The following is a 70,969-nucleotide window of genomic DNA, read 5'->3' on the forward strand; positions in this document are numbered from 1 at the left end:
GCCCTAGAAATGAGTTCTTTATACCTCGGAGCACAGCCCCTGTAAATGATTAGCCTCCGTGGGAAGAGGAGGAGGTCGCTGTGCACACGCTCCCTGGATAATGGGCCAGGTGACCGGGTGAGAAGCAGGGCTGGTGAAAGGAAGTCAAGGACTCTGAAATTTAAAGAGACAGAATGCAGGATTTGAATCAGACAAGATCTGTGAAAATTCTCACATCTGGTTGGCATCTCTCAAAGGGAGGAAAGAAACAGTACAGTCTGTTAATAAATTTGAACTTGTGCACAATGGACTGGAATGGGGTACTTCTCAGAATGTGTTTGTTCTGCCCAAATATTATTTATTATTGAGTAGGTTAGGAATTGGGCCTTGGGTGCAGGGCCCAATAGTGATGCAGGCGATGAGGGTATCCCTGTCCCTTCCAAGTCAAACACTGAATTCAAGCAATTAAAGCTGAAACAAAAAGGGACATGAGATGGGGAGGACAGGGAGACACAGATGAGCTGGTCTGGAGAGGGAACGGAGCATCAGGAGGGCTTCCTGAGCGAAGGGGCCTTTAAACTTAGGCCTCAAGGATAAGTAAGAATTAGCCAGGGCACGGTGAGCGGGAACAGCCTGTGTGGAGGCCCAGAGGCGGGGAGAACAGGACATGTTCAGTGAAGGAAAGACGTTTTGCATGGCTGGTGAGTAGAGTCGCAGGGAACCACGAGGTCAGAGGCTGGAGAAGTTGAGAAGGGACGTCAATTCCCAAGATGACTTAAGGGAGCAAAGTAAATCCCCTCCAAGGAACTGGGAGAACTAAGAAAGCAAAAGCAGACACTCAAGTGTGCGAGGGCCGGGCTGGGAGTGGCGTCTGCAACCGGAAGCCCACAGGAGATGGCGCTGGGAGTAAGCGATCCCATGTAAGGGTCCCCAAGTTCGGCAGGAGAGGTCAGGTCTGAACACTGAGCTCCTACAGGGTCAGCGGCTGTGCTCTCCCACGATGGCTGATTAAATCTGGGCTCAGAGAGAGGAATCTCCGAATTCAGGGCAGGCACGGGGGTCCAGGGGCACTGTTCACTGTGGGGGGGAGGGGAGGAATTAAAGATGCGGGCTCTGCTTTGCAGAAGCTTAGCCCCTGGCTGGGATCTCTGCCCTTAGACCACAGTCCAAGCCAAACAAGCCCCAAATGGGGCCTCCCCTTAGTTAGCCACTGAAGCCACACTGTCCTGATTTAGATTTCGAAAGAGGCCAGCGTCCTCTGCGATCCCAGGTTTATTTCCTTGAGAGAATGAGAAGTTTCCCCTTGAACCTACAAAGGTCAAACGTAGGAGTTGTCTGCACCCAGATGGACCAAAACGCTGGCACGCACACACTCCTTCGCACACCTGTGACCTGCATGCGGGTCAACGCCCAGGCTCAAGCCTGGGCAGGTGTCGCCGCATCAGCTGTGCCGTTTCCATGGTGACCGGCATCTACACTTCACCTGCGGGACTCAGACTGCCCTGTCTCCCCAGCTTTGGGCGACGTGAGCCCGGAGCTCCAATGTGTTCTCCATCTCTCTATTCGACCAACCACTTCTGCCGGAATTTCTCTCTATGTCAGTGCTGTTGGGAGGCCTGGGCAGTCTCTGTTCTCCCGGCTGGTTATGTAATTTTCAAGGAAAAAGGCAGAGCCAAGACTGAACAGAACGCTCCCAGAGTTACACCCCCTCTCCGGGCCTGATATTGCTTTTGCTCACTTTTTCTTCCCACCTTCGGTACACCTCCTCTCATCCCCTCCCAGTGAGATCAAAGCAGCAGGGTTCCCTCCTGTCTCTTCCTTGGCAGCACCCCACCAGCATGTTCTGGAGGAAAACAAGCCCATGTGGGCGGCAGGGAGGGTGCTCACGGGGGCCTGGGGCGCAGGGCCTGCAGTGAGACATTTATTTCAGACTAAGCAGGGCTGTGGGCTCGGGCACCGGCTGTCCTGTGGCTGGTGTGTGAAGGGTTAGACCTCGGCTGGCAGAGGTCCTGGGCATGGGAGGCCACCTGAGCACCTGAGGGGCAGCCATCTGCCCGTGCACCTGGGTTTTCCCAAACAGAAAGGCCTTCCGGACCCGGGCAGGTTACTTCATATGAACTCCAGCCCGCTCCCCTCCTGGGTGGAGGGATGGTACTTCTTTTAAAAGCTGGAAGACCAGGAAGAGTTGTTCTCCTAATTCCTGGGAGCACCACCATCGCATGGTAAACCCAGCTGAGTCACTGTTAAAAATCAGACATAAGCCCGGCTGGCAAGGCTCAGTGGTTGAGCATTGACCTATGAACCAGGAGGTCACGGCTTGATTCCCCGTTGAGGCACATGCCACGTGCCCAGATTGCGGGCTCGATTCCCAGTGGGGATGTGCAGGAGGCAGCTGATCAATGATTCTCTCACATAATTGATGTTTCTCTCTCTTTCTTCCTCTCTGAAATATATATATATATATATATATTTAAAAAATATGACGTAACACAATGATAATGGCCTCAGGGCCAGCAGTTCCTTCCCTGGTGAGGAGATGCCGTCCACTCCCTCTGCTCTTTTGGGGCCTGTGTGACATCCTTGCTGGAGCCCCCACCACCCTGGGAGAGTCCAAAGCTTTCATCTCTGAACCGTAGGGACACATTTTAATTTCTCTTTCCATTTGGGTCATATTTGTCACAACCAAATATGCAAACATATAGCCACTCTTGTGTCCACTGGGATTTATTTATTGAGGCCCTCATATTCCAGACACTGGGCTGGACTTGGGGCTGCATCAGTGGGAAAGAGCAGGACAGTACCTCCCCTCCCCGAGGTTCTGTCTGGCTCTGATGAGATCCAAGCCAGGCAAGACCCAGGACCCTGGTCCAACAACTTCCCAAGGTCCAAGCCTGCCCCTTCGTCATCCTGGAACAAGCAAGAACAGCAGGTCTCCAAGCCCCTCCTCCCCAGGAGCCATCTACTGTTGAGTAACAAACACCCCAATTTAGCAGCTTCAACGGCATTTATTGCCACATAGTCTCTGTGGGTCAGGCGTCCGGGCACAGCTTAGCCAGGTGATGTGATGGAAGGTCTCTGTGAGACTTCAGCAGGGCTGTGGCCCGGGCCTTAGTCCTCTCGAGGCTCCCCGAGGGGAAGATGTGCCTCCAGGCTCCCTCGCGTGGGTCCACCTGAAGGGCTGCTTCATGACGTGACCACCAGCTTCCCAAGGACTGAGCACCCCAGATGGAAGCCCCGGTCTTTCAGTAACCTATTTCAGAAGGAAAATCCCATCACTTCTGCCATATTCCATCCCTTAGAAGTGAGTCAATAGGTCCAGCATACTCTTAAGGGGAGGAGCTTACACACGGCCAAAGCCAGGAGGGGCGATCATTGGTGGCACCTTAGACGCTGCCTTCCTCGTCCTCCAGGCGTCTTCTCGGCCTCGCCTGGCCGAACTCCTGCTCCACGTGCAGGGGGTCATGTTGTGGCTCCTGAAGATTCCTGCTCCTGTGGTTGTGATTGTTGTGGTTCTTCTCTCCCCGTGGGGGTATGAGCTCCTGGCGGTCAGGAGCCATGTGTTCTACATCTCTCTATTAGACCGACCGTGTACCCTTGCTGGTACTATCATTAGATAATTCAGCCTCTGGTTAATCGCGTCTCCCTCCCCCTCCCTCTTTCCCTCTGAGATCTGTCAGTCTGGTCCATGCTTCCATGTCTCTGAACCTATTTTGTCAGCCTCAAGTTAAAAAACAAAAAAGACAGTAAAAATGTCTTAACAATTGGGCTTGAGGATCTCACTTGGCAGGAAAGCTGGAGGTAGGTATTTCCAGGCTTGGCTCAGCTACTCGACGATGTCAACAAGGGCCCGGCTCACCTGCCAGCTCCAGTGTGCTGGCCTTTGTCCCCAGGTGTGTCCCCACATGGTCTCAAGGTGGCGGCTGCAGCACCCACACAACTTCCTCCCAAAACAGCATTCAAAGCCGGGGAGTGGAGGAGGAAAACTTTCCCCCTGAGGCTCCCAGCGCATGTTCCTTTGAGGCTTAGTGTCCAGAACTGGATCATGTGACCACCCCTAAACCAACCACTGCCAAAGGGGAATTGAATTACCACGATTGGCTTAGATGCAAGGCCCTCAACAGAGATGGGCCTGGGAGATACCACCGGCCTCTAGGATTTTGGAAATGTGCGAGGCTGGCATGGCACCCAGGAAGTGCTGTTGGCATTTAGTGGGTCGGGACCAGGGCTGCTTAAACTTTCCCCAGGGCACTGCACAGCTCCCCCAAACCAATGGCTCAGCTGCCAATACTGTCTCTGCTGGAAGCTGCTGATTTAGGTCAGTGTTCTCAACCAAGGATGGTTTCGTCCTCCTCCGCTGGTGGGAGTTTCTAAAGATTAGAGATACTTTTGGTTGTCACCCTAGGGTTGCTACTGGCATTTAGTAGGCAGAGGCCAGGGAGGCTGCTAAACATTCTCCAGCTAAGAATGATCTTGCTCAAAATGTCAGTCGTGCTGAGGTTGAAACCCTGGTTTAGCCCCGTCATGAGTCATCCCTGAGTTGGGCTCAGCTCTCCATGGCTGTCCCAGACCTGGTTTTTGTTCGTTCAGAGGAAGTGGGGATGGTTTCTGGGTTGGTAGCTGGTGTCAGCTAGAGGGCCTCTGCCAGTCAGCCAGCTGGGCAAATGCTCGGCTCAGCCCCCCTCTAGCATGGCCAGTCCCTGCAGCCACAGACTCCTGTGGATTTGAGGTTTACAGTTGAAGAAGAAATCAAGAAATGGTTAAGGTTGTTTAAACTTGGTGTTATCGGTTTTGTATGTATTTTTTTTCTCAACTCTTACTCTCATTTCAATGTCCATTTCTCAGTTTCTTTCCATAAAGTGAGCTTATTAACCATGGCCTCCACACTGCACTGAATACAGGCAAAAAGGGGGCTGCGTCTCTCTTTAATTTGACAAGTACCACAAGGTGTGCTTACCCCAAACTTGTCCTTTGCTAGGCTTGGGAAGCCATACTGGGCCTAGAGGGTTCATGGTGAGAACCAGATCATGTGTTCTGATGATGTGAAGTGTGGGCTTTGGTGTCAGACAGACCTGCATTTACATCCCAGTTAGTGGTGTGACTTTGGGCAAGTCACTTCTCATTGAAGACTTCATGGGAGAATGATAACAACCTCGTAGGGTTCTTGGGAGACTCAACTGAAGTAATCAGGCAAAGCCCTGGGCCCACAGTAAGCCCTGAATAGTGTACTTACGTCTTCAGCATGTCGTCTTCGCCACCTCTCCAGAAAGCCTCTGTTAAAATCCAAGTGCAGCTTAGGAGGGAGGTGCATCAACAGGACATAGAATTGCAGAACTAGAAGGTAGCCTGTGGAGAGCAGAGCGCTGGGCCCTGAGCCCATGCAACCTATAGGTGAGCTTAACTAAACCTGGGGTCCCAAGCTCAGGGAACCTCCCTGGAGGGGGGCAGTCCTGGAATAGTGCCACCATGAAGGACAGCAGGAGGACTGAGTCCAAGCGGGAGGAGGCGGTGCAACAAGAGCTGGAAAGGAGCCTGGGTTACAACACACTTCGGTGCCCACTCAGGAACAAGCTAGAGGGAGTTCCTACACTGTCTGGAGCAGGGATTGGCAAACTACAGCCCCCAGGCCAAATCCAGCTCTCTACTGTCTTTATAAATAAAGTTTTATTAAAATGCAGCCATGCCCTTCATTTGGGTATTATCTGTGGCTGCTTCTGTGCTGCAAAGGCAGGGTTGAGTGGTTGAAGAAGAGACTGTATGTCCTGCAGAGGCTAAGATATTTATCCTCTGGTCCTTCATAGAAGAATTTGCTGGTCTCTGGCCTACAGGACTTCATTCACATAGACACAGTGGCTGGGATCACAAACCTTCGAGTCACACAGACCTGGCTGTGATGGGAACAGTGCCGCATAGAATTGTGCAGTGTCCTGCCGGTTCACCTGTAAATGAACACGATCTCTGTCTGAGAAGGATTTCCTGCACGTTTTGGGGGCTCAGGAGAGGGAAGAAAGCAGCGTCTGTGAAATGTCAGCACCTCACTGGGGGCCGTAGTTCCTGCTGAAAGTCAACAGCAAGAGGCCTGGGAGGCTCTGAGCAGGCGAGGAGGTGAGTCTAAATTTAGACTTTCCAAAGCTGCTTTGTAAACCAGAGCCTCAGGAATCCCAGAAAGGACAGTTGGCACACACCACCTCGTCTCTGGTTTGCCTCCACATGTTAGAAGGTTGGATGCCTGAGAGGATAATTAATTGGCCTCAGATAAGATATTTCTGGAGAGCCAGTGAGAAGTCAGTGGAGAGGTGAAGCTCCACTGTTAGGAGTGCTGGGGTAGATATTTCTACTCTCGTGTTTGTTCCCCGTGAAATCCAGGGAGCCTGGACTGCCTTCTCCTTGCTGGGTGTTATTTGAGCACAGCTGAACCGATGACCTTTCCTTCTGTCAAGGTGAATGCCAAGTCCCTGGTTGGAAGTCACACTGTGATTCAGAGCAGCTCTGAGCCACCAGCTCCAAGTAGAGACTGATGCTGCTTCTCCCTGAAGCTCATCATGCCAAGGGCTGCCATACTCAATCCTCTGCCCAGGCGGCACACCCAGACGCCAGGTCTACCTGCCATACTCGCCAGGATGGATGGGCCCACTCCTCTTGGTATATCACACAAGCAATGACACTAACCCAATAGGTGTTCTGCAATCAGTCCATCTGTGGAAAAATCAAAGGGTTGACAGTAGAAACGATAGAAGAACCAGTGGCCCAGTGCACGGATTCGTGCACATTGAAAGAAAATTAATTAGAAGAAATATTTTAATATCACTTCGCATATTCTGTCCATGACGCCGCTTTCTTTCAGCCTCAGAATGTTAACAAAAACAACCAAATTCACAATTGACAATGACAGATCGAAACGCACGTGTGCAATTGGCGCCAGAGAGAGCTTTATATGTATCACACATGTGCAAGTCAACATTTGTTTTAAAATTGCCAATGCATGTCATATGTACTGGCCAGTCGGTCAGTCGGTCAGAGGGTGGGACGGACGGACGGTCAGTCACTTAGCCTTTTATATGTATAGATGATAGAAAGAAGCTTAGAAAATGAAGAGGTTTGAGAAGAAATGAATCGTAGCAAACTCAAATGGGAACAGAGCAAAGGTCAGATGAAGGCTGCCTGGTCAGTGCTGACATTCTGAGAGAGGCAGCATCGAAGCCGAAGATGATGCTAAGGGAGTTGAAGTTCAGAAATGCTGGTTTGTCTGAGTGGCTGGGGCTTATTGTGAGAAGGGTCTTGTTGAGCACATTGCATTGGAGCAGCAAGCACAGGAAGGGGAGGCCTAGGGAATGTGGGCATCACAATCGTGGAGGCATAACCGATGTCCCTGGTACTTCCAATCCACAGTTATTTTCTGAGTGCTGCTTTGAGCCCTGGACTTAAACGTACAGTCTGGTTGGGAGGTGGACATGTACTAAAAGTTAAATAACAGCCCAAATGAGGATATGGGAAGTGTCAAATACAGTACACACACGAACACCACAGGAGTTTGGAAAGGGGAGAAGTGTCGCTGAGGACTGGGTGGATGCATCGCAGAGGAAGTGAGACTTCGCCTGGATTCTGAATGATGGGCAGGGTTTCAACACGTGGGGAGGAAGCAGGAGAACATTTCAGGAACCAGGAAGGTGCAAGCAGAGAGGCAAGGCAGGAGCCGAAAGAGTAAACTTAGAGGCCCACGAGGAAGGGGGAGAGGCTGTGCAAGGTGACGCGATACCTGCCCGCTGAAGCTGACAGTGTGCTGGGAATCCACTGAGACACACACACACACACACACACACACACACACACACACACACACACACACACCAGTCCCTCCCCGGAGAGGAAAAGGAAAGAGTTTTGAAACATAAATAGAGCACCTCTTAATTATTCACAGATTATCTGCATTGCAGCTGATCTCACACAGCTGATCCAAATCCTGCTTCCGGCTTGCTGGTGATGTCATCTCTGCTTAGGTGCTCATTCCCGTCTCTGTTTACAACGCTGTGAGGGCTGGAACGGGAAGAAGGCTTAAGCCTCCCCTCCGAAAGCAAAATATGTCAATATAAATGCTTCTGTTTGCTGTGCCCTTGGGAACCACACCAGGCACATGGGGAGAAAGTGAAAGAAGCTCCAGTTGAGGTTGTTACCTGCCTTGGGCAGCAGGGTCCGAGGAGGCATGGAGTGGGCACTGGGCACCTCTCTTGTTCCCCTGAATCAGACATCCAGGTGGACTTCTCTAGCACAGATGTTAGGCCGTAGCTCAGTGGGTGGTCCCAGCGCTGACTCCAATTGGCTGGGAGTCCTCGGAGGGAATGGTATTCATTTATCATGTCACCCATGTTTATTGACCCTCTCTCTGTAGACGCACTGAGCTGGTATTCTCGGAGCCTCGGTGCCCTCATGGGCAGATGAGAGCTTGCCTCTCGGTGGAGGGGCTGGCCTTGGGGTGGGTTCAGGTTCCTCGCTGATGGAGATGCTCTGCAGGATGGTGAGCCAATCGGGCCCTGCTCGTTAAAGGCCAGTAGTGGCTCCTCCTCAAATGAGCCCAGGACCACCCCGGCTAAGGACCCGGGACCTGTTTGCTACGTTGCCTCCCAGTCTGAAATTCTGCAAGTCGATGGTTATTTTTGCTGCGGGGCCCGATAAAAACATGCAGAGCAGGTTTGCTGAGGATTTGATGAGACACCAGAATAGCCAGTGCTACTTCCTATTTATGTGTAAGGGAATTTTCTACACCAGCAACAATAGGTTGCATCTACGGAGCAAGGACTGTGTCCCAGACCCTTGGCAAATTTCTTTCATCAGGAGTTTTTAGAGGGGACCTGATGATTTACTATTTCGTACCATCTGTGCCCCCTAATTTGCCTGCTTCATTCAGAGCACTGGCCATTGTTTAGCTTCGTTTATCGTTGGCAGAGTTGTGCAGGGCTCAGACCTGAAAGTTTCCCCACGGAGGACCCAGCCGTGAGAGGGGGACGCAGAGGCAGCCCTGGCTGGATGCACGCCTTTGTTCTGGACGCGGCGTTTGTTCTCTGTGAGTCTGTGGACTTAATAAACTTACAAAACCTGTGACTTCCGCAGACTGAATTCCTATCGCTAGTTTCGCAGTTTTTTTCCTCCCTCCTTGGGCCCTATGCCTGTAATTGGAGTCCACAGTCACCAGGGAGCCGGCAGGATTGGATTTGGCCCATTGCTTTGAAGAGCGAGGTCCCCATCCTCCAAGAGAATGCAGTCCACCATGCCAGTGTCACGCTGAGCCTCTCAGCTGGGCAGAGAGTCCCTTTATTGGGGCGGCGATACCATTTCCTTGCAATTTGGTATGTGTGCTTATGTCATCTACGTGGAAAGCAAGCGATGCCATTGTAATTACATTGCTCCTTTGAATGTTAAGTTATTAAAATATTCAAAGGCATCTGCAGAAGAGGGAAGGAAAGGGGTCCAAGTGGAAGAACAAGATGACTGATCCTTTCTTTTTTGCCTGCTACGGGTTACTGTTCGCTCTCACCCTCCCCGGCTAGTGCTGATGTGTGTGTTCGGAGAGCTTAAAGAATGAATTTCTCAAAGGTCAGAGCTGATCCTTCCCTCCTACAACCTGTGAGTGTTAACCTTCGGGGAGCAGGCATTTACATAAAAGGCACACCGCTTGATGATCTTATCAAATCAATCCCTCTTCTCTCTTCCAGGGGAGCTGCACACAGCGGGAGGGGGCTGGGCGCCCGGGCCTGGAATCCCCTGAGCAAGCAGTGTTTCAGTGGCTGGACAGATCAAATAACACCAGGGCCGGTTAACAAAACGCGCTGGTGGGAAGGTGTCGGGAGCCGAGTGTGGAAATTTACCAACGTTATTTCTTTGACAGGGAAGGCGACTCCGTCTGGGAGATGCCGGGTTCCCGCAGCCTCTCGGAGTCCAGCAGAGCGCAGTCTCGTTCGAAGAGGCATGGATGAGGGGGTGACAGAGGATGCTGCCCCCTGAAGCCTCCAGAGGTGCCTGGCCTGGCAGCTGAGCTCCCCTCGGACCTGGGACTTCGGGTGTAACTTGGTGTGCAGCTCATGGGAGGTGCTGGGGTTTCTCCAGCTTCCATCCCTGATGCCCACCCGCCGGTTTGGGCTGCAGGATCTAAGGGGAGCCGGTAGAAAGGGGAGCAGGCAGAGGTAGAAAGAAGCCCCGAGGAGCCTCCAGAACCCATTGTCGGGATCCCTTCGTCCTGCCCGGGACACACAGAGCAGCTGTGAAGCTGCCCGAGGCTGTGATACAACTGAGCTTTGGACCGTCCCGTCCGGTGAAGGAACGCAGAGCAGCGAAAGCATTTCAGCCCGAAGGAACTTCTTTCAACACAGGACGTCAAGGGGAGCGTTTCTGCATCTTTACTTCGTGGTCCCTCAGGAGAGAAAACTTGACGTTCCCGCGGATAATGAGACCGGTTTCTCTGTCCAAGATGCTCCGTGTGAAAGAAGCATGAGCCGTTCTCCGTGTGGAGAAGGGCTCGGGACACACAGGCGTGGGTGGCCAGCCCTCCCAGGGCTTGTTAAGAAAACAGCATGAGCCTCCAACTTCTGCAGCTCAGCAAGCACGGACATGTGCCACTCCTGTCTCCAGGGAGCTGGTGGCAGTGACATCACCACGAGAAAAAGCATCCCTCAGCCTCGGGACTGGACAGAATGAGGTGTGCTGGGGAGGCCACCAGCGGGGACCTGGCCTCTCCCGACCGCCCCTCCGTCCCACGGGCATCCCCTGACCACCCCTGAGCCGACGATGGCCGAGAAGGGAGACTGCTTTGCCAGTGTCTACGGGTATGACCTCGGCGGGCGCTTTGTGGACTTCCGACCCCTGGGCTTCGGCGTCAACGGGCTGGTGCTGTCAGCCACGGACAGCAGGACCTGCCGGAAGGTGGCCGTGAAGAAGGTCACCCTGAGCGACGCCCGCAGCATGAAGCACGCCCTCCGGGAGATCAAGATCATCCGGCGCCTGGACCACGACAACATCGTGAAGGTGTACGAGGTGCTGGGGCCCAAGGGCGCCAACCTGCAGGGCGAGCTGTTCAAGTTCAGCGTGGCCTACATCGTGCAGGAGTACATGGAGACCGACCTGGCCCGCCTGCTGGAGCAGGGCACGCTGGCCGAGGAGCACGCCAAGCTGTTCATGTACCAGCTGCTCCGCGGGCTCAAGTACATCCACTCGGCCAACGTGCTGCACAGGGACCTGAAGCCCGCCAACATCTTCATCAGCACCGAGGACCTCGTGCTCAAGATCGGGGACTTCGGCTTGGCGAGGATCGTCGATCAGCATTATTCCCACAAGGTACGTCTGGCCGGAGTGGCGGATCGGGGTGGTCCAGGGATCCTCAGGGTGCGTGCAGTGTTCCAGAGGGTAGTCCTGGCTCCATGGGAATCAGCGGCCTGGGGTCTGTGTCGGGGGGAGGCTGGAGGGTGCTAGAAAGATCACTGGCCTGAAAGGTTGTTGAGGGGGTGGTTTGGGTTCTTGATTTTGGCTCTGCCATGTGGCTGTGACCAGTAACTCCAGGCTGTGCAAGAGGGCGTTGGACTGGATTATCTTGAAGATTTCTTCCAGTTGCAAACTCTGTGACTTTAAAATTGTGCAGTTGGTAAATTTGCCTCTAGCATTCCCTAATGAGACTTCCACCACACCAGCCTTATGTGCTGGTTCATTTTGCCTCCTCCTCCTCCTCCTTCTCCTTCTTCTCCTCCTCCCTTCTCCTCCTCCTCTCCTTCCCCCCAACAAAGCTGACCCACTCTGCGTCCCATTCTCTCTGTCAGTGGACAAGTCCATCTGATCAACTCATCCTCAGTGTCCATTATCCAGCAAATGGCTCAGCTCTCCCAGGTCCCACAATGCCCTGGTCCCTGAGTGTGATGAAGCTATGGGTGTCTGGATGGTACTGTTGAGACCCCCTGTGGTGGGGGGCTAAATGCAGAGATCAGAGCTGACCCCGCCATCTGGTGGAGATACTGACACTCCCCTAGACCTCTTCTTACCTAATGCACTGCTCCCTTTAGGAGCTGGAAATCCTCTGAAATTCTATTCCCCTCACCCCCTGGTTCCTGCCATTTAGGGGAGCCTCTGTGCCGCTCAGTCTGAGCACATGTCACCAGGTACCCCTCACCAGAGCTGGGGGGGTGAGTGTCATTTCCAGCCTCCAGCCAAAACCTTCGTGCCACAAATTTTTATTAGAATGAAAACATCCCCTAGGAAGTAGGTGCCCCATAAACCGTTATCAGCCAAGGGGCTAGGGTGGGTCATGAAAGGGGAGGGGAGCTCTGACCTTGAACGTGCTTTGCTTCGGCACCCGATTTGCCTGCAGCCAGAAGCTCACAGATGCATAGGAAGGCACTGACCTGCCTGGTGCAGCTGCAGCGGGAGGGTGTCTGGGGGAGGGGGAGGTAGGGTTCCCTGTCCCACCCTTACAGGCTGGAACTTGGGCTCCAGCCCAGATTTCAGAGCCCAAATCAGCTCAGATGGCTCTAGCTCCTTGGTGCCGCCTTAGCCAGGAGATTGCCCTGTGCTCCCCTCCTACAGCCAGGCCATCTGTCCGAACTGACAGCCGACTCTGAAGGCAGGAATGTCCACGGTAAACAAACAAAAAAGTCTTCCTGTCACCCTAATGCCCGGCGCTGTTTCTACCTTCTCCATCCTCTAAGGACCAATGACTCCAAGCAATTGAACCAAAGATTTTCACCCAAACTAGTTTTTATTTGGTAATAAGAGAGTCCATGACACTCTTATTTCTGTTATACAAAATCAAATTCTGAATTGGAATAAACCAGTACACTGGGAATAATAATAGGACCTTCCTTGATTACAGAGTCTGAGTAAGTGAAGTATTGCAGGGAAAGTGCTCTGAACAGTCCCTCAGGACAGTCAGGGGAGGTGTCAAAGATTGGCTGTAGTAACAATTCCTAGGAGGGGCACGCTATGTGAGGAGGCAGACGCCTGGGCTCATTTCTGATGGTGTTAAGTTGGGATGTGGATGCTCCCCGTCTGGGAGCCTCAGTTTCCCCTTCTTGACAGGGTTGATAATACATGCCCTGTCTGTCCCACTGGCTTGTGGTTATGAATAAAAGAGGAGTATAAACGTAAAGCCCCTTGGAGAGTAGTGAGGACCCCATCCATTCATTTCTTGAGTGTTTTCTGAGTGCACACGGGGCCCAGGCCCAGCGCTGGGAGCTGGGAGGGTCACTGACCATGACCGTGAGTGGCTGTTACTGCATTATGCAGGGCAGGGAGCCACTTCTCTGAATGGGACTTTCATTTTCCTGATGCAGGGGAATGTAAATGCTCTGCCTTACTCTCCGTGGGCTCTCTTCAATCAAATCAGCTACTGGAGTTTTTAAAAAAATCACTGGAGCCACTTGCAAGCCCAGTAGGTGTTCACGGCAGTCCTGTGTTTGGCAGGGGCCACCTACCCTCACCCACCTCCTCCCTCATTACCTTCTGCTTTTAGCTTCCTCCCTTCTCTTCCCTGGGTGATGATGGAGGCTTGACATTTGGTGCTTTTATTTACCCGAAGTGCATTTAGTAAGTCCGTTCTCATCGAATCCTCAGAATGCTGGGAGGCACTTAGGAAAAAGGGTCCATTTTAAAACAGAGACCTGGCTTTCTCAAGCTTCCTTGGCCAACAGTGGTCGAAGAGGCTCTGGAACTTGGGCCTTCTTGTGTCTTGATGGGTGGTCTTTCCGTGAGCCATCTCCTTCATGAAGGCTTTCTGGATCCCCAGTTGGAATTGATCTTTCCTTCCTTTGAATTCCCATACCGCTTTCTCCCCATCCCAGACCCCAGATCTTCTAGCACCGACGACCGTTCTCTGCTTTGTCTTACGGGTATTTATTTGTGTCTGCGTCTTCTGTGCTCTTCTAGGCTGAGAGCCCCTTGGTTCCTTGTGGGCCGTCTCATGTTCATCTTGGTTTCCTCCAGGGAGTCTAATCACTGCCTGAGACATGGCCAGCTGACTTGGTTGGCTGCCTTGAACAGATGGAAGACTAGTCATTTACCAGCACATTACTGATAGGAAGCTAATTGAGTTTATTGATTTCATGTGGTTAGAAGGTTTGACTCTCAGAAAGAAAGCACATACAAGGGAGAGGCATTAAAATATATGCCTTCAAATCTTAAATAGATGAAAAATTAGTGTGCAATTTAAGCATGTATGATGAAAGCTAATACTAGTATATCTATATATATATAAAAGCCTAAGCAACTGTTTGACTGAACGACCAAATGACTGGTCAACCAGTCGCTATGACGCTCACTGACCACCAGGGGGGCAGATGCTCAATGCAGGAGCTGCCCCTTGGTGGTCAGTGTGCTCCCATAGTGGGAGTGCCACTCAGCTGACTGTCGGGCACCAGACGCAGGGCTCTCGGCTGGCTGCTGCAGCCTGGGGACAGAAGCAGAGCGGCAGCGAGCCTACTGAGCAGTGGCAGGCACAGCAGGGCTGGGATGAGCAGGAGAGGCAGGCAGGAGTGGCAGGTGGCATTGGACTGCTGGTTTCAGCCCGATCCCTGCAGTCTACACTGAGGGACCCCACTGGTGCACGAATCCATGCACCAGGCCTCTAGTATGTGTGTGTGTGTGTGTGTGTGTGTGTGTGTGTGTGTGTAACAATCATATATATTATCAGAGGGGAAAAAAGAAAGAGAGCACATAATTCTTCCAGCCAATGGATTGGTTGGGGTGAGATGTGTGCATCTACTCTCCCTGGTGTGCATGGAGGATGATGTTTACATGTGAACTGCTCTAAATGTACCCCCTCCCCATCTTCATGATCATCTTGAAGAGATCATGCTCACCTGAGCTGCAGCTAGTGCCTCGGTGTGAGTTACAAAAAAGGTGCCCCTTTTTGCAGGCTGGTTCAGCTCAGGGCCTCTGATAGGCTTCGTGATCCAACTGGGGGCTGGTCTTGGTCCCTTGGCCAAGCACAACCCACCTAGCCCTGAGCAGCAGCTGGAACCTCACTGTCTTCATCATGACTTTCTCACGGTGGACAGCAAGTCTCATGAACCTCCACATCCCCTCCTCCAGCATGGAGACTGGCATGGGTAGGTGCCCATTGTGTTTGTCTGGTGAAGGAGGTGCCAGAGGAAATTGTCTTCTCTTTAATGAGCAGCTGGGAGCACTGGGGCTCCAGTCACAGTCAGAGAGCATTCTGAGCACGTGTCCCCTACCACCCCACCCCTGGCGGTCTTGTTCCTTGTGATGCTCAGAGGGAACTAGAGGCCCCAGGAGCCCACACTGCAGGGATATGGCAGTGGGGTACTCTGATGGCTGTCTCTCAACAGAGGCAGCTTGGGGAGTGTGGTCTCTCTGTATCATTATTACTCACCTCACTAATTGCATGACCTCGGGCAAGGCCTTTTCCTTGTGCAGCGTATTAAGAGATCTGTAAGAAGACCTCACAATCATCTCATTCACTCCCTTCATTTCACAGATGATAAAACCGAGGCCTGGACAGGAAAGGAGACGTGCTCGAGGTCGCCCAATGAGTGGCCGAGCCAGAGCACAACACCCGTGCTTCAGCTCCGTGCCCACGGATTTTTCTGAGCCTCTCTTCTCAATTGTCCTCTCTGCCAAATGGGGCATCGCTCCCATTCCGATTATTTCATAGGATTCTTGTTAGAGTCCAGTTGAAGGTGTGGGAGTCAAAGTGCTTTCAGATGTAGGCTAGATCACTAACAGAACTATCTGCCCAATAAGTGCCATGTTACAGGATGGGGAACAGGCATACACCCAGATGTCAGTCTCCCCACACACACTGAAATATGGAACCAACTCCCCACCTGAGGACCAGAGTCCTGAGGCTTCCCAGCCTGTGGTCCTGATTGGAACCCCTGCCGCCCACCTCCTTGGCAGGTGTCCTCATTAGTTCCTTACCTAATGCACTAGGGTGGGTCATGAACAAGTGTTTATGTTGAGAAGAGGCAGGTGAAGGATCAGAGCATGTTTTCCTTTGAATTTATTCTATTAGGAAAGAGATGGTCTCAAAAGAGAAAAAAAAATGTTGTTGAAGACTTCACTGAGCCCTGTGTAAATTCTAAGACATGTCAGGAGGCCCCAGGAGACTGTGCAGAGGGCTGAGTAGCGTGTCGACAGCCTGATTTGCTGTGTGAACACTCCACTCCTGGAGGGGCCACCATTGTCCAGGGGAGGGAGCCACCTGTCATCCTCCCTGGGGTGGCCAGGAGACTGCCAGCCTTTTCCGGGGCAGAAGACAGAAAATACCCAGGGAAGACAGCAAGATTGGAGGCCCATCAGAAGTTGGGCAACCAAAGGCTCTTGTGTTTTGGTGGATCATTTGAGAAAGTCTGGCCTGCCTTTGGGTCCTGAGCCCTCTCTACTCCAGAGCCCTCTGTTTTCTTACATCCTTCATGATCAGAATGCTCTCCCACGTTGCCTCTGTGTCTCATGGAGACTCCCTAGAAACCAACCAGGGCAGGGGTTCTCCAAGTGGGTGCTGGACCAGCGGCATCAGCTTCACCTGGGAACTCGTTCGAGATGCAAGTTCTTAGGTTTCATCTCAGACCGACTGAATCGGGAACTTGGGGTGGGGCCCAGCAAGATGTGTTCTAACACGCCTCCAGGTGATTCTGATGCTTAACTGTTCAGAACTATTGATCTGAAGACATGGAGCAGCTTGTGTGTGGACAGAAAGCTGGTGGTCCTGGTGTGTCTGCTGATGCTTAAAGCTGTGGTTCTCAAACGTCAGGGCAAAGAAGAAGGCTAAGAACGCCTTTCCGATAACACAGGTGTGTTTGAAGCAGGTGCCTTAACTGAAAGGGGCCGTTAATGGTGGGGATATCAGGCACTATAACAAGCAGCTGGGAAGATTGTTTTAGGCAGGATGAGTTTCAGGACCTCAAGCACATTGCATACTGCCTGGTTGGTCAACCTTCACTCGAGTTTGGCAGAAAGCTGCCCACATCAGGGACCTAAACCAAAGGGAATGTTGGTTTGGTGAGGGTTTGATCTTAACAATAGTTAGGTGATAGAAACAATGGTTTTAGAAAACGTATACTATTAATTCTGGTGTAAACTACTTTGCTAGATATTCTGTAAAAACAGAGGCACTGGTTTTCACAGTTCAGTGAGACTGAGTGTTTGGTTGACAGCTCAGCAAGATGATACTGTAGTTTGTTAAGGCCTGTGGTTCAATTCAAGGTCCCAAAGGAGGCAAAGAGGTACGTGATGTTGAACACATACAGCCAGCTTCCGCAGGCTTGGCGTGGAGTTTTTGTCGGCAGCATCTATGCTGTTTTCATGATGTTGCTCAACCTCTCCTCCTTCCTCCCGCTCCTGGTCACTCCGCCTTCCTTGGATGCCCTGGGATCTGTCTACGCCATGATAACCTCCCCTGTCCACCTGGGGAGACACACAGAAACCTTCCCTAAAGCACAGATTCCTTTGAAACGGAACCTGGGAGAGGACTGTTTTTTTTCTTTGGCTGAAATAGCGTCTTTGCTAGAGACAAAGGGGGGTGGCCATGGGATGGTCTTTGTGCTTATATTTTGGAAGGTCTCCGCATTGCAGGTGGAAAATCTTAAGGTGTGAGGAGTGAGTAAGAGCTTCCCAGGATCCCAGAATAGGGCTGGAATCCACTGGGAAAGGCCCAGCCATACTCAGAGCCCGTGAGAAAGCAGACTTGGGGAAGGACAACTTGCTGAGGGCTCACTCAGCTAGAAGTTCTTAGGCCACTAAGCATGTTATTCCAAATCAGTGGAGCTGAAAAGATTTATTTAAAAGGCTATGAACTATCCCTTTTTGAAAGAGAAAATTTGACCTAGGGGGTTGGAACTGAAGCTGGTAAGGGAACTCCCTTGTAGATAATATCTCCGGTCTTGGTGGGAAGAGAGTTCCAGCCTCTTTGAGAGTTCCAGACTGTCTTTGCTCCACAGTCTCTCCGCCTGGGCATCCCCAGGTTGGAAATGCCCCAGGAGCATGACGCTGTCTTATGCGATATCTAGACAGATATTCCTGTGTTTATGCTGATGAAGGATGATTAGAAAATGGAATCAAATCCTTTACAATTTTCTCCTGAAATACAGTTTCTTTATTCAGCCTTTGCTGTGGTTGCCTGTTGAGAAGACAGTAGTATAGGAGTACAAGTATAGTATGCTTGTCCTGACTTGGCTGGCTACCTCCCACATCAGCAGCACACTTCTCTGAGCTGGGAGAGACCAGCTCTTAGCTCCAGCTTCATTTGCTGCCACCCTTCTCACCTTGTGCTGTAAAGTCCCTGACTTGCCACCGTTCCCTAGAAAACATCATACGTGGTGACAGGCTCCGGTCCCACACACTGTTCTCGCTGCTCCCACCTAAAGTCCTCCTTATCCCTGCAGATCCTGCTCAAAAGATCCACCTCTGCACAGCTTCACCCAGCTCTCCAGGGGAGAGTTAATGGCATCTTCCTCTGGTTGCCCAAAGCAGTTATCTTTACTCTATAGTGATTATCTGTTCACATGCCTCTTCCCCAATAGACAGCGGAGCCCTTAGGAAAGAGTATAGGTCTCATTCATCTCTGTATTCCCAGCACCCAGCACAGCATCTGGCCCATAATGCATGCTCATTAAATGCTTATTGACTGAAAAGCCAAGCCTCTGCCTTTACACTGAGTAGAGTGCGGTCCTCAAGAACGTCTCAAGATAAAGCTCTCAAATATCTGAAGCCATCTATCATGCCCCTTCCAATCTCTGAAGCCCAGAACCCCTTCGTCTTCACACAATGACGCCCAGGTACTGTTCTAAGTGCTCGACAGTGACTCACCTACCGAATCCTCATAACAACCTGATGTAATGAGTGCTGTGTTGTCCCATTTTACAGATGAAGACACTGAGGCACAGAGCGTAACTGGCTCAAGATCATCCAGCTAGTAAATGGCAGAGCTGGGTTTCAAAGCCCAGCAGTCCCTTTCGGGGCCATGCTTTCAGCCACGACGCTACCCTGCCCCGTTGGCTCTTCAGATGACAGTGTTTCCAGAGCTCACACTATCCTGACTGCCTCTTATTCAGCTCCTCCTACATGTCAGGCCCTTTCTTCAAAGGTGTCTCCCAGAGCGGATGCTCTGTGGGTTAGCCAGCAGGGTTGGTTGGGAGTGCGGCGCCTCTACTGTTAGTGACTTGCTGTTCATGCTGCAGGTGGTGTTTTGGCAACCATGTCACACTATCCTGTATAATAAAAGGCTAATATGCAAATTGACCAAACAGTGGTCGCTATGACGTGCACTGACCACCAGGGGGAAGACGCTCAATGGAGGAGCTTCCCCTGGTAGTCAGTACATTCCCACAGCGGGTGTGCCGCTCAGCCAGAAGTCCTGAGCCAGGCTCATGGCTGGTGAGCACAGATCATGCAGGAGGCAGCCGATCAATGATTCTCATTATTGATATTTCTATCTCTCTCTCCCTCTCCCTCTCTGAAATCAATAAAAATATTGACACACAGCCCTAACCGGTTTGGCTCAGTGTATAGAGCCTCGGCCTGTGGACTCAAGGGTCCCAGGTTCGATTCCAGTCAAGGGCATGTACCTTGGTTGCGGGCACATCCCCAGGAGGGGGGTGTGCAAGAGGCAGCTGATCGATATTTCTCTCTCATTGATGTTTCTAACTCTCTATCCCTCTCCCTCTCTGTAAAAAATCAATAAAATATATATATATATTTTAAAAGGACACACACAAAATAGGTTAGAAGGAAAACCTCCAAAATGTTAACAATGGTTGGACAATGCATGGCTTCCCCTCTGCCCCTTTTATTTTTCCATAATTCCCCAAAATGTGCAACACGACATGCACAGTTTGATCACAGTGAGCTTTTCAGGTGGAAGGGCGGGAGAGTTGCTGTAAGAGAAAGTTTACCAAGAACATGTTTATTACCAAAAAAAAAACAAACAAATGTAGTAAGTCTGAGTTCTTCGGCTCCTGAGAGAGAAGGGTCAAGCACACCAGCACCTGGGCCAGGAGATGTGGGTGCTGTCCCTCACTGCACCCCACTCTGCGGTGGCCACTGTGCCACATGTAAGTCTTCCCTCCCACCCAGCGTGCAGTCCCGCCTCGGCTGCTGCCTTGGGACAGGCCACGCTGAGGCCTCCTCTTCACAGGTGAGGTGCACAGGTGCTGACTGGTGTCATGTGACCCAGGAAGTTACTTCACCGCCGTGGGCTGGCTCCTCCTCTCGTAACAACAGGCCCTACTTCACAGGGCTGTGTGGGGAGGGGGTGCCATGTGTGTGAAGTGCTTAGCACTGTGTCGGGCCTCTGGGAAGCACTAGGTAAATATTAGCTCTTTCTTTACCGTGATTCCTAATCACTACTGGGGGAGTGCCTCTGTTCTAGGCCCCTGGAATCCCACCTCTAACAGAAAATTGTATCGAGGCAGTTGACCATGCTGTAGTGTCTCTTCTAAGCTACACACTGAGCCCGGCTGGCATGGCTCAGTGGTGAGCGTCAACCTATGGACCAGGTGGTCATAGTTCGATTCCCAATCAGGGCACATGCCCAGGTTGCGGGCTTGGTCCCCAGTGTGAGGAGTGCAGGAGGCAGCCGATCAATGATTTTCTCTCATCATTGATGTTTCTATCTCCCTCTCCCTCTCCCTCTCCCTCTTTCTCTCCCTTCCTCTCTTGGAAAAGATAAATAAATAAATAAACAAACAAACAAATAAGATACAAACTGAAGGCATGAAGAAGAGTGGGAACAAATGAGAAAACCTTTAGTTGAATGAACTTGTCAAAATGAATTCATCAGGAAGCACTGGGCTTGAGGGAGTGTGTTGAACCCAAAGGAAACCAGAATAGGGAGCCCCTAAATGTTGACACTTTTGCCCCTTGGCCCAAGACTAGTTCTGGTACTGAGGTCACACAGGGGGGTGATGTTCAAAGTATTTAACGATTGGTGAATTTTGGGACCAACCACGCAGAATAGACACCAGCGGTGACCCATCAGAATGGATCTCTGCTGTGCGCACCCATCGCTCCTCTTGCTCCCCCTTCACCCTGGAGAGCAGGGCCGGGTCCCCCCAGAGGCGCCCCTTTAGACGTCCACCAGCGACTCGCATGCCCAGGCGCGGGCGCAGCACCCGGAGGCCTGGCCTGGCACAGCCGTGGGGCAGAGGCAGGCCCTTGTCCCACAGCTGCCCGACGCGCTTGTCCCGGCGTCAGTCTCCCCCTTTGCACGACAGCATGTCGCCCTCAGCTGCCCATCACACACCCGGCAGGACCCCTTGTTGTCTGAGGCAGCAGGAAAAGAGGAGCCTTCCTCATTCCCCCCACCGCCGCCTGCCGGCCCCTCCCGAGTCCCAGGTGAGCTGGGCGGCAGGTGTTTGGGGCGCGGGGACTCGGGGGTGGCCGGGAAGCTGTCATTGCAGTACCTTACGCAGAGCTGCTGCCACCTGCAGAAAGCACGTGTCCACCGGCGGCGAGCCAGTGAAAGCGCTGCGATCTGCACGACTCATTTTTCCCGGGGGCGAGATTTTTAATTCCTTTTTTAATCCCCACGCCTTTTGTTTGGGGATTGGAGTCAGGGTTCCCTGTGCCGGAGGTTACGCCCAGCATGGCCTGCCTGGCCCGGCGGCACAGGCCTGAGGCATCACCGTGGCCGGGGAGTCGGTCAGCAGCTCCCAATCTGAGCCGAGAGGAGCCCGGGGCAGAAGGACTGAGTTCTGCGTCTGGTTCTCTGAAGGCCTTTGTCTTAGTTCCGTTCTGTGGACCCCAGCGGCCCTCAGCCCTGACCCCGAGTAATTGGCAAATGCTGTGTGGGTCAGAAGCTGGTGGGAGAGTGAACAGCCTGCGGCTGGGGGGTCCACACCATCACATCTACCCTGACATTTCCCCTTCGGCTCTGGATAATGCGCCGGGAGTTCTTCCCCCGGGAGTTCTTCCCACGCGTGCTGAGGCTGGATCCTCACACCACCCTCGGAAGGAGGCAGGGCGGGCGGGCTCATTATTGTCCTCACCGGGTAGCTGAGGACGAGGGGGCCCCTGGGGTTCAAGAGCTCGGCTCAGGCCCTGCTGCTAAGGAGAGGGGCAGAGCGGGACCGGAGCTGCCTCCTGGGACCAGGAGCAGCTGATGCAACCGGGCTCGGCTCCAGGCCTGGAGGGCTCCCTGGAACCTTCGGTGAGGAGGAGCGGAAAGTGTCATGAGGAATGATGGAGAACAGAGCATTCTGTGACCTTCCCTGGCCGCCCTGGGTCCCGGGCCCTTCCGTCTCTGTGGGCCCCATCTCCCACCCTCCTGCAGCACTCCCACCTTCCCAGGTCCCTCCTGCTGTCCTCTCTGTCGCTCCCACGCTGCTCTCCCCCTCCGTTCTCCCCTGGAGACTCGCTGAGCCCAGGGCCTGCTTCTTAGGGACACGGGTTCCTGCTGAGGGACCCAGAGCTCCCTGCGCCGTGCACAGCCCATTGGGAAAAGGCTACCAGCGAGGGAATTCCTTTCCGTAGCATAGTGGCTTTTATTTGCCTCAAAACTCTTTAAAACGAAAACAAGTTGATTGAGATGTAATCAACATACCATACACTTTACCTATGTAAAGTGCACAGCCCAGAGCTTCTAGTGCATTCGCGGAGCTGTGCCTCTCTCACCAGAAACCACTTTAGAGGTCTTCATCACCTGAGCAAAGCCCGCCCCCTGCGTCAGCAGGTCCCCAAGCCTCCGTCCCTCCAATCCTAGGCAACCACTAATCGACGTCATGTGTCTGTCTATTTGCCTGTTCTGGAAATTCCATATACTGGTAATCGGGCTCATGTAATGTGTGGTCTTTTGTGACTTCTTTTATTTGGTGTGTTTTCAAGGCTCACCCACCTGGTGGCCGGAACCAGTACTTTATTTCTTCTCATTGCCAGCCAACACCCCATTCATGGGCACACCACATTCTGTTTCCGGCTCCGTAGCTGACGGACCTCCGGGTTGCTCCTCCTTTTGGCTCTCGTGCACCATGCTGATGTGAACACTCGTGCACAGGTTTTTGTGTGGACGTGGGTTTCCGTTTCTCTGGGGCTGAATTCCAAGGAAAGGGCATCGTGGGCTTCCGCCAGCAGCGGAGGCAGGGTTTTCCAAGCAACCTTCCTGCTGCTCCAGAAAGCACACCCCCCCGTCGCCTGGGTCTGGGGCCTTCTCACCTGGAGCCTCAGCGCAGGGCCTCCCCGGCCCGGTGGGCTCCCCTCTGCTCTCGGAGGAAACCTCCCATCGTCCTCCAGGGACTCAGTGGTGCCGTGAGTCTGGTGCAGGCCAGCGCACCTTCTGTAGGAGGGAATCTGGGCTCGGGACTCAGCCTTGCATTCACTAGTAGGCGCCCAAGAGAAAGAACGTTGGAGAGAGTAGCAGTCAGGGTACAGGCCCTGCTTCTGTTCCTGAAAAATCACGTGACCTCGCAAGTTACTTATCCTCCCAAAGCTGTTTTCTTACCTGCAATAAGGCACTAGCGGTGTCTACCTTAGAGGGCTGTTCTAAGGACCAGAGGAGAACGCAGCGTGCCTGGCGCCGTGCTTAGCAGGTGGGAGCTCTCGGCAGGTGAGAGCTGTCAAGAACCGGGCACGTGGGAGGCAAGAATGAAGGCCCAGAGCCCCCTGGAAGGTGGGGCTGCAGGACGTGGGGAAGGACCCCTGTTTCTATCAGCTCAGCTGCTGCCCAGCGTCTCCTGGACTTTCCACAGTGGGGCAGCACTGAGTAGGGTTGGCTGGCGACTCCAGGGGGAGTACAGGTTTTGGGGGACAGCGGGCCCTCTGGTGGAGCCTCAACCCTCTGGGCCACATGCGAGAGGGGAGTTAAGATCCTGCCCTGCTCAACAGACAGCTGGTGGGTAGCCCCGGCATGGGGCATGGCGTGTCTGCGTTTTACCTGAGCCAGTGTACCCCCACTTGACACACGGTTCTAATAAACTTCATCCTCTGGTTGTCAAATCCACAAGGGGACCACGAGACAGGCCCCCTTAGGGCAGAAAGAAGTGACAACCTGCCAAGTAAGAGACAGAAAAGATGGGGCGGACGGCACAATTCTTGGGGTCACAGCCATCGGGCTCCTGAGAGGCGTCTGCCCCCCTTTGATTTCTGAGCGCGTGCGTGCGAGGACTCGGAATCAGATGTCCTGAATCTCGGCCTGCGGAAGGATGTAAGTCACGGTCAGTGCTTGTGAAGGAGCCGGCTGTGTGTACAATGTGAACGGCAGGACCGTGGGGGAGGGGCACTTTCAAGGGTGCATGTACTTCCCATGCGTTTGCTTTCCACGTATTTGACCGCCTATCATTTGATCCCGCGAGAGTCCTGCGATACAGGTAGGGCTTGCATTATGTCTCCATTTTATAGATGAGGAAACGAAGGCTTCGTAGACTCGCCGAGGCTTATGTAACTAGTGAGTGGCTTTACTCCAGGACTCGAGGTCCCGTGTTCTTTCCACCACAGACGTTTTCAAATCGTGTTCCCTGGAGCTCCCCTCCCCTCCATCCTTCCCCCCTCACTCCCCCGCCCCCCGCCCTTTCCCCATGCGTACCCAGGGTCTTCAGGCCACCCAGGGCCACTGATGCCTTTTGCACTCTCTATCCCTTGGACCAAGCATGTTCCTCCTCCTCATTGGTGTTCTGTGTCCTCGGAGTCCTAATGAGGCACCTGGCTAACTCCTAAATGATATACAACGAAAACAGCATGTCACGTGGTGTCCTTTCTATCCAACAGAGCCCGTGGTAAACTCGTTAAAGCGGGCTCATGTCTGTGTTATGCCCCCAAGTGTGAACACTTCATCCTCACTGAATGAGTGACAGGTGCCCTTCTGCATCTGAACAGTGGCCTCCCGCACACCCAGCTCATTACCCCACACAACTTATTCTGAAGGTGGGAATAGTCGGCCCCACATCAGACTCCCAGGAAGAGTTATTTGCACAGAGATGGTTTTGGTGACACCGCATGGGTGGCCACTGATTCCCCCAGGGAGATCTGGCCCCTCTCTCCTCATCGGCGACCTCCGGCTCTGCTCCCTCCTGCCCCCCGCACCCACACCACCCTCCCTGAGAGGAGGAAGATCCAGGTGTGAGCCGTTAACATCGCCACCGTCAGCAGACACTTACTGAAGGTGGAAACTCACTGAGCATTGTGAGAGGGGCGTTAGGCTCCTGATCACTCTGGGAAAGCCGCGAGAATCTAACGTGTTTGACAAATGGCAGTTTTCACCACTCCACTGCCCCAGCCTGTGGGGGATGATCAAACCGGAAAGACAGAGCAGGGACCAAAATCTTGGCAAAATTTTGACAGAGCAGGGACCAAAAAAAAGACAGAGCAGGGACCAAAATCTTGCCTGTGCCCAGTGAGGGCGAGTGGTACAGACGGGGTCCTGTGTCGGAACCTTCCCTTTCCTCCCTTCCTGGCCCAGTTCTCCTCTAAGTTGGAGGTCGTTTGGAAAGAGGACATCTCGAGGAGAGGAGGCATGAGTGAGCCTTGCGGGACGTTGGGATCTAAATAGGAAGCGGGGCGCGGCATTCAGGCGATCAAAGGTGGTGGACATGTCCTGCACAGCCCAGTGTGGCTCAGGACAGAAGAGCGTGGGAAGGCTGGGAGAGAGAGGAGGACAGGAAGAACCGGAGGAGTCAGGCTGCCACGTTTGGGCGTAACATCTAACCAAAGGGAAGCGTTAAAGTCTCCATCAAAATGGAGATGGAGAGAGGGAGGGCAGCGCAGCATCTCTGTTCAGGGCAGGTGCTTCGTGTTTGTTTTCTGTGTAGTCCTGACAGCAACCTTATGAAGTACCATCTCCACTTTGCAGATGAGGAATCTGAAGCTCAGAGAGGTTAGGAAAGTTGCTTTGAGTCACCAGCAAGTATGTTGCTGGTCCAGGACTTGAACCCAGGTTCAAAACGTGTTTTCAACACAGACACACAGCATCCGAGCACTCTTGTCTGGCAGGGGAGCGCAGGCTGCCTGGGTAAGACCAGAGCCAGCCCCCCCCCCCCCCACTAAGCAAACCCAGCAGTGTTTCAGCGCACCCCAAGGGCCAGGGCACCAGCGGAGTGGGGCCATCCAAAAGTTTTGTACAGAGTTTGACTTTTGCTATTCTAAAAAAGTCAAAATAGTCCTTGTAGGAAGAAAATACGACCTTTGTTGGACTTGTGTTCGTTTGCTGGGGCTGCTTTAACAAAACCACAGACAGAGGGCCTGAAACCACAGACCTGTTAGACACCTGCTCTCTCTCCGGTCTGGAGGCGGAAGTCCAGGACCAAGGTGTCACCAGGTTAGGTTTCTTCTGAGGGCTGTGAGGGAGAACGTGCTCCGTGCCTCTCTCCGGGCCTCGGTGGGGAGGGGGTTGCTGGCCAGCTTTGGCGCTCCTTGTCTTGTAGGTGCATCACTTCGATCTCTGCCTTCCTCTTCACATGGCATTCTCTACGTGGGCGTGTCTGTGCCCAGATTTCCCCTTTTAATAGACACCAGGCATGCTGAGGTAAGGCCCACCTTGATGACCACCTCTTAACTTTTTATATCTGCAATGACCCTCATTCCAAATAAGGTCACATTCTAAGGTCCTGGGGGTTAAGACTTCAACATAAGAATTTTGTAGGACACGATTCAACCCAAAACAGACATCCTTGCACTTATCTTGTAGTTTGCATAGGTTTGATTTGAATTACGTACAGGAGAGGGGCGCCATGATGGTGTCAGTCCTAAGGACTTCTAAAGCGCGTCGCCTGTCTGTGAACATGCTGAGCAGAGCAGGTGGGGGAACACAGATGATGAAGTCCTGACACCTGATGGGGTGTCCTGGATGAGGCTCCGACAGCTGAGAGCCAGAAAGCATTATGGGACGATGCTCCCTGACATTGAATCCCTCCATCCAACCAGAGGGGCTGCTTAAGGAGCAGTGGTGGGGCTTCCCTGGGGAGACACAGGAGTCAGGCAGCAAAACCTGCAGATCTGAGTGAACACGGCTCGGCGCCTCACCTGGGAGACTGTGTTGGTCTAAGCAGGTCTTTGCTGGCAGCGAACTCCTTCATCATCCGCTGAGAGCCAAAGCAGCCAGCCTCCGCAGGCGTGAGCTGTGTGTCGGCCATAACACAGCCTGAGAAAGCAGGTGCCCTTCCAGCAGTGAAACTTGTTCACATGGACTGTAAGTGAGAAACTGTCTCATGGGGGTAATTCTACGCATAGACACCGATGGTGAGGGCAGAGAAACCAGAGTTGCTGGGTGGAGTCTGGGATCATGCGGGGAGTCGGCCTGGTGTGGGGTCCCTGGCCCACGCAGGAGGAGAGACGTGGTAGAGAGTGAAGGAGGTGGGTGTGAAGGATGCACTTGCCATACTTAAGGCTCCAACACTTGGTTCTGTACACGGAGCAGTGTGGTCCCCAGACCAGCACCGTCACCTGGGAACTCATTAGACATGCACATTCTCTGGCCCCATCCCAGACTCGCTGAATCAGAAACTCTGAGGGTGCGGCTCAGCCATGTGAGGTTTAACAAGCTCCCAGGTGACTGATCTGGGCTTCGGTGTGAGAATTGCTGACGTAGAGCGAAGTAGAGCTGTTCAAAATAAGACTTGGGTTTATTCACAGCTTCATCAACTCATGACCTGGGTCACCATATCTTTTCCTAAGCCTTACTTTACTCCTCTGTCAAATAGGAAGAAAAACACCCACTCTATGTGCTACCAGGTAGATGCCTCAGGGTGGGAGCTTACCGGCTTTGTTCACTGCTGTCCCGGCACCCAGGAAAGGAGCAGAAACGCAGTAGGAGCTCAGTAGATATTGCTAGATTCATAATTGAATGGGGCTACTGTGCAGTGCGCATTGAGGTTCTTTATGTAAAGTGTTGATAGAGTGCTTGGCAGGCACATGGTAAGTGCTTGCAATCCCGGCTGTTATTGATGGTGATGGTGATGGTGATGGTGATGGTGATGGTGATGGTGATGGTGATGGTGATGAAGATGAAAGGATTCCCACTTCCGCAAAAGAGAGACTTGGTTGCAATTCCCTACAGTCTCTCTTTTAGAGGCGGAGACAGAAGCTGAGACCCACAGCTTGTGAATAAATGAGCCGGGAAAGGAGGCAGGCTGTCATTTAGACCACAAAGGGGGACAGAAGGCGGCAGGATGGCATTGGTCACCTCTGGGCCTCGGGCTGGCCAAGTATGGAGCGAGGCGTAGTCCCTAGAGAGTGACCCAGGGTCCCCTGAACAGGGGGCTGCTTCTCCAGCCCGAGCCGTTCCTGCCAGGGCGACCCCCATACTCCCCTGCACTGGGAACAATACTGAACTGTAGTAAGAGCGCGGAACTCAGCTCCGTAAACGTCAGCGATGCTCTTTGCCCCGGGAACCAACATGACAGCTGATCATAGTTTTCATTCTCATGAAAAAAACGCAGTCATGGCCCAGAATACATTCCCTGGGCCCGGCCCCAATCACTCCTGTATGTGGCATATCTTTGATCAACATGGAATTGAATCAAATCAAGCAGCGAGTCGGCAAGCTTCAGTGTCAGCCTTCCACAGAGCGGCCGGGTGGCCTCTCGGACCAGGCCATTCAGACAGCCCTAAGTTATCAAGGAACAAAACCACGGGCACAACAGACTCAAAACTAAGAGAAGACGCTGAACCCTATGCCCATAAATGTTCACTTATTAAATAAGTATCTAGTTATATACAATACATATATATTAAATGATACATAAGTATATACAATGCATATATATTTATTCAATAATATACAAAATAAACATATACTTACATGAAATAATTTTATGAAATTTGACTCAAAAAGAAATAGAACACCAGAATAATACAATAACTATAAGGAAATGAAATCAGTAGTTTAAAATCTTCTCACAATGAAAACCTCAGACCCAATAGCTTTACAGGCAAGCTCAACCAAACTTTTAAATAATAATTCTGATCCTATCAAACTCTTATAGAGAACAGAACCTCACTACCCAAACCAGACAGGCCCTGCCATGCTTCACGTCCAAGAGGGTTCCTAGAACATGTGCCTGCTTTCCCACCCTGAGAACCCTGACCGGATGCCTCCCTCTTCCTTGGCCGGTCGCCTCCTCTGTGGCCTCCTCATTCCTGGAGGGAGCCGAGTTTTCCCCGGAGCTCGGGAAGCCCAGCTCAGCCTCTCGCTGGCACGACCCCCCGCTCCCCCCCCCCCCAAGGCCCTGGGAGGGATTCTAACAACATGTTCACGTGGTCACATATTGTAATATTTGCAAAGTAAGATATATGGGCAGCAATTTGTCAGGAAGTGGTCTATTTCCATCCTGACATGCTCTCCATCATGTCCCCCTCATGCTGGGGGGTGGTGGTGCGGCCGGGCTCTGGGAGGGTCTGACTAAGCAGAAGCAGAGCTAAGGACACATTTAGTTCGGGTTTAATGGGGTATGTTTATATGGTTTGCAGTTACTTCTACATTCAGTAACCAGTTGTCTTGGTGTGGAAGTATCTTCCAGAAATCCTTCTGTGGCCCACCCTACAACCATAGGCCTACAACTAGGACAGTGGTCGGCAAACTCATTGGTCAACAGAGCCAAATATCAACAGTACAATGATTGACATTTGTTTTGAGAGCCAAATTTTTTAAACTTAAACTTCTTCTAATGCCACTTCTTCAAAATAGACTCGCCCAGGCCGTGGTATTTTGTGGAAGAGCCACACTCAAGGGGCCAAAGAGCCGCATATGGCTCGCGAGCCGCAGTTTGCCGACCACGGAACTAGGACATCATGAACAACCTGGTTAATGAAAATTGACTGTGGCCCCAAATCTCACAGCTCATATACAAAAGAATACTTACTAGGGTTTCTCCACACTTGACAATAATCCTACACATTTAAATGACATTACCAATAACTAGTTTTGAAGGGGAGAGAAATGTCTAGAATATCAACTGTACTAAAGTATCATCCATATTACAGGAAAGACTAAGTTATCTTTTCAATTATCTTTCAAATCCTGAATGAGCTTTAAATGTTGTCTCGGAAAATTATTTTACAAAATTGTCACGGAAGTGATGATCAGAGATTATGCAAGGCGTTCACATGTTTGCTACCTGCAGTTTGCCAAGAAGCTAATTAGTGAAAATGTTCTTTTTACAAATCTGGGGATGTTTGTGGTATTTGTCAGCTTTTAAAATATGCTGCAATTTTCTGATTCAAGAATAAACAGCATTTTAATACCTCATAATTTTTTAAGAGCCCCCCCGCCCCAAACCTGGATCTACCCTGGCCCTCTCTCTGCTTCATCTTCACGTGGTGACTGCTCCATCCTCCCTCCCACCCCCAGTGCTGACTGTCCCCCGATTTAAGGATTGACTTTGAGGTTAAACCAGCAAGCTCACTGCCCAGACCAGGCGGTAAGCTCCCTGAGGACAGTCCCTCAACTACACGCACCGTACACCGGGCCAGACCCACGGGAGACCCTTAATGCACCCCTGCCAGCAAAGCCTCTGACGTGGGACATGTTCCGTGGAGCAGAGGACCTGGCATCCTTTCCGCACGTGGGCATCTTCAGAAGCAGGACCTGCTCCCAGGACCTGCAGTTTTTCTAGGAAGAAAACTGTTTCCGCTGAGAGAGGATGTGGTCCCTGGTTGATGATCTGACCTGGGTAGGCTGACTGGTCACCACGGAGAGAAGCCCCTTGTGAAGGTCAGGGTCAGGCAGCTGAGTTGGGACCCTGACAGAAGCCACGTTGGAGAGGGGGCTAGAGTGGGTCTGAGGGCCTCTCCCACCCTCCTCTTTACAACCCTCCTCTGTGCCCTGCAGTCTCTCCTCCTCCCTGCAAGGGGAGGGGGCTCAGTGCTTCTCACCCAGCTGCGCCCCCCCCTCACACACACACACACACACACACACACACGCACACACACTGCAGTCTCTCCTCCTCCCTGCAGGGGGAGGGGGCTCAGTGCTTCTCACCCAGCTGCCCCCCCACACACACACTTCCAATGGCTTTTGTAGCATGCAGCCACCCTGCCCTCTGTCCCAGAAGGCACAGCAAGTCCCTGCCCACGGGGCTCAGAGATAAGTGGGGGAGGAGATGCAGGCTTCCACTCACTCACTCACTCGAAGCCCACTCAGCAGGAGTCATGGGGACATTTGTCTTGGCCAGGGTAGTAGAGGCAGTGAGCTAGAGGTTACATGTCTTTTCTTCCAAGGAAATGTGTTCACCAGGACCTTACTGAGTGTCCTGAGAAAGGCTGGTCCCCAAGAGGCACCTGGGAAAATGGGGTGTGTGGAGAGTGTTGCATCCCAGAGCCCGGGGAGGAGATCCTGAGGCTGTCAGTAATCGTATGGGATGCTGCCCATCTGTCCTGAGGGCATTTGGCCGCACACGTTTAGCTCCCCCATTCGCACCCTTTGGATGTAACCCCTTGGGGAAACACTGTTCTAACTAAAGCAGTGATGGTTAGCTGGACTTCCAGCACCACGACAGGCAGGTCGTCAAATCCAGGGGCAGCGGGCTTTTCGGGCTCCTTCCACCACGGTCCACAGGTGGCTGCCCCCTTCCTACCGAGGCCAGGGGTCTTCCGGCAGCAGGAGCCCCGCACTGACCCGGCCCCTTCCCTTCGCAGGCCCCTGGGGGAGAGGAACGTCTAACGCCCTTGGATAAGCTCCTTTGGGGCCAAGGCCAGCCCCTCCCCCCAGCCATCTGTACACGCAAGCCACCGGAAGGTCTGAAATCTGTCCCCCGGCCCAGCTCCGTGGAGAGAAGCAACACCATGACAACGTCTCTCATTACTTTTCTCAGTTGATTAATTGCATCTCAGTTACCTCCAGCAGAGGTGGTGGAGGAGGCCCCAGAGGCTTCGGAGGAAGGAAGGCTCGGGACACGGAGCAAACACTGAGCAAGGTCCTTGTTAACACGCTTACTTGGAAGAGAAACGTATTGACCTGTTAGCCCACCGCCGCTACTGCGCTGGCTTCCAGGGAAGTTCCTCTCAGTCTTCCGAGCGTGCTCTGTGAGCTGAGCGGGGAGCATGCTTACCCTCTGGGGAGGGCGGGTGTGTGAGCCGCTGGAAGGGAGGGCAGAAATGGGGTGGCTGGAGAGGAACTTTGGGGACTGAACTGTCTGCTGGGGAGACTTGGTGACCTTGGTACTGTCCTTGACCTTCTGTCTCAGCTGCCCCTCCACCCCGAGAGCAGGGGCAGTAGCAGTGCCCACCTTGTGAGCGTGTCATGAGAATCAGGAAAGAACATTGAGTGAACCTGCACATGGTCAGCACCTGGCAAACATACATTATTCTTACACACACCACTCAGAAGGGCTTGGGAGTTAATAGTCTCTCTGTTTTTGAGAGTGGAGGTGGAATGGATGCAATAAAGTGCTGAGTCTGACCTCCAAGCTGACCCTCCTGGCAAGATTAGCTGCCCCAGGGGCCTAGCTACCTTATGTAGCATCAAGATAATGTCAAATAAAAACCACAGCCTCACCCACCTGAGGGAGCCCCTGGATGTCCGAGGGCTGGACTTGAACATGGCGACTCCCTTCGTGCTGTGATTTTGTTGTTAATCCTCACCCGAGGATATTTTTTCCATCGATTTTTTTTTCTTTTTTTTTTAGAGAAAGTGGAATGGAGGGAGGGAGGAGGAGGAGGAGAGAGAGAAGCAACACGTCAATTGGTTGCCCCTTGCACATGCCCCAACCAGAGACGGGGATCCAACCTGCAACCCAGGTACGTGCCCTTGACTGGGAATCGAACCCATGACCCTTCAGTGCTCGGGCAGACATTCCAATCACTGAGCCAAACCAGCCAGGGTTGTCCTGTGATTTTAACAACAAACTTCAAAATAATCTCCCCTTGACTAGCGGTCAATTCCTGAAATTCCACCAGACATATCAATCATTCCTTAGCTTGCGGTTGTTATTCCATTTGCGCACCACGTTTAAAGTGAGCCCCTCCCTGGGCACCGCAGGCAGAGATAGAGCAGCGGGTCCCTGCCTCGGGCCTCCCCTACTACAGAGTGGTGGAGGTGGAGGTGAAGGGGTCCAGGGACACAAAGGCGCTCGCCAGCTAGGCCAGGCAGAGGGGAGGGACCTGCAGTAATCTCCCCAGATTTAAGATGAAAAAACAAATACCTCTCTTACAGGTTGCCATGAGGTCAGCTGAGCTAATGCTGGCAAAGTCTCTTGTGTAGAATGCTCAACAAATTATTAGATTCCTTCCCCACTCTAAGCTGTTCCCAGTTATTTATACCTGGATGTTAATGAGGGGACTGGGAGGAAGGTTTGCCAGGAGGAAGGAGGAAGATGAGAGTGCTGCCCTCATATGAGGATGGGGTTGGGAGGCAGTAAAGGAAGGCTTGGGGCTCAGAGATCAACTTCTCTGATGTTCTCCCCCAAATGGGTCACTCCTTGATTCCCCTGCTCACATGTCGGCTTATATAAAGTCCTTCTGGACCACCCACCCCATCAGTCTCCTTACCCCACCTCATTTTTACCCCAGCACTCTCCACCAGACATATGATACATTTACATGGTCAGCTGTCTGTCCTACTGAAATGGATGCTCCAAGGCTACAGGGAGTTTGTTTTGTTCACTGCCAGGATCAAACCTCAGCCTGCCAATTATTACCGAATTTGGCCTTGGTCAAGCTGTTCGCCTCTCTTTTTTTCACAGGGTCATTTTGATAATTAAATGCACTAATAATAAAGCAGCACTTGGCACAATGCCTGGCGTGCTGTAAGTGCTCGTTAAATGGCAGCTATAGCTATTAGTGGTTCTATTCCAGTAAATGTTTACTTCCTGTGGGTCCGCCATCTGGGGAAGACCTCAGGCTACTCAGGGATTCATCTCATCTTGAACGGAGCTAGAAATAGAGGCCTCCACTAACTGGGAACCGTGAAAGTCCGGCTTGCCTTCCAGAGCAAGTGACGTCAACATCTCTGGGACACTGGTTCTTAAACACGGCCACCCCGTGGGATCACCTGGCGGCGTTTTAAACATTACTGGTGCCTGGCTGTGCCTCCCGAGGTTCTAATGTGAGCAGTGCAGCAGGTGGCCTGAGCATCCGAACTTCCTTAAGTTCGCCAGGTGCTGCTAAGGTGTAGCAGGTCTGAGAGCCGGGGCTCCGGGGCGCCACCAGATTGCCCCTTAAAAGTCAGCGAGACAGATGTCTGCTGACGGCAGTTAATGCGTCCTCCTAAAAGGAGCCATTTGCTCGCAGACCGACCGGCCCATTAAACATTAAACACTGCAGCCCAGCAGGGCCCACCACTAAAGATGGCTGTTGGCTGGGATCAGCTTCCTAGGGCTCGAGTGCCCCACAGAGGAAAGCTGGGAGACAGGCAGCACAGGCAGATAGGGAAACTGAGGCTGGAGCAGCGGAACCCGGCCTTCCCTCCACCCACCTCTCTAATCAACCCAGCAGCTGGGCCTAGCGAGGACGGTGATCCCGGCACTGCTCCGAACACAAAACATGTTGTCATGTGCTTGAACTGTAATGGAATTGCGAGTTCGTGATTGGACCCCAGGAGGATAAGGTCCAAAGGTCGTCTCTGCGACGGTGAGTTCTAGTTGAATTAGAGGACCACCGCATTTCAAGAAAGTGCTTTTTGAAAAGGGGCCAAGTTGGCCCGGCCGGCCTGGCTCAGTAGTTGAGTATCAACTTATGAACCAGAAGGTCAGGGTTCAATTCCCAAAGCACATGCCTGGGTTGCGGGCTTGATCCCCAGTAGGGGGCATGCAGAAGGCAACCGATCAATGATTCTCTCTCATCATTGATGTTATTATCTCTCTCTCCCTCTCCCTTCCTCTCTGAAGTCAATAAAAATTATTTTTAAAAAATATAAAAAGAAGCCCAACTCCATTGCTCTCACTTCCCTGCTGTTTAAAAGTAAGGGGGAGTACCTTATGCTGAGGGATATAAGCCTGTCGCCAAAGGACAAGTACTGTCTGATTCCACTTACAGAGGCACCTGGAGGAATCAAGTTCCTAGAGACAGAGAGTGGCAGGGTGCTCGCCCGGAGCCCGGAGGAAAGGAGTTGTTTCTGTTTTCCGCGATGAAAGGAGTCTGGAGGTGGAGGGTGCTGATGGTTGCACAACAATGTGAATGTACTCAATGCCACTGAATCGCACACTTAAAAATGGTTAAGATGGCCCTAGCCGGTTTGGCTCAGTGGATAGAGCATCGGCCTGTGGACCAAAGGTCCTGGGTTCGATTCTGGTCAAGGGCACGTACCTTGGTTGCAGGCTCCTCCCTGGCTCAGGCCCTGGTGGGGCTCATGCAGGAGGCAACCAATAGATGTGTTTCTCTCACATTGATGTTTCTCTCTGTCTTTCCCTCTCTCTTCCACTCTCCCTAAAAAAATCAATGGAAAAATATACTCAGGTTTGGATTAACAACACAAACAAACAAACAAAAAATGGTTAAGATGGTAAACATTATGTTAGGTGCATTTTACCACATTTAAAAATAAATTACTTCTTAAAAAACAATTCTTTCATAATTTTTTTAAAGCAAAGTGAAAACCTGGGGGCTGCAGGAACTTAGCTGAGCCTTTGGTTGATTTCCATGGAAACCTGGGAAGAGCGGGGTGAGTTTCAGAGCCTGGAATGAGAAGGGAGGCAGCGGAGCAGCATCAGCGTCTAGGGCACCTTGGAAGTTAATGAAAACTCGGGGCAGCTGATTTAAGGTGCTGTTTCCTCGCCCCTGTGTATTTTAGCTGCATAAACAGAATGTACCAGATGACTTACAAATGACGGTGCAGGGCTGTTAAGGTGGCGTGTTCCTTCCCTCAGCCTCAGAGAGCGACTCCCTGCTGCCTATTTTCATGGAAATGAGTTTCACAGAGTGAGTCTGGAGTCAGCAAGAAGAAAGGCTATTTGGCTGCTGCGTTCTTCCTTTTTCGAAGGCTCCTAACGTGTGCCTGATATGGATATGAGCACAAGTAAACATTATACCTTCAGAGGGAGAAGACGGTGGAGAGGGAGGCCAGGTATTTCTGCCTAAACTGGGCCTCTGGGATGCTGGTGTTCTCCTAGATGGTATTTTGATGAGTGTCTGGAACACAACACATCAACCCCTGCTATAGGTCAGGCTGCCTCGGGGTTGCAGAGAGCTGCCTGGCCAGGAGCAAGGCAATCGTGAATCCGGGGGGCAGGGCATTGAAGATCATCGCCTTGTTCGCCGGATGCAATGGAACCTGCAGTTAACCCAGGTCCTTGAGTATTCGCATGCACCCCCAAGTCCGAGCAGCTGTGCTCTGGCATCCACCAGGCGAGTGGGTGTTGGCCTGCCTCCCCACGAGGCTGTCCATTCCGTGACTAGACCTCTCTGCCTGTCTAGGACCCAGTCCCCTGCCTTTGACAGCTCTGGGGGGTGTAGGGGGCTCTTCTGTGAAGGGGAGTAGAGCCCCATATGCAGACAAAGGTGCTACATCCACATGGCCTGGGGCTGAACCCCAGCTCTGTCCCTTACAACCTGTGTGACGGGGGTGGGGGGTGGGGGGGGTGCTTTTCCTCTCTGTGCCTCCGTGTTCTCACTGAAAAATGACTATAATGAGAGAGTCTCTACCTCAGGGGGTTGTTGCAAGGATGCAATGAGTTAATCTATATGAAGCAGTTACAGCAGTTTGAGAAGTTCAATAAATGCTAGCTATTAGAATTATGCCCACTACATAGCTATGTCTCATACCTCTCGCCTGTCCCCAGAGCCTTTGAGAACAAGCTTAACTCCTTGTCCGCACGACAGCCTTGCAAATGTCTAAAGCAGCTCTCCTGGCCCCGCCCATGTCCTCCTGGGTAAAAGTGTCCAGTCCTCACCTCATGGTGTGACATGCCTTTGGCTGCCACGGCACATGCACCAGGCATGCTCCACAAGAATCACAGCAGCCATCCAGCAGCCCCACTCACCCCTAAGGCTGCAAGGGTGACTTCTCCACAGCCCGATTGCTTTCTCACTTGACCCAGTTTCTCTAGATCAGACAGGGGTGCATATATGCATTCCTATCCCCTTCCAAGGAAGCGTGGTGCCAGGGGCATCCCTGAGCCCCTTAATCCCCTGCTTTCCAGAGAGCAGCATCTTTGCTAGCAGCCCCACTGGCAAGCCTCTCTAGGCTGGGAGTGCAGAGCCTGCAACCACCTGGCTGCATGAACGCCCTTCCCACGGTAAGACTGGGCAGGGGCCGTACCACAGCCTGCACGGAAATGCCCATCCTGCCCAATGTCCCTCCTTCCTCCCTCTGCACACTTCATTAACTCCAGTGGTCTTGATCTGGCATCTAGAAGGGTTCAGCAATCTGGAGAAGGGCTGTGCGTAAATTAAACAAGAGTCCAGAGACGAAACATAATTTTGAAAGGCATATTGGGGAGAGTCAGAGAAGACTTAGCTAAAGGAACTAAGTTCTCTTTGTCTCAGGACCCCTTGCTTTTTATTAACACAATTTGTCCTAAGGCAAGGTGGAGATATACACATCAAAGGCCAGAGCTTCCTACACAAATCCATTGTCAGATTGGTGGAGTTACCTCCGGCTGTTCAGGTGTTTGGCCAGGAGGAGGCAATAACATGTAGATAAAGGTACCCTGAGCTGTCTGGCAGCAAGCAATCATTTAATGCATCCTTTTCAGGTTTGAGGAAATGCCTTTAGCCATTCCAGATGATTCAGCCCTGCTGACATGCTGGAATTGGCTTCCAGCACCTCACGCTCCCTTTGTTCTTCCTGGGGTTCTCAGACTGGGAGGGGGCTCATTGAAGATGTACATCAGTGCCCCAGACAGTTTTGCTCAGTGGATGGTCAGCCCACAGACTGAGGGGTCCTGGGTTCGATTCCGGTCAAGAGCACTGGTTGCGGGTTTGAGCGCCAGCCCTGGTCAGGGTTCACGTGGGAGGCAATCAATTGATATGTCTCTTTCACATTGATGTTTCTCTCTTTCTCTCTCTCCCTTCCACGCTTTATAAAAATCAATGGAAAAATGTCCTGGGGTGAGGATTAACAAAAAGAAAGAAAAAGATGTACATTGGTAGCTTTGGGCAGTTTGCACATCTCACAAGCAGTTTCCCTGGCTCTGATGCAGGGGGTCTTTGGGGAGCACTGACGCGAAGCCCCTGTCCCCATTTAAGTTCTCCCATGGCTGTGAGCGGCCAGGAGCTACATTGTCATTAATGGGTGACGTCGGAGGTTTGCAATCCCAGACCCATGAGGTCAGGCTCCAGGCGGTGGAGGCATTGAGAGGGCAAGCCCCACCGAACTGGACCCACCAGGGCTGGCTGGTTGGGGCAGCAGAGGGGTGCCCACCTTCTGGGGTGAGTGTGAGCGAGGCTGGCCTGAATTTCCTGCAGGCATCTGGGACGGAGGAGTCCCGCGCTTCTTCTGTAAAAGGAATGCTCGGAGTTTCACTGACACCTCCCCTCTGAATCTGTTGTGGGTTCCCAGTTACCCTCACTCAGGGCAGCTGCTGCTAGATTATTATTTCAAACACCTTTGAAGCTTTCAGAGTCAAAGCCTCCCGTTGGCTGTACTGGACCCTAAGAGAACAGCTAACGGGGCTGGCTGGAGCAATAGCTGAAGAAACCCCGAAGGCTCCTGACAGGGTCTAGACAGGAAGCCGTGTCTGACTGCCTCCCAGCGGCGCCTCCTGAAGAGCCAGCTTCTCCCCAGAGCACCAGCTTCTTTCCAGAGCACCAGCTGGTCCCAGGAGCACCGAGGGACCAGGGGGCAGAAGGAAGGGGCAGGGCAATTCCAGTCTCCCTCTAGTCTGCTGAGAGGGGCTGTGGAGAATTGCAGTGTTGGCTTCGCGTCTTCTCAGAGCGCGATGTCTCAGAGATCACAGGACAGTGTGTCCTGCGTGGGCCTGCTGCCCCCCCCCCCCCCCCCCCCGCCGCAGCCTGCCCTGGGAGAGCCCCCTGCAGACCAGGTCTGATCACTGAAGACAGGGCCCTCCACGTCCAAATGGAGCTGAAACTATCCTCCCGCAGGAAAGCCATCTAGGGATTTCTGGGAGACAATATCCTTACTGATTTATGAGCCCTTCTGATAAATTTGAGTCTCACCCAGCCAGCATGGTGTCAGTGGTTGAGCGTCGACCTCTGAACCAGGAGATCACGGTTTGATTCCCAGTCAGGGCACGTGCCTGACTGGGATAGGTTGCTTATCCTCTCTGTGCCTCCGTGGTTTGCAGGCTTGATCCCAATGGGGGGCGTGCAGGAAGCAGCCGATCAATGATTCTCTCATCATTGATGTTTCTATTTCTCTCTCCCTATCCCTTCCTCTCTGAAATCAATAAAAATATGTATTTTTAAAAAATGGAGCCTCTATTCCTGGGTATTCTTTAAAGATTTTTTTTTAATTCTAGAAAATTCTGACTTTCACCCTCTCTACTCACCTGAAGCTCCTCTCCCGAATTTAGATCGCCAGGATCGTGTTGTGGACCCCAGCGCCGTCCTGCTCAGACTCCCCACCCAGGAAGGGAGCCACTCTTTGGTTCCCCTCCCCCCCCCCCCCCCCCCCCCCCCCAGGATCCTCTTGCTTCAGAGCCAGGCAGAAGGCACTGCACCTTCCCAGATTCCCCTCTGTCCCCTGGCTTCTGAAACACATCAGGAACCCCCTTTATTTTCACAAGGGGCTTGAGGGACAAGCAACCGTAGGGAAGTAGCTGTAGTAGTTCACAGATATCCAGCAGGTCCTTGGTTTTCATTCAAGGGCAAGAAAGAGCCAGGAGTTAACTTTCTCAACCACTGTCAAGGTCCGGCCCATAATTCTGACCCAGGGGCAGCCTTGCCCCAAAGAACATCTTCCTTTCACTTTCAGAGCAGGTGTTTCCAAAGGATTTCCCCCCCACAACCTCCACCGCCACCCCCCCCCCCCCCCCCCCATGTCCCCACTTCTCCTCAGCCCCAAAGCTGCAGATCCGCAGGTGTTAATTATGTTAATTATAGGGAATTCCACTCCTTAAAAGACTGTTTATTTACATATCAAGGGAAACTTTCCTTAAGTCCCCTCCCCTCTGGGTGATCTCAGCTTTAGTCTTCCTCTGACAGTCTCAGCCTCCAACTCCGACTGGAAAATAAAATCAGAAAATAAATCAGCCTTTATTTACAGCCCGCCCACCCAGAAGTGACCTTCCTTCCGAGGGCCGCTTGGCTTGCCTCTGTAATTTTTAGGATCAAACTTCAGCCCCTGACACACTGCTGTACACACAACATGGGTGAGCCTAAATGCATTGTGCTTAGAGAAGCAATTAGATTCAAAAAGCTTCCTGCTGTGATTCCATTTACATGACATTCTGAACGGGGCAAAACTGGAGTGACAAGAAGGGGATGCAGAATTGTGGGAGAAGACGGAATTGGTGTATTATCTTGATTGTGATGGTGGTTATGTAATTCTATGCTTTTTGTCAACGCTCATGGAACTGTACCCTAAAAAGGGCAAATTTTATTGTATGTAAATTATACCGCAACACACCTGACTTTTTAAAAATGACTTCCATTTGCCAATCCTTTTTGGAACAAGGCAAGGTATCAATGGCTGTCAACTGCTGTGAATTTCCCACCCACCTTTGAACGTGGCAACTGGAACTCTCTGGAAAGTCAAGTATGTCCAAGAAGAGGGTCAGTGGTCCCTGCAAAATGCCTCATTTTAAAAGGGGTTTAGACCACAGGAGACATTCCTTGTTTATCCATTAATTTATTCATTCGCTCATTCAACAGTGTTTATTGAACACTTACTAAGAGGCAATTTGGACATGACTGTGAACCTATACCAGCTGCTTCCTGTGAGGGGCATAGAATCTAGGGGGCTGGAGAGTGGGCAACTTCATAGAAGTAAAGAAACAGTAGCAAACAGGGCCCATGGAGCTCCCGGAGGGGCATCCAATCTCACCCCAGTGAACTGGGAAGCTCCTGAGAGGAAGCCGGCCTGAGTGTGCGTCAGCCAGGTGGGCAGCAGGTGTGAGGACCTCCGTCCGTGGGATGCTCACGGGTAGATGCCCAACGGAGAGAGAAAAAGGGACACATTCAGAACTGTAAGGAGTTCATGTTGGTGAGAGCTTTGAGGCCAGAGAATAGCTTTGCTGTAGTCATTTCCCGTTGGGGGCGGGGGAGTCTCTTTTCCTCCTTGTTCCACCAGTTTGAGGCCCTACCCTGAAAAAAGTTGTGCCACAGAGGAGAGGAAACTGCTGTCCTAATACAGGGCTCTCAAAGGCTTTAAACAATAAATCTTTGCTCAACAAATGAAAAGATTTCAGATTAACTGATCAAAAGCTTCTGGGTACTTAGGCTTCTGAACTTTTCATACATTTTAACGTGGGTCTGTGTTATACTTTCTACATCAGTTAAAAGGCAAATTCAAATGCCAAACGGGATTACAGCAACAACCAAGACCATCCCTAGAACCTCACATTAGAGCCCCTCAATGGGAATCGTCTCACCTTGAATTCCAAATGGGTCTATTTTCTCACTGTAGAGAGATTGTTCAGTTGATCCAAATGGACATTTCCCGGATTTCACTGTTGGGCCAGCTTTCTGAATTATATAGAGAATAACTTCCAAATTGCCTGGCTATGTTTTCTTTTCTGTGCTAAAACACCTAGGCCAATGGTCGGCAAACTCATTAGTCAACAGAGCCAAATATCAAAAGTACAACGATTGAAATTTCTTTTGAGAGCCCAATTTTTTAAACTTCTTCTAACGCCACTTCTTCAAAATAGACTCGCCCAGGCCAAAACCAACTTCTGTGCATGGGCCACGAAGTTTCAATCACACTGTAAGTGCGTGCCCGCACGTGGTATTTTGTGGAAGAGCCACACTCAAGGGCCAAAGAGCTGCATGTGGCTCGCGAGCCGCAGTTTGCCGACCAGGGACCTAGGCCATCACTGTATCTTGTGGGGAGGGATTCCAGCCCAGATCAGAAATCACTGAGCAATGGCTAAAATCAGCTAGGACATCTACCCCCCCCCCCAAAAAAAAAAGACACTGTGTAGAACTCCCAGAATCCTCAGAGCAAAAGCTGTGTCCACTTTGCCATTAGGTCTGCTGTCATATGCCCTTGGCCTGCATCCATTATGAAGCTAGCCTTATCCATTCTCATCAGGGGCTTGGCTCTGGCGTCGTAGCTGCATTTATTCTAACCATTAACCCCAAAGCAACTGGCTTGATTCCAAATGTATGGCTGTGTCTGAGATTCAGCCACTGGGTAAATGAAATTCCAGTGTCTCATCATTATTCTGTTGATGGCGATAATGAACTGGAGTATGGCTCTTACTTATCCATCTTCTTACTAGATGAGGACAGATTTGTTTTGCATACTTGCATCAAGCTGGGGCAGGATATCATTTCTTCTAAAATATTGGTATCCTGAATCCCTTTCTACACAAGAGAACGCCAGGGCCTCCTGAGATTCCCCCCACCAAAGCCTTTGAACCCCACAAAGTAGCCTGAACCCCTACAGTCAGACTTCTGTTCAGTAATGCTACTTCCAGATCAACAGGAAAGGATCAAGGGTGAAGGAATCCTGAAAGGGGTCCTGTCTCCAGGTGAAGAGAAATGAGAAGAGGCATGGGAGGGAGGGAATCTGCATGACGGATGGATGGAACGGGATTTTGTCTTCCAGGGTTATCTGTCAGAAGGCTTGGTAACGAAGTGGTACCGCTCACCACGCCTGCTCCTCTCCCCTAACAACTACACCAAAGCCATCGACATGTGGGCGGCTGGCTGCATCCTGGCCGAGATGCTCACAGGGAGAATGCTCTTTGCAGGTAAGCTGCTAACCACTCACCTTCTTTTTCCTCTGGTGTCGTTCTAGACAAAGGGAACTGGGTGCACAAAACATGCTAGACTTTCTCTTTGAAGTAACCTCTGTGGCTTTTGTGGCACTGCTTGGAGGCACCTTACTGTCATTTCAGGCAAAATGCTAGAGAGACTAAAAGTAATCTTTTAGGACAGAACTTTCACAATCAATCACTTGTATTCCAATACCTTGAGGTTGACCGTTGAAAACACCCACCCTACGTTTCCAGCCCCTTCCTTCTCTCTCCCTGCCACTCCGAGCAGTCGGTCTGGAGTGCTCATTTGGAGAGGGGTCCCCACAAGGAGCTCCCAGAGTGCCTGAACTGACCCTCCATGAGCCCACTGAGGGAGAGGCCCAGGGGACTCCCTGAGAGCAGACCCTGACGCTGGAGGCCCTTTCTGGGCTGGCCTTCCCAGCATTCGCATGTACTTAGTGCCACACGGGGCGTGTGGGGACACACGAAGAGCCCATCCTGAGCCACCAGCTGCTGGCAGACTGGGATCCACGGGAACCGGGGGTGCGGAGAGGCCCTCTGAGCAGCTGGATGAGTCAGGCGGCTCCTTGAGGAAAGCGAGGCTTGGTGAGGATTCACTCGGGTAGAGGCAGTGGAAAGGCTACTCATGCAAAGATGGAAACCGGGAGGAATGGAGGTAAAAGTGGCCTGGAGGTCAGAGCAGGATAGCAAGGAGGCAGACTTGACCCATCCCAGCAGTGCCAGAGCTCAGACACAGGCTCAGTGTTGTCTGGGGGTAGAAGGTGCGTTGAGCTTCTGAGACGCATAAAGACTGACGCTTTTACAGATGAGAGAGGTATTCGTTCCTAGCATCCAGCATGATGCCTGGCAAGGAGAAGGTGCTCAGTAAGTAGTTGTTGAATGAATGAATGCCTGCCTCCATCCTGATCCATGCACTGGGCATAGCCTGTCTTCCTCCCTCTGTCCAAAGGAGCACAGAGCAGTGTGCTCAGGACACATTCCAAACCCAATTTGTTATTCCTGATATTTTCCTCTCCTCATTGGAAACCAAGGGGTCAGGCTCATTCCCGGCCTTGAAATCACTAGCTTGCCCAGCCCGGTAAAGAACGTGCAGAGAGGCCTATGGGAAGGGGCCCTTCGAAAGCCTCAGGCCAGGCTGTTCCCGTCACTTCGGTGCTGGCTGCCAGTCTCTATCAGACTGCATCCCAGAGGCAGAGGCGTTTGACAAAGCCAGACCCAGAGACAGCAAGCCATCTGCTCATAGTCACACAGCAAGTTAGTGGCAGGAGGAAGACCAGAGCCAGGGCCCCTGGCTCCCAGCCAGGGCTGACCCCCTGCCCTGTGCGGCCCCTCCCGGGCCTCCTGGAACTGCTGTGGGGCTTCCACACACCCAGTCCCTTGGGCAGCACACTTACCCACCCGGCATTTGCCTCCCCAGGGGCTCACGAGCTGGAGCAGATGCAGCTCATCCTGGAGACCATCCCTGTGATCCGGGAGGAGGACAAGGACGAGCTGCTCAAGGTGATGCCCTCCTTCGTCAGCAGCACCTGGGAGGTGAAGAGGCCCCTGCGCAAGCTGCTCCCCGAAGTGAACAGTGAAGGTACCTGTGCCCACAGCCAGGCCCCATCTGCAGGCCGCGCTCTGCGTCCCCTTGGGGGCGGGGCAGATAGTGTCCTTCCAGAAGGACCAAGCATAGTCCTTAGCATAGACGTGAGGCCCCCTGGCAGCCAGCATTTGCTGGGGCTACTCCCAGATGATTAGCCCCTGGGATGTGGCCAGCAGGCAACCTCAAGGCATTCATTAGGGGTCCTCCATATCCCACCCCTGATTTGCCTCCTTTTCTTCTTGTCTTTCTCACGTGCTTCCTCCTTCTCCTCCTTCACCCCATTTACTTTTTCCCCCTTGGAAGGTATGGTGTGGTGCAGAGAACATGGGCTTTATCAGCTTGAGAGCCAAAGCCAGGCTCAATTCCTAGTTCTACCAGTGAGTGCCTAGCTCGTGGCCTTGGACAAGTTTCTTAACTTCTTTGCCTCTCAGTTTCCTTGACTATAAAATGGGCATAATAATACATATCACATAGGGTCGTTATGAGGGGTAAGTAAATAGGACCTGTAAGGCCCTGGGCATAGGGGGTTGCTCTGTCGTCTTAGATGTTACATTATCATTGGGCCTCAGACCTGTCAGAGGCTTCCTGAGGCAGCTTCTACAGCCGATTGTGAGAGAGACCAAAATTCTCAAGGCTCAAATAAGATTTAATTATTAAGAAAAAATAAATTAAGAAGTTTATTTCTCACCCTGGCCAGCGTTGCTAAGTGGTCAGAGCATCCGTCCATGGACTGAAGGGTTGTGGGATTGATTCCCAGTCAAGGGCAGGTACCTGGGTTGCAGGTTCATCTCTCAGCCCCGGTCAGAGCATGTGCAGGAGGCAATCAATCGATGTGTCTCTCTCAAGTTGATGTTTCTCACTCGCACTCTCTTCCCTACCCTCCCTCCCTTCTACTGTCTCCCTAAAAATCAATGGAAAAAATATCCATGGGTGAGGAGTAACACAAAAAAAGTTAACTTCTCTCTTATATAATAATCCAAAACCAGGCAGTCCAAGGCCAACATGGTGGACTTCTCTACAGCTGTCCAGGGGCCCAAGGTCCTTCTGTCTTGTTCTGCAGAGACTTTTGCAGGAGGTTTTCATGGGTCAGGCCTGGAAATGGGGTACACACATCACTTCGACCCCCATTCCACGGCCTCCGTCACAGCCACATCTAACCGCAGGGACAACCGGGAGGCGGGCCAGTGAGAGGCAGGTGGAGAGGGGCTTACATGGGGCACGACTGCCACCTTGAAGTGTGAGAGGGGCAGGTGTGGGGAAGAGAGAACAGCTGAGGGGGGGACCACAGAGGGCGGAGCTAGGCTCAGGGGTGGAGGGTAAAGGGACAGATGTAGGTTGGACAAAGAAAGGGTTTTTGAATATTAGGGCTTCCCAGGAGTGTCTGGGCACCTGTTAGACGACATGGAGAGGAAAGAGGAGACGCTTGCTAGTCAGTGGAGTGAACTTCAGGTAGGCACTGTCCGACTTCAGGGTTTGCTGGGTCTTTCTTAATAATGACGACAATGGTGATGGTGCCTTAAAGCTTTAACTCTCCATTTCCGTGTCAAAAGGTCCAGTGTCGTAGGGTGGGGCTGAGGGAGGGCCAGAGGCCCAAAGAGGGGAAGGTTTGCCCAGCCTGGAGCCCAGTGGCAGTGCCCAACCCTCCCCAGTCCTGGGCACCCGTGGGGCCAATCCTCTTTCAGGTCCGCAGCCCTTGGCCAGAAGCAGCCCTGAGCCCCAGAGCATTGGGGGTAATCAGAGTTGCCGCCGCTCCGCTGGCCTCTGTCTAAGGTTACAGAGCAGCACTGAGTTCCCCTGGGAGGCCGGTGACCCATCCCTTCCCCGAATCATTGATGAATTTCCCTGCCAGGAGCTCCAGGGCTGCGGGAGGGGCAGGGTAGCGGTGCGGCTGGGCCCCACGGGAGCCCCTCGGAGGGACAGCGTCCTGGGCCTTGAGCTCAGCTGCCTCCTCCCTCTGCGCCTGGGCCGTCACATAATAAGCCAGGTCAGGATTCCAGCGGGGCCTCCAGCCCTGAGAAGTCATGCCCACCCCAGGCCCCACCTTGCCCAGATAACGCAGCACCGAGCTCACGGGGCAACGGGGACCCTCCCTACTTAGGAAAAAGCATCAGCGCCTGTGCCCGAGCCGATGGCCAGCAGTGCGCACCCAGAGCACCCTGAGACCCTAACTTACTGTCATGCCGGCTGGCAAATGACTACTGACTGCTCAAGGCTTCCCTCCCCATCCCAGGTTCCAGATGCCAGGACTTCCCCTTGGCCCAGACACTAAAGGGTTTCTGCCTGGCACGGCCGGGTCTTCAGCCTGGTGGTGAAATATCCTGATGTTCACAGCCCTCCCCCATCTGACCGCACCTTCCCCGCTGGCTATGTCTCCTCTCATCACTCTTACACAGAGCCAGCTTCTCACCCTCGCCTTGTCAGCCCCACATGCATTTTCTCCCCCGTCTTCGAGTTTCAATTCAATTCCACAGACGTGGACCGAGTGCCTCCTCACAGTCCTTCTGGAGCAGAGTGCAGGCAATCCGCATTATTCACGGGTCCTGTCCGTATTTGCCAATGTGCCTGCCCGCTGATATTTGTTTTCAATCCCCCAAATCCATTCCCATCGCGCTCTCACTGCTGTTCGCTGACACGTGCAGAGCAGAACAGCCAGAAACCCCAGGGGCCCCACGTGCACGTGCCCCGCGGAGGCCCACGGAGGCCGCGCCCTGGGTCTGGTGCAGCCTCACTCTGCACACAAGCATCCTGTCCGGGGCCTCTGCAATGCCGCCTGTGTGCATGTTAGCACTTCTCAAAATACAGGTATGTTTGTATTGATTTCAGAGAGGAAGATGTAGCCTGCCTTTATGTGTTAGACCTCCTAGGGCAACATATGGTGGGAGGCGCGCTGGACATCAACTAGGAGCTCTGGCCTGTCAGGCCCTGTCCCACCCGCCTCACCTCCGTCACCTTCCTCTCAGGGGCTGATTACTGCTGGGAAGCAGGCTCCCCAGCCAGCCCAGCAGCACTCAACCCAGCACTGGGAGCAGGTGGAGAGAGACCCCAGCGTCCCTGAGTGAAGCCCCTTGCAGGTCCCATGCTGTCTCCTGGGGGACCCCAGTGGGAATGAGCCCCAGGTGCCCACAGGGGAACCTGCTCATAGATACATCCTCTACTGGATTCTTCCACACACACACACACACCCCCGCCCCTCCCAGTGCACTTCGGGGATCACCACCAGGTATCGACTTACACCTCAATTCTTGTCTCTGGAGAAATCAGCCTAAGGCAGAGTTCTAGCCCTGGACCTCCTGGCACCAGCCACGACCTTGAGCATGCCCCTCTCCCGCTCTGGGCCTCTCTTACTTAGATTTGTGGGTCAAAAAGCAGCATCAGCCCCGAATTTGTCGCTGGATTGTGGTGAGGATCATGAGAAAGAAAATGACTAAAAACCTTTTCACAAACGGAAAAGTACACAGGACCGTCGCCACGCTGTGGGGTCTCCTTCTCAGGGTGGCAGCGGCAACCAATGACCTTCCTGTCCGGCTCTGCTCCACAGCCATCGACTTTCTGGAGAAGATCCTGACCTTTAACCCCATGGATCGCCTCACAGCCGAGATGGGGCTGCAGCACCCCTACATGAGCCCGTACTCATGCCCCGAGGACGAGCCCACCTCCCAGCACCCCTTCCGCATTGAGGATGAGATCGACGACATCCTGCTGATGGCCGCCAGCCAGAGCCAGCTCTCCGCCTGGGACAGGTGTGGTGCCAGGCGTGTCCCGCCCTGGAGTCTAGAGCCCCCGTTCCAGTCCTCCCATTGCTATTTGCCTCTGATTCTGGGTGGCCTTTCCCTCTATCTCCCTCGTTGTCTAGCCCTGGGGCGCTTTCCCCAACTTACCTGCCAGCCTTTCCCTCTCCCATGCCCTGGCACTCAGTACAGGAGCAGCCCGTCTTACATGTGGCCCAGGGCCCTTCCTTTGGCACCACCAGCTCCCCCTCCCGCCATGGACCAGGCTCAGTGCAGTGTTCCGCTAGCGTTGAATGAGGGCCCCCTGCAGGAGCTGCCTTCTGGCGGGCTGGGAATTTGCCCTGGAAACGTCAACTGCAGCCACACAAGGCAAGAGAACAGTGTGGAATTTACCGCCACGCAGCACACCCCCGTGTCCACCTCCTCTGCACCTCTGCAGAGTGCCGTTAGGCGGGGTACCGTTATTGGCATTGCCCACTGGCACAGGAGACAGCTACAGCGCAGAGGGGGTAGAGACTGGCATCGTGTCACACAGCGGATACTGGGCCCACCTGGGGTTCTCCCCAATCTGCATCCCTGTCAGACACTGCTAAGCCAGTGGTCGGCAAACTCATTAGTCAACAGAGCCAAATATCAACAGTACAACGATTGAAATTTCTTTGGAGAGCCAAATTTTTTAAACTTAAACTATGTAGGTAGGTACATTGTTATTAACTTAATTAGGGTACTCCTTCAATCGCACTGTACGTGCGCGCCCGCACGTGGTATTTTGTGGAAGAGCCACACTCAAGGGGCCAAAGAGCCTCATGTGGCTCGCGAGCCACGTTTGCCGACCACGGTGCTAAGCAGTGACAGGACTCTTTCCTGCTAAACTGGGCTGGGGATCAGAATCCTCTCAACACATGTGCCCCGACGTCACTACCAACAAATCAGAGTTGGACAGGAGTTACTTTTTAGGGAGATACTTTCGAAAACAGGTACTTTAAGCAGTCTCCCTGTAGGTAAGGCATCCCTGATCTCCTCGGTCCCTTCCTGGTCTGGTGGTCTCAGGTCACGCAGCTAAACGTGTGGGCATCGCCATCTGCCTTCCTGGGAGCCACAGCTGATGGCTGCTCGATCCAGTACCAAAGTCGAGGGCTTCGCAGCGAGGACTCCGAGGGCGCCAAGGGGGAGCCCCGTTGCGGTGGGAGTGTGAGAGCAGTTACATACGTGACAGAGAAGCAATTCCTCCTTTCCAGTCCTGTGACAGTTGGTGGGTTTCAGATGAAGGAGGCAGCAGGGGAAGGCCATGCCCCACGGCCGGTTTGGACAGGTTACTGGGTTGTCCGCGTGGGTGGTTGGCATCAAGCGTTGCCAGCAAATGGAGATTAAGGCGAACTCCCTTCTGCTGACCCCTGTGCATGGCCTGCCCTTGACCCTGGTCCCTGCAGCCCCGCCCCCTCCAGGCCACAGTAGTTAGGAACTTACTGGGACGTGAGCTCGGGAGGACAGGGATTGTGCTGTTTGGTTCGCTGCTGTGTCTGGCCAGGCCTAGAGCAGGGCCTGCTCCGGAGCAGGTGCTCGGGAACTGTGTGCAGGGTAGCGAATGCATACCAAGGACACCAGGGTAAGGCTACAGTGCCCCACCCCGAGCCCTGGCGCCTCGCCCTTGCCCTGTCCCATCGCCCTCCCCGCTTGCAGCGCGGTGGGGACAGGAGCTGGAGGGATAGGCTGGGGACCCAATCCCCCGTCCGTCTGCACCCCTGCAGGTACCCCGTGAGCCTGTCATCCGACCTGGAGTGGCGGCCCGACCGGTGCCCGGACGCGAGCGAGGTGCAGCGGGACCCGCGCGCGGGCTCGGCGCCGGCGGAGGACGTGCAGGTGGACCCGCGCAAGGACTCGCAGAGCAGCTCGGCGGAGCGCTTCCTGGAGCAGTCGCACTCGTCCATGGAGCGCTCCTGCGACTACAAGGTGGGGTCGCCGTCCTACCTGGACAAGCTGCTGTGGCGCGACGGCAAGCCGCACCACTACTCGGAGCCCAAGCTCATCCTGGACCTGTCGCACTGGAAGCAGGCGGCCGGCGCGCCCCCCGCCGCCGCCGCCGGGGCCGCGGACGAGGCCGGGGACCTGGACGCCGGGGCGCGCCGCGAGGAGGACGAGCCGGCCAGCCTCTTCCTGGAGATCGCGCAGTGGGTGCGGAGCACGCAGGGCGGCCAGGAGCCAGCCAGCCCGCCCCGCGAGGCGCCCGAGCGCCGCCCGCCCGCCTCCCCGCCCGGCCGCCCGGCCCCCGCGGACGACGGCGGCGCCAGCCCCCAGTTCGACCTGGACGTGTTCATCTCCCGCGCCCTGAAACTCTGCACCAAGCCCGAGGACCTGCCGGACAACAAGCTGGGCGACCTCAACGGCACGTGCATCCCCGAGTGCCCTGCAGATCTTGTGCAGACAGACACCTTCTCCAAAGAACGGTGGTGAGGCCGCAGGGGGGCGCCCCAGGCCCCTGCACCCCCCTCCGCCCCCCCGCGGGAGGCCACCCAGGGAAGGCGGGCCTGGTGGGAGGAGGCGGCTGACCCCCTGGCACCTCCACCCCCTGGGGGTTAGCAGGACACAGGAAGGATCCGAGGAGCGAGAGGAATGTCCATTTCTTAAACTGCCTTAATAACTAGCCTTTAAGCTCTGGGAGCGGGTTTAGACAGGAGCCTAGTTTGGGGGTGGGTCCCTTTCGCAGCGAAGAGGAGGGCCCTCGCGTCTTGGCGTGCAGGGAGGAAGCCCGCAGGCCCCACCCGGGTGGGGAGAGGCCGCGGAGTCTGGCAGGCTGGTGTAGACACCCACTGGCCCAATGAGCCTCAACCGACAGACACGGGAAGACAGTGAGAACCAGAGAAGCAGAGTCCAGCCAGGGTCCGGGCAAGCCTCAGTCCCAGCCTCCCGGCCCCAGGCCAGTGTCTGTCCACTACACAGTGTCTTCCTCGGCTGGGGTCCCGCTGGCTCTGCAGTCAGCAAAGTTAGTGCAAGATGTACCTTCCCTGCCCATCACCATGTTCTTTTCTCCCGAGCTATGTGTCTTGTATTCCAACATGGGAAACTGAGCCAGTTTCTTTCCCCCGAATCAAGCGTATTACTCCGGTGCCTCAAATACATCACTTCTCATTTGCCAGGCCCCTGCATTTGCCTCACTCCTGAGTGATCTGGAATCCTTGTTTAGATCAGACCAGTTTGGGGCCTGTGGGTAACAGAACTCATTCTCCCAGGCCTGGGCACGCCCCTTCTTCCAGAACCCCTCACGCGCTTTCCTGACATGTATGCAGACACAGACATAGCCCTCGTTCCCAAGGGCTGCCACATGGGTGAGTGTGACGATAGCAATTCCATGAATCCCTCCAAGACCCCCACCCCCACACCCAATGAGGGGCTCACCATAGAGCAAATGTTAGGAGAGAGGATTTCGGATTAATGCATCCTTATCAGGCTTCGTTCATACTGCCCTTGGTTCTGATCACCCATTAACCCCAGCAAAGAGTAGGCCCCGAAGAAGTGCATTGGGGAGCAAGTGGCCTGGGGACAAGGAATCCAGGGAGGTAGCAATGTGTGAAGGGGGGCGGGGGTGCCAACCGTGAGGACCCTGGGGGGTCAGGCAGGAGCATGGAGACCCCAAAGGAAGGGGTTCCAAGCCACCTTCTAGTTCAGGCCAGGATGAGTTTGGAACTTGCAAACCCAGAGGTGCCCTCGCCCACGGAGCCTGGGGTGATGGTGTGTGGGCACAGCAGACCCTCTGCAGAAGCGCCGTGCCGTTTCCATCACTGGTGTCCAGCTCCACCCCTCCCCCACCCCAACACGCCCAGAGACACCCACAGGAAGTCTGGACACTCTAAGCGGGAGGTCCCCCCGTCTTGGTCTTGGCTGTGTTCACCCTCACCTTAACAGCACCTTAAATCTAATCTGCTAAGTAGGATTTGTACATTGAAACCTGCAACATACTAGAAACTTATATTTAAAAACAGAATTAATCACACTGACCGATTTTTAAATGGAAAATATGTACATATGAAGTATTCGTTTTTTGTTTTTTGTTTTTTTTTAAAAGATAAGGAAATGTACACTGCTCCTCATGTGCCATTTGTCCTCAGAGGGCGGCTTTACATTTTTGGTAAAGGAACAAGCTGCTGACCTTGACCAGAAGTTCATATATAATTGTTATTACAGAGGAATTGTTATTACTACTCAAGTTTTAAAAAAAAATCTATTAAGCATTATTAAACTTGATCAGGATGGGCCAAATAAAGTTATATTGGAACATGGATTCATTTCTTCGTTTGCCTATTATCTCATTCATGTATGTTATCTGATCTTGTCTTTAGCTGTGGGTGATTCATCGAGCCGGGCTGGCTTCTCCCTGCACCCGTGAAGGCTGGTGTTTGGAGGGATTGCAGTTGGAGGAGAGATGAGAACCTACACAGATTGGTAGTCAGGAAAGTGATTCCAGAATCATCTGGGTCTGGCCTGGTGTTTATAGTGTAGATTTCAAACCAAATCTAGGAGCCAATTCCAGACCTTCTGACCAAGACTCATCCTTTCCTCCAGTGACAAAAAGGTGCCAACATCATGAGATCTGGGGGATCCAGCCACCCAGAAATACCAGCCTAAGCCACACCTTACAGAGGCCTGAGATTCCACCCATCTGAAGTTCACCCTTTTGTAATACCTGTGTCAAAGCACTAGCCCAAACTTCATTCCTTATTCCACAAGTATAAGTGAAGACAGTAGAGAGGGTTTTAATAATTGGTTTCTGTTTATTTTGATTTCCCTGAAAGACCTTTTGATTAAAGGAACTCTCTACTGTTGAAATGCATCTGAGCCAAGAGGAGCATTCTGTTAAGCCAATTGGGATTCTCTCCAAAGTGTCAGTGGAGAGTAACTATCTCCCAGCTGGGCAGATGCAAATGAAGAGAGTGGCCCCAAGCCAGGGCAGAGTCCTGGTTGAAATTTTGTATTTGAGAAGCCTTGAGGCCTGGGGCTGCTAGAATGTAGAAAATAGGGTTTGAGGCAGAAGGAATTGAGAATCCCTAATAGCAAACAGCACTAAAAAGTGTCCCCTCCTGCCCGGCCAGCATGGCTCAGTGGTTGAGCATCAACCTAGGAACCAGGAGGTCACGGTTTAATTCCTGGTCAGGGCACATGCCCAGGTTGCAGGTTCGATCCCCAGTGTGGGGCGTGTAGGAGGCAGCCGATCAATGATTCTGTCTCATCATTGATGTTTCTATCTCTCTCTCTTTTTCTCCCTTCATCTCTGAAATCAATTTAAAAAAATTTTTTTAATGTGTCCCCTCCCACGGGAATTGCATGAGGACATACTTAATTCTCCCAGCAGCAATGTGTGACAACACATGGTAAGTACTATCAACCAGGGAACCTCACCTGAGCACTGAACCTCACCCGAGTTTTTATTGGAGATCGTTCGTGTAGGGCTCTGTGACTGATCTGAGTTACTCAGCCTCCAGTCCCTCAGAGATCAAACTGATGCAGCAGGGCCCAGGGCAAAAACACTCTTACAGGCAGGATATTACAAGGGCTCAAAGGTTATCGCAGGGGAGCCAGTGAAGGCAGAACTAAATATCTGCCTTCCAGATCAACCGAAGGACTTGTATGCATGCATATAAGCACAACCAATGGACACAAAACTCTGGGGGGGTGAGGGCATGTATGGGAGTGGGGTGGGGTGGGGGGCAATGGTAAGATATGTACACATATAATACCTTAATTAAAAAATTAAAATAAAATCTATACTAATAAAAGGGTAATATGCTAATTAGACCAGACATCTTCCGGACATCTTTCAGACATCCTTCCGGACAAAGCCATAGTGGCAGGGGCCGAGGCAGAGGTGGTTAGGGGTGATCAGCTGGCATGGGGGAGCAGTTAGGGGGCGATCAGGTCGGCAGGGGGGAGCAGTTAGGGGGCGATCAGGCTGGCAGGCAGAGGCAGTTAGGAGCAATTAGGCCAGCAGGGGAGCAGTTAGGAGCATCATCAGGCCATCAGGCAGAGGTGGTTAGGGGTGATCAGGCAGGCAGAAAGGCGAGCAGTTAGGAGCCAATGGTCCTGTGGGATCGGGCCTAAACTGACAGTTGGACATCCCCCGAGGGGTCCTGGATTGGAGAGGGTGCACCCTGGGCTGAGTGGACCCCCTGCCCCATGCACGAATTTCGTGCACTGGGCCTCTAGTAAAATAATAATTTTTAAAAATAAATAAATAAATAAATAAATAAATAAATAAATAAATAAATAAATATCTGCCTTCCTTTAGAGCAGGGGTGGGGAACCTGTTTTCTGCCAAGGGCCATTTGGATACTTATAACACCATTCATGGGCCATACAACATTATTAACTTAAAAATTAGCCTGCTACATTTGGTCAAACATTTAATTAACTCACCCCTAATGCCTTGTCAGGGCCCGACCAAATGATTTCGTGGGCCCCTGCTTTAGAATATACAAGGTTTGAGAAACTAGGGTCTGCTGAGTTAACCTCTACTACTGACTTTGAATACAGCTGTGTCTCCTGTACTTCTAAAGTTGTGTGAGAGTGTGTCTCATGTGAACATTACAGCAAAGATGAGGCAACACAGAAATCTTGTTTGGTAGAATATACCTACATATTTTTTAAGAGCATGCAGCATTATTAAAATATAATAAGCCCTAGCCGGTTTGGCTCAGTGGTTAGAGTATAGGCCTGCAGACTGAAGGGTCCTAGTTTTGATTCCCGTCAAGGCACATACCTCAGTTACAGGCTTGGGCCCTGGTTGGGGCACAGGCAGGAGGCAACCAATTGCTGTGTCTCTCTCACATCAATGTGTGTGTGTTTTTCTCTCTCTCTCCCCCTCCCTTCTACTCTCTCTGAAAATCAATGGAAAAAATATCCTCGGGTGAGGATTTACAAATAATATAATAATAGTAATAACATGTATGCTGACGCAGGTGTTAGGCAATCTAACACCTGAGATGCCTTTCCTTATTGAATCATGGTTGCCCGTGGAAGCCAAGCTTGTCAACAGATTTGCAAGCTAGCTCCCTGCTCATTCTGTCATGGTTATTACCACGGGGGCAATCACGGCACAGGCATGATGGATTGCTTTAGGAAGCTTCATTTTCACCTGCCTCCGAGCTGTCCTGAACGCCGAGCTGAGGGCTTCAGAGTTCCGTGGCCGAGGGAGCTCTCTGGCGGTGCAGCCCCCTGCGGGATGGCCACGCAAACCAGGAGGCAAGACTGAGACCTGAGGGGTCAACCTCAGGCTGAGCCATGCCCTGCCCCAACCCTCGGAAGATGGTTCTCTGGGGGCTCTGGAGGTGAGAAGGAAGAGATCAGATCCTCACTTATGGGCTCCAAACAGTTATGATTAGAAGGTGCGATGGTTCATTTTATGTGCCAACTTGATTGGGCCACGGCGCCTGGATATTTAGTCAAATATTATTCTGGATGTTTCTGTGAGACTGTCTTTGGATGAGATGAACATTGAAAGCAGATTGCCTTGCATTAATATGGGCGGGCCTCATCCCATCAGTTGAAGTCCTGAATAGAACAAAAAAGACTGACCTCCCGTGAGCAAGAAGAATTTTGCCAGCTGACGACCTTCGGACTTCAACTGCAATATCAGCTCTTCCCTCCCATTCTACAGATTTCAAGTTTGCCAGCCTCCATAATTGTGTGAGCCAATTCTTTAAAATAAACCTCTCTCACCCCCTGGCTAGTGCTGCTCAATGGTTGAAACATCGGCCTGCATACCGCAGGGTCATGGGTTTGATTCCCGGTCTAGGGCATGTATCTGGGTTGTGGGTTTGATCCCCAGCCCCAGTTGGGGCACATGTGGGAGGCAATCAATTGATGTGTCTCTCACATCGATGCTTCTCTCTGCCCCACACCCCCTTCCGTTCTCTCTAAAAAAAATCAATGGAAAAAATATACTTGGGTGAGGATTAACAAAAAATAAAAAATAAATAAAATAAATATCTCGATAGATAGATAGATAGATAGATAGATAGATAGATATCCTGTGACCTTGATATAACTCCCTTCGTGTGCATCTCCCTTGAGGGGACTCTGAGAAGAGCCTTGACTCAGCTGCCTTCCTCTGGCTGAGCGCCCACACCTGACCTGGATGTGGGGGCAGCTCTATCCCCCAGCATTCATGAACACTTTGGCAAAGGGAGCTCATCACCACAGCGCCCCCCCCCCCACCCCCAATGAGCAGCACTTTGAGAAAAGGGAGGAAGCTCAGTTGTTCCTTGAGGTGAAGGGCTCTCGTAAGGCTTTAGACAAAGGCCACATGGACCAGAGTTGGATGCACCCAACCATGGGAGAGTAATGAATGACAGGTGGGAGGGGACGATGTGGAGGGACCTCGGAGGCCAACCTCATCTCCTCCACAGTTCTTTCTGCGTGGGGTTGACTGGACCTGAGCGGGGCAGAGGTCAGTCAATGCCAAGAGGAGTCCCTTTAGCTAAGCACATACACAGCATCTGACATTCTCACTGGGAACAGACATCCCGAGACCAAGGACATCAGGTTATTGGTGTAATTAAACTTCCATCAAAATCTGTGAGCATGGGAGTTTATCCGGCCAACAAATGTCCCCTGACCGTAGGAGGGAGAGGAGCCACAGCTGTTTGTACCCAATGGATCACACTAAATTAATCACATTACACTGGACAGCTAAGCCAATACCCTCAGGGAGTTTAAATACGATCAGAGGTGTTAGAGCAGAAAGAGACATCCTAATGCATCCAACCCCTCACCCTAGAAAGAAGGTTGTAAGTTCAGAGAGTCCGGTGACAGGGACAAGGTCAAGGTCATGTACCACGCTGGTGGCTCCTGGCTCATAATCTACTGCTCTTCCTTGGGATGCCTTACCTTGGGACACGAGGCATTCACTGTGGTTGGCTATTCAAAAGCCATTTCCAACACCCTTTTCACCTTGTCCACCTCCCTCCCTGAGAACTTGAAATGCAGCCGGTCAGGAGTGAGATGTCCTGCAAGTCTCAAATACACACCAGATTGTAAAGACTTAGTATCCCCCGAAGGGTGTAAAATATCTTATTCATAATTATTTGTATCGATTACATATTAAAACAATAACATCTTGATATCATGTATTAAATAAAACATGTTAAAACTAACGTCACTGGTCTCTTTTGACGTTTTTTTAGTGTGGCCGGCTAACACAAAAGTTTTAAATTACATAGGTGACTCACACGTACTTCTATTTGACAGCATAGAATGCCATGATCCGATTAAGCCCTTAATCCCTTTACAGCAATATTTCATTTCAGCAAGGTCTTCATCTTCTCACACAAAAGGAGGAACCCTCACAGGAGAACTCCAAGCCCCTCGCCGTCTTTGGTCGCTTCCAAATCAAATCGAATCATAAAAGCATTGGCTTCTTGTCTTAAAGACTGTTTGCAAACCCACTTAAACTGCCCTAAACAAACAAAAAGAAGTATTTATTAAACAGATACAATAGTGTCTCTCGATCTGAAGGCAAGAAGCAGGATCGAGCCTCATGGGGGACTACACATAAGCCCTTGAGAAGCCAGGAATCAAGGTTCCTCCCTTTGCAAACGGCTTTGTTATCTCATGTTGGCCAATCCACTTTCATTTCACTTGAAGGCCTGAACCTGAACATCCTTCTACTTCATCTGAGTTTAGCAAAATCAATCACTGAAGTCACCAGTGCAGAGTAGAGGATCAAGATGACCTGCTCACCAGATTACAGGTAATTTATTTTATCTCCCCTTGCTGCCAGACGGTGCATTTTCATTTGGGTCCCGTGGCTCTGAGCTGTGATTTATTTATTAGACTTGACAATGAGATGAGTCTGCCTCGTGCATGCAGAGGAAATTTCCGTCTGAACCTGACAGTGGAAGGAGCTGCTTCCAAGGATGGCCACTGATTTCGTGGGAGGTGAGCCTCCTCGCACTCAGGGAGCTCAGTTTTCTGCTTGCAAAGTTGGGTCAAAAAAGATAACTCATCATTGCAAAGATCTACATCTATGGAGGACTGTGGAAATAAAACTTCACCTCTTAAAAAGCCTAACAGAACCTGGTCAGATAGAAATGCAGCCACGGCTAGACCTCTCATGACACTGGCAGGTGTTCCCAAATGGAGTGAACAGAGCTCCACAGAGAAGACCCCCTCTCCCCCTCTCCAGTCTGTCCTACTCCAGTCGGTCCCAGAGTGCCAGTGTCTCTCACATCACAGCCATTCCATTATTGCATGCGACCTGGAAGGAACAACACCTTGCACAAGCATGAGATCCCTCACCAGCTTAGCTAGATTGAGAGCAAGGCCCGAGAGAAAGGGACAGAAGTCATAGTAGTTTATATGAGACTAGAGGCCTGGTGCACGAAATTCGTGCATGGGTAGGGTCCCTAGGCCTGGCCAGAAATGAGGGCCGATCTGTGGGGCGACCAGCAGGGCGATCGGGGTGGGGTGGGGAGGCTGCACCAGCCCGCTCACTAGCTGGCCCCACCCCCCACCGCTGCCCATTTGCCAGCCAGCCCTGCCCCCCACCGCCACCGCTGGTTACCTCCCTCTGCAGGGCAACTGGCGGAGCAATTGGGAGGGCCCCCGCTGGCATCCACCTTGGCTGGCCTGGGGTGGCCTCCCTAGGTTGGCCTGGTTACTGATCTGAAGCCCTGTCCTGGATCTTTCCTCGGTAGTGAAGCCTGAGTTGATCATTGCTCCTTCTAAACATGATAGCTCCACATTTCCCAGGCCCACTAGCCTGAGAGCTAAGCCAGCCTTGTGGTAGCGAGAACAACAGGGACGGCATTTCTTGTCTCTTCTCTGGCCCAATAGTGCGGCACTTCCAGCCTTAGCCAATCTCTTCTCCACGCGCGCACCGACCACACCACCTTGGCCACTGTGACACCTCCCATGTCCCCTCCTCACCTCAGGCTCTGAAAGGCCAAGTTCACTGTCAAGACCAAAGGGACCTAATGTCCACGGGCAGCTGCCAGGGCAGCAGAAGCTCCAGGGAAGTTATGGTGAAGCCCTACTCAAAGCTCCTTCCTGTGGCTTCAAGGGGGGAGGGGGGGCCGGGGCTCAGAAATCCCCTAAATATAGCCATTTTACTCTTTCCTGCCTCTTCCTACGACTCCAAGACTCCCTTCCTTTAGAGCAGGAGGCGGGGGGCGGGCGGGGGGGGGGTCCTGCCCACAGGCATATAAGGTCCTCGAAACCATTGGTCTGGCTCTGCCAAGGCATTAGGGGTGAGTTAATTAAATGCTTGACCAAATACAGCAGGCTAATGTTTAAGTTGATCATTTTGTATGGCCTTTGAATGATGTCATGAATATCCAAATGGCCCTTGGCAGAAAAAAGGTTCCCCACCCCTGCCTTAGAGGGAGGGAGGAGAACTGGGGCGAGCTCAGTCCCCTGAAGCAACGGCTCCTAGCAAGGCCCTCCCACCCGCCTCTGAGCAGGCGCAGACCTCTCTCCGGCTCTCGCCAGAGTCTCTGCTGTGCAGGACCAACAGGTCACTCAGGCTCCTCTCCTCTGCAAAGAACGTCTATTGACTTGTAAGAGGGAGGGGGGACGCCGACGAAGTCATAGGAGTAGGCTCTGTGCAGCCACCGTTAAAGTTTTATGAGCATGGCCTGGCTGTGAGGCCCATTATCCGCAGCCCACCCGCTGTTCCCCAGCCGGCTCCAGCCTCCCCACGCCACTTAGCCTCGGGAAGACCAGCAGGAGTCCAGCCTCCATGCCCAGAGCGGTCCCAGCGAGAACTCTCCCAGGTAACACCTCCCGGTTGCTTTGTGTGGGTTTTGCTTTCCCTTCCCTTTTCACACCCTCTGAGGGGCCACTGGCCCAAATCAGTCACCTGCTTCCTTCCCATCACTATTCTCTCACCTGCTGCAGCCCAGCCTGGGGGAGACGTTCTGTTTGTACAAACCAGCAGGGATGGCAGCTCCGCCATCAATATTCTTGGTCTGAAAGCTCAGGAATTGACTCTTCTAGTTCTAGGGGACGATTCCTGGGTGGGCTGGGCTGACAGGTGAGAATCATGCTCAGAAGTGCTGACTCAGACCTATCTTCTGTCAAATGGGTCTCACCTGCCAGTCCTAGCTGCTGCCCAGGTGTGACCGACTTGCCCAAGATTGCCCAGGCTGCCAGTGCTGGCTTCGTACCAGGTACCAACCAGATAAAGGACCGAGGAGGACTGTCGTAGGGACGTGTGGGAGTGGTGAGATCAGGATCCAGGCACCTGAAGGGATTTCCATCTGCGAGGATTCATGACCAGGTCCTGGGGAAATCCCACAGTTCCTCTTCCTGCACCGTGAATGGTCTTTCTTAAACCAAAGGCAAGAAGGATGGTGACAGAGGAGAGACGGGGAAGCCAGAGAATGCCCACTGCCCCATCATCTCACCCTCCCCAGGCCACACCCACTCCACTGTGCGAGGCCAGCCCTTGACCTCCCCACGAAGTGTGATGCTTCTTTTCATCTGTCTGTTCACACGAGTCGCCGCACTACAGACGTTTAATGAGAACCGATCAAGGGATGGGTGAAAAACAATCAGGGTGGGATTTGATGACAAACCCACACCTGTCAGAGGCCTCCACTTTAATAGCTGTACTTCCAGGTCAGGGATGCTGGGGAAAATAATGATTGTGAGTATGGATTGGTGTGTGAGGAGATTATAAAGCAGAAAGACTTTCTGTATTATATATGAATCCACCTCTGTAAACCACTGAAGATGGAAGAGAAATACACTTTGGGAGCTGAGATAATTGGCAGAGGAAGAGTGTGCTCTTCTAAGTTAAAATCATCACCGTAGTCCAGAAAATGTGAGGGGCAGGGGGTGGGGGAGTCTCTACAGGAAGGTGGGGGTTTGGAAAAGGACGCCCACTACCAAAGATATAACAGCGGGTGCCAAAGTCCAGGCCACTGGCTGTCACTCTCCACAGGATGACATGCAACTGCTGGGGAGGAAAAGCTTTTCCTCTCCTCTCTTAGGTTCTGCACCTGGGGCCTGTGAATTAAACTGACAAATGACAGATTAATGGGAGAAAAGGTTTATTTGTAGACACATGGGAGCCAACAAAAGAAGTCACTGGCTTGTTAAATAATTGCAGTTAGAAGATGATATTCCTAACTTAGTAGGGGGAAGGGAGGGAAAATAAAATGCTTTTATGAGCTTTAGGAAAAATAAGTGTGTTTTTCTCCGAACAATCAAGCAATAAATCTTGTGACAATGTTTGTCAATACAAGTATGAGCCAACTTTCCATCTCCTTCGGGGCCTGGAGAAGGGAGTGGGGATAGGTTTTATTCACATTCTCCCTTCTGGGCTGAGTCTTCCCTGAAGAAGGAATTTATGGCAGCCACATTTCCCAGAATTTGCTGCTCTTAGTCAGATAAGGAAAACCCCAAGCAGGTTTCTTTCTGCATCGTTTGATTCTCAATTGCTTTCAGTCCCAATTAATCTGTATGCCAAAGTGGAGTGTTGTAGGATGGCATATTCATGTCTCCTTGGCAAATAAGAGAGGCCAGTTTTCAGCAAACAGTCCCAGGAGAAGCCGACTCCAGAGCGTCAACTCCAGGTTTCTACCAGGAGCACCTTGTCCCACTGTGCACCCTTGACCTGCCTGTAACCTGCCCCCTCCCCCCACAAGACTCCCAGTTCCCTTCTGCTGAGGTGGGAGGGGAGGAAAGTGGAGGAAACAATGACCACTGTTAAAGGAACCACAAACCTCCACCTTAGCTGCTCCTAACCAGCCTGGAGGCGGGGAGGGGTGGCGGGGGGCAGCGGGGGGGGGGGGGGGGTTAGACCTCTGGGCCAGGGTCCGCCCACCTGCATCTTGGGGAGTGTGGACTCTGCCCCGTCTACATCACACAATGCAGAGGATCGAGGAGATGGATGATGGCGCTGGAAGTCCTGCACACAGACTGTAGCTGAAGGATGACTTAAGGAGGAGTTAAGGCGCACACACCTGGGCGGATGGCTCTAGCTCCCACCAGAGCAGTCCTGTGGGCAAGACTGCACGGCTACAAGAGCCCCCAGCATGTTGTGACCCCACATGGTCAACACAACCCCAGGTGCTGGGGGCTGGGGAGGCAGCATGAACAAAGCCGACCCACTCCTGCCCGGAAGGGCCTCACAGCCAGGCAAGGGCAGGCAGAGATTTGTGGCTGCTTCTATGTGTCTAGCATCTCCCGTCTGACTCAGGCCGAGTCCCAGGCTGACTTTTCACTTGGGGACTCATACGGTCCATCTGCCACTGCCAGGAAGCTGTGGGCCCAAATTGGATCAAATGCCGGTGATGGAATTACCAGGAAGTGCCAGGAGCATCGAGTCGTGGGGGCGCTGGGAGGGGGAGAAACGCAGGCAGCAGAAGGGAAGGGGGAGAGCTGAGGAGCGCGCAGCCCGCGGCAGCTGCAGGGGCTGGAGGAGAGAAGGAGAATGAGATCTGACGCCCCTGCCGGCAGACAAAGGAACGGGCAGGGAGCAGCCTGTCCGGGGTGTGCTGGCCGCCTGCTCCCGGCTGGAAGGGGACGGTGAGGGCCCCACAGGCCCACAGCACCAGCCAGACTGGCTCCGGACCCAACTAGCCTTGTCCCTTCCCTTCCGCCCTTCCAGGGCTTCTACTGAGCCGAATTCAGAATCTGCTAGCCTTGTAGGTCTGTGATGTGATTTCAAGGACTCCCAAGTTGGCCCAAACACAAAAGGCACCCCCGGGGTCGGGGAGGAAGTTCCTCTATGAGAGACCCTTCCTCCTTGGGGATGTCACCTGTCAAAAGGCCAACCTAGAATCCTTGCAAACCAGCAGCTTTCATGCCTATCCATCCTGGCACCTCACTGTTCACGCATTCACCTTAAGGAGGGGAGATAGCTGGGTCTTATCTCAGGGAAAGGATATAAGATGTCCCCAAGTGATGGAGAGAGGGAGCATGGGAGAAGCTTGCTCTGAGATTAAGGGAGTGGGGGAGAGAGAGAGAGGCAAGAGCAGGTGACAGAGAGAAGAGACACGGAGAAGAGGGGGGCGAGGAAGGGGTGAGGGAGAGGCTCCTGCCTGAACCATGACATCATGTTTTCCACTTTCCTCATCTGGCACCAGCTCCCGGGGCTGTTTTCATATGGATTAGAATGGTGCTCGGTTGCGTTTTTGTATAATTACCCTCATGAACTATTTGTTCGAATGCGTGTCCCTAACAGCTCACACCCGCCAGCTCCCCTCGCTCACAGCCTGCCCTGCTGGAGGCCAGGAGCAGGCGCTTATCTGGACATGAGCAGAACACCCCAGCAAGGGGAAAACCGGGGGGGGGGGGGAGGGGGGGGAAGGGCGGCCACGAGAGAGATGGGGAGCGACCCTGCCCTGCCCTGGGCAGGAGGCCCCTGCAGGGAAGCCTGCCCATCATCGCCCAGCAGGCGGGTGTCAGCTCTTCCCTGCCCAGTCAGGCCAGAAACACCCACTCTGCCCCCAAGACCCCGACATGAAGACCCAGCTGCAGAGCCAAACTACCATGAGAATCAGGGAGGGAATTAAATGAGCAGGAACTGACTGGGTTTGGGGAGAGAGAGAGAGAGAGAGAGAGAGAGAGAGAGAGAGAGAGAGAGAGAAGAAGAAGAAGAAGAAGAAGAAGAAGAAGAAGAAGAAGAAGAAGGAGGAGGAGGAGGAGGAGGAGGAGGAGGAGGAGGAGGAGGCGGAGGAGGAGGAGGAGGAGGAGGAGGACCAGAAGGAGAAGGAGAAGGAGAAGGAGAAGGAGAAGGAGAAGGAGAAGGAGAAGGAGAAGGAGAAGGAGAAGGAAAAGGAGGAGAAGGAGAAGGAGAAGGAGAAGGAGAAGGAGAAGGAGAAGGAGAAGGAGAAGGAGAAGGAGAAGGAGAAGGAGAAGGAGAAGGAGAAGGAGAAGGAGAAGGAGAAGGAGAAGGAGAAGGAGAAGGAAGGCGTATAAGGTTGCGCTCTGTGGCTGCCGTGGTTTGGATTTGGTCCAGGGGCCTCGTGGTCCAGCTGACGCGGACAGTAAGACACGAGGACATCGGAGGCCAAGAGACCAGGGCGATTCAGCAGGCGTCGGTCTGAAACGTTCCCGTCCCCCAGAGCTCTGGCCTCTCATCCTCCCGAGCCTCGGTGTCCTGACCTGCAAAACCGGGACAATAAGCATTGCTTCACTCCCTCCCTCAGTGCGCCAACACGGAGCAAGGATGACTCTATGCCCGGGGCTGGGCCAGGGCTGGGGAAACCGATTAACACGACAGCCCGCGAGCAAGTCTAGGCCTAACTTGTTGGTTCCTCCACCTCCAAGTCCAGGATTGCTGAGAGATGGGCTCCCTCCCAAGGCCTTGGTGGCGCAGGTCAATGACCTAAGGCTAGAGGAGACGCCCCAGCATGTCCGAAAGACCGCGGTGGCGAGAACAACTGCGATGCAAACCCCCATTTGGAAAAAGGGACGGCGGTGAACCCCACCTGGGGGCCCCTGGAACAGAAATAGCAAGGCCTCGCCACCCCGGTGTCAGCCCAGCCCCGGGGCTGCCCGTGGTTCTGATGCCTGAAGGGATCTCCGGGAAGCGTGTCCTCCACGCCGCGTCCCAGCTGGGCGTTGCAAAGCGTGTCTTTTCTGGGGTCCGGCAGGCTCAGCAGTCCATTCTCTGCACAGCTTGAGGCTTGGCCTGCGGATCAGCTCTGGGTTCCTCTGGCCATAGAGCGTCCTTAAAACGTTATAGACTTCCAGTCAACCCCACGTGCTAGCAACTCAAAACCAGAGTCCTTGCCAAGTTTTTATTATTATTATTATTATTATTATTATTATTATTTATTTTTATTGATTTCAAAGAGGAAGGGAGAGGGAGAGAGAGATAGAAACATCAATGATGAGAATCATTGATTGCTGCCTCCTGCATGCCTTGCATCAGGGATTAAGCCCACAACCCAGGCATGTGCCCTGACTGGGAATCGAACTGTGACCTCCTGGTTCATAGGTCAATACTCAACGACTGAGCCACGCCCGGCCAGGCCTTGGCTCGTTTTAGTATTGTGGTCTAGACTTTCTGAGAGATGGGCTCCCTCCCCAGGCCTGGCCGTGGCCTCGGAGCTCTGTCTCCCCGGCTGTCCCTCAGTCTGCGGCACCCCACTTTGTAAGTCAACCCTGTAAGCTGGGCGACCAGGCCGGGAAATGATGATTCTCCCTTCGAGCCTGCAGCTCACACATGTTCTTGAGCAAAGAGACTCCCTCCTGCGTCTGGTGGAGGGCCATTCACAGACATCACGTACGTGAGAGCTATGTAGTTAGAGGCCCTGAGTCCCTGTTTTCGAAAGGGAAATATAAGATCAGATGCGTGGGTCTTTTTAAAATGGGATAAGCTTTTCATTGAAAGAGAGACTAGGAAGCAAACCATTCGGCCCCAAAAAGCACCCCGTTATTTAACGTCATAAATCCCTTCTGGAAAAAGGACTTAGAAGCTAGAAAATATTTACAACCCAGGGAGCCAAAAGAAAAAGTACTTTGCTTGCTAATCAGATTGACACGAGGTCTCCAGAAAGACAATTTAATTACCCTCTGTTTCCAACCACACGCACTTCTGTTGTGTTTTCCTGCAATTCAAAACAAAAAGATAAGAACTCTCGCTCCCAGCTTGCTTCATTCCGGAATCGGTGTTTACCCATCTGAAATATACGTCTAAATTTGTAGCAATGTCAAGATTTAGAAAACACACTTTAGATAAGAGTGGAGAATCAAACCCTGGCTCATGCTGGGGCTAGAGTATTAGTTTTCCATTTAATAAATTACTACAAACTTAATCGCTTAAAAACCATCCCTCAATCCTCTCAGTCTCTCTGGGTGAGGAGTCGGGAGTCAGGCCCAGCTCAGTGGGTCCCCTGCCTAAGGTCCTAAGGTCACAAGGCTGTCGGCGTGGTAACTGGGCTGCATTCTCAGAGAGCCTTGACTGGGGAGGGCTTTGTTTCCAAGTTCAGGGTTGTTGGCAGAATTCGTTTCCTTGACCTCTATGACTGAAGCCCCGCCCCCCCGCCCCCCCCCCCCCGCCCCGTTTTTTGCCTGCTATCTGCTGGAGGCCACCCTGGGGTCTAAGAGACCCCCTGCAGTTCCCTGCTTCTCCCACGGGGCCACTTATGTCCTCAAGCCAGCAAGGAGGGTCTCCCTAGCATTTTGCCACATTCTGCTGGTTGCAAACAACACACTCCCCACCCACACTCCAGGGATGTGCACATTCAATGGAAAGACTCTGGAGCCCTAAGAGTTAGGAAAGCCAGTTGAGTCCCAGCCGTGCCACCTTCTGGTTGGGTGACCTCAGGCAAATAGCTGGATCTCTCCTAATCAAGTTTACTTACATGTAAAATGGACCAGTTATCCTCAAACATGATTCAGGATGCCTTTAACGGTGCGCAAAAATGAAGACCAATGAAAAATAATAACGAGAGATGTATTTTCTTTCAGCAAGAAATCGGGAGATGGGGCGGTTTCAGGGTTCGTTCATCGTACCCTTCCATGTCCTCAGACAGGATTGTGTTTTATTTCTTTACTCTGTTCCCCGCAGGGTGCTGGTGTTGTTCTGACTCATGCCTCACGGTTCCAAGACGGATGCAGTGGTTCTCAGCCTTCCACCCAGGTAAAGAGCTAAGGCACATCACTCCAGGGCACATGGGGTAGGGGGGGTGGGGGAGAGGGGGAGGTTTTTTAAGTATTTAAATTCCTAGACTATTTCTTAGAGCAGTTCTAAACTTACAGAGGAACTGGAGTTCCCATTTATTCCCTCTCCTCCCCCCTCAGGCTCCCCTATCATTAACACCTTGCATTGGCATGGCACATTGGTTAAAATTAACGAACCAATATGAATACCTTATCACGAACTGAAGTCCATAGCTTCCATGAGGTTACTCTTCGGTTGGTACAGCTCTCTGATTCTGACAAATGTATGAGGACCCGTACCCACCAGGGCAGCTTCATACAGAATAGCTTCCCTGCCCTAAACACCCCCAGGCTCCCGGATCTTACGACTGCCTCCTTAGCGGTGCCTTCTCCAGAGTGTCCTGTAGCTGGAAGCATAGGGCACAAGGCTTTGTGGACTGGCTTCTCTCACTTAGGAATAGGCATGTGCGTTTCCTCCGTGTTTTCTCGTGGCTTCATCGCTCATTTCTTTTGATCGCTGAATAATTAATATTCCGTTGTCTGGATGTACCACAGCTCATTTATCTGTTCATTTTCTTGTGGGTTGATGAAGATGTTCTGGATCTAGATAGTGGTGATGATTGCATAATATTGTGGATGTACTAAATGCCACTGATTTGTGTTTTCAAATGATTAAAATGGTGAGTTTTGTGAATTTTGCCCCCCCCTCCTCCTCCCAAAGAGAGGGGTTCTGGAAGCATGAGGAGGAATTAGCCAGTCCCTGGGGCAGCCCAGGACAAGGTGGGTGGGCAGGGCAGGGGCACCGAACAGCCCAGAGGCCCACCTGTGGCTGTCACCAAACAAGGCAGAGTGCCCCTTAGGCGATTACCCGCTAAGCACATCAAAGCCCTCATCAAATTTCTATTGAAAGGCTGCAGCGGAGGAATAAAGCCTTTCTCACCGCCAGAATTCCAAGTGTGGCCTGGAAGCCCTCAACCACTCTTCCCCCGCCCTGGAGAAGGGCTCTTAGAGGGGAAAGACGGGATGCTGTCGCCCTCCTCTGGTCACGGAGCAGCTTTGGTTTTCTCCCTCTGACCAAGGCGAATACCACCCGCTGCTGGACCAGGGCTGGCTGGGCAGGCTCCTCTGGCCCGCTGGCAGGGTCATGCAGGTAGCACACCCTTTGCTGTCCCCTGCCCCTTTTCTCTCTCTCTCTCCCTCTCTCTCTCTCTCTCTCTCTCTCTCTCTCTCTCTCTCTCTCTCACACACACACACACACACACACATACACACATACACAGCTCCCGGGTCCCAGCCTGCCCTCTCTCCCATAGGACCCAGCGGCCACCACACCCCTCTGCTCACTGCTTGAAAGACAAGTCCATGCCCTTTCCGGGTAAGAGGCCCGTTGCTAACCCCTACCAAGAACCTGCAGAACCTACAAAGATAGAATGCTCCCCATTGGTAATGTCTGACTTCCTCCTTTTCAAGGGGAAATTGGGCTCCTGCCCCAGCTGTCATTCCTGGGGAGGGAACTTTGCAACGTCCACTCCTCCAGTCCAGAGGGTCTCCTCACCAAGAGGGCTCCTCTTCCCAGGCCAGTGAAAAGATCCAACTGGGTCTCAGGTGGTCTAATTTCATTTATGAAGACTCAGTGGGGGTCCTAGCAGGTTTGGCTCAGTGGATAGAGTTTCTGAAAGGTCCTGGGTTTGATTCCAGTCAAAGGCACATGCTCAGGTTGCGGGCTCGATTCCCAGTAGGGGGCGTGCAGGAGGCAGCCAATCAATGAATCTCTCTCATCATTATGTTTCTATCTCTCTCTCACTCTCTCTCAATAATATATATAAATATATATTTTTTAAAGATGGGAAGGGGGAATCCTTCATTTTCAATGGGAGACTAGTTGTGTAAATCATAGTAGAACCACACAATGGGACACTATGAATTTGTTTAAATGAGGTTGTTTTGTATCTATATATATAAAAGCCTAAACGGCCAAATGACCGAAGGACTGAACACCTGGTCGCTATGATGCACATTGACCATCAGGGGGCAGACGCTCAATGCAGGAGCTGCCCCTTGGTGGTCAGTGTGCTCCCACAGTGGGAGCACCGCTCAGCTGACCATTGGGCACCAGATGCCGGGCTCACAGCTGGCAAGCGCAGCTGCATTGGCATGAGCCTCTCCCACCTCCATGGCAGTGCTATGAGTGGTGGCAGCAGCAGGTGCAGTGGGTCCAGGATGAGCCGGAGCGGCGCCCAGCCCGGGCTTAGGCTCCTCCCTGGCCACCTGCCGCTTCATGCACTACTACATCCCCTGAGGGGTCCTGGATTGCGAGAGAGCGCAGGCCCGGCTGAGGGACCCCACCAGTGCACAAATCCGTGCACCGGCCTCTGGTGCTCTAATAAGAAAGTATCCCCAAAGTCCTGCCAGTGTGGGTCAGTTGGTTGAATGTCATCCCATACACCAAAAGGTTGCATGTTCAATTCCTGGTCAGGGCATATACCTAAATTGCAGGCTCGATCCCCGGTTAGGATGCGTATGGGAGGTTACCTATCAGTGTCTCTCTCTCTCTCATCAATAAAAATACCCTCAGGTGAGGATTAAAAATAAAAGGTAGCATGTAGAACAGTATAATGTTTCCATTAAATGGAAAAAATACACATATTCATAAATTTTTGTAAATGCTTAAAATATGTCCCCCCCCATGACCCCCTCCCACGCCATCTCCCCCAAACCCTGACAGCCCCTATGAGTTTGACTATACTAGGTACCTCATATCAGATGAATCATATAGTATTTGTCCTTTTGTCTCTGGCGTATATCACTTTGCATAATGTCTTCATTATTCCTTTTTATATCTTTCAAATGCACCTGGGTCTGACCTCTAGGCAGGCTGATGTCAGGTTTGTAAGACCTCCAGGTGATTCTAATGCTCAGCCAGGCTGAGCTTGCCCCCAAACCAGACTGTGTCAGACTCACGTGAGACGCTTCCAGACTCCCACATCCCACCTTGGACCTGCCCATTCAGAATTTGCAGGAATATGCCACTTTAAGCCACACTCGGAGGGACTCCTGGGCGGCTGGGCGGGACCCAGCAGCCTCTGGGAGGCATCTACCGGGTCAGGCTCCGGCCTGTGGCGCGGGAACTCAGCGAGCAGCCTGTCCCCAGCTGCACTGACTGACGTGCGAGGGGGCTGTCCCCACTGGGAGCTGTGGAAACAGCAAAGGAAAAATTGCTATTTAAGGAGAGAGCGCGGAGGGGAGAATTTCCTATGTTTTTTACAGTAATAATGACCATTTGCACACTTCCCTAAAGTAGCTTAGATTCTAGAAGTTACAGGAGCAGACATCAGGGTCTTGTGATCTCACACCGGTGAGTGGGAGGCTGTGGGAGCCTTGACAGATCTCAGCATCCTGGTGAGAGCCTTCCCACCCCCTCACCCCACCTGTACACCTCCTCCCCACTCCTGGGCCCCTCAATCCTTCCAGGGGCAGCGGCTGATGAAGAAAGACAAAGCGGGTGGTCTCGGCCCGTGTCTCCCCCTCGAGTGCTCTTCCAGGCAAGCCCTTCAGTAGCTGCCTGGTTTCTGGTCTGAGCTCGGTTCCTGGAGGCCAGGTGACCAGCCACCTGGTCTACCCAGGCTGTCCCGGTTTAACCCTGAAAGTCCTACAACCCAGGAAACCCCTTAGTCCCATGCAAACTGGGGTGGTTGGTCACTCTGCCTGGAGGGGATCCCCATCCAGGGTGTTAAACTTGTGAAGGGTGCAGAAGCAGAGGGGTTCTGCTTGCGCACCTCCCTGGATCTACGATCAACAAAATGAGGCCCAATGACTCCTTCAAGGCCACAGAGCTGTTGCCAGGGGCACTAATGCCCCCGCCTGGCCCAGCGTCCCAGTTACCAGAATGACGTAGTTGCCGTTTCCCCGGGGCAGAGGGACAAAGTAATTGACCTTGCAAGCCTCCCCTAGCTCTCCCAGCCGGAGAAGGCCACCTCACGCCAGGACTACAACTGTCCCGGCCAGGCACACTTCCTTTATTGACATGGACGTTTAAATTGTCTTTATTTAAAAGCCAACATGCTGGGCCAGCCATTCCTTTCCTTGGAAAAGGTGAGAGCAAGGAGGATAATCAATACGTAGTTAGGTCCAGGTATAAACACTGAGCCAGGTAGGCCAAAGGTCTTTGCAGATTAAACAGATTTAATTGTGCCTGTTCCATTATCTTACCTTATAATAGAGAAACATGCAAATTGACCGCACCTCCGCTATGCCCACGATTGGGCCGGCAGGAGGCTGGGGGCGGGACTCCGGGTGGCATATCCGCCGTTGAGAAGTTCAAGATGGCGGTGCCCAGTGGCCGGGCTCATGCCGCCACTCCCGGGGGTGCCTGGGGCGATCGG

At 52.6% G+C, this 70,969-nt stretch overlaps 1 protein-coding gene across 2 annotated transcripts; it reads left to right on the forward strand.

The window, feature by feature from the left end:
- Positions 1–10,743: 10,743 nt before the first annotated feature.
- MAPK4 (mitogen-activated protein kinase 4) lies at positions 10,744–50,473 on the forward strand (the record flags this gene model as incomplete). 2 transcript variants are annotated; one of them, XM_079784955.1, is made up of 5 exons in its annotated part: positions 10,744–11,298; positions 42,494–42,638; positions 44,083–44,244; positions 47,789–47,990; positions 49,727–50,473. In XM_079784955.1, 5 exons carry the CDS (start codon positions 10,753–10,755, stop codon positions 50,427–50,429), a joined length of 1,758 nt encoding a protein of 585 aa, XP_079641081.1. In that variant the 3' UTR covers positions 50,430–50,473. The 2 variants fall into 2 exon arrangements, with proteins under 2 accessions (XP_079641081.1, XP_079641080.1); XM_079784954.1 differs by having other exon boundaries at positions 10,753–11,298; positions 47,789–48,002.
- Between the last annotated feature and the right edge of the window lie 20,496 nt (positions 50,474–70,969).

The sequence above is a fragment of the Cnephaeus nilssonii genome, assembly GCF_951640355.1.
Source record: "Cnephaeus nilssonii genome assembly, chromosome: 11".
Lineage (NCBI taxonomy): Eukaryota > Metazoa > Chordata > Mammalia > Chiroptera > Vespertilionidae > Cnephaeus > Cnephaeus nilssonii.